Genomic DNA, 72089 nt, shown 5'->3' with positions numbered 1-72089 from the left:
TCCCATTTAGTAAAGTTGTGCAAATGAATTTTGTTTATAGTTGAATAGCTTTAAATTAGTTCCGATAAAATTTAATCTTATTTGATTATTTTTATGGGTATAGAAGCTTACATTGATCTACTTAATAATATACAGATTTATTTGAATCGAGCCTTATAATAGAGGGACTTGGTCGGTGCTTTTACCTATTTATAATACATTAAAAATAACAAATCAATTAGATTTTTTAATACATTGTTTAGAATTACCCATTAGTACCTCCTCCAACCCTTAAATAGAGAGATAACGATACTTCAACACTCTCGAACCCACATTCTCTTGCACTGATAATAATTTTAATGCCAATCAAAAACGAATCTAGGGTGGCTAGAAGGAGCCCCGATCCCTCTTAAAATGGAAAATTGCTATTTAGACTCTTAATTTTTTAAAAAAAATTTAAATTAGTAAAGATAAAATTGTAATTTAACTCCCAAAAATTATAAAAATTTAATTTAATCCTTTAAAATTTATAAAAATATAGACTATAAAAAATTAAAATTTCATTCAACCCTAAAAAATTATTCTCACTCCGCCCATGATGCCAACCAAATTATATAAGGGAAAGAAGGATTGAATTGTAGGAGTTGAAACTTTAAATTTAGTGTAAACCAAAATTTAAAATTAACAAAAATATTTTGTCTTGAATCATGATTATGACTGTAAGCTCTAAAATGCCTCAATCATGTTGTGGTATGACCTTCGCAATAATTGTGTTTAATTATTTTTTTTAACTAAAACTGGATTTTTTTTAATTTATTGCAAATTTAGTAAGGATGTGACTTTTAGTGAAGAAAGTGGATGATTTTTTTGGTTCATTTGTCGTTTTAACTAAAAGTTTTTGATTGTGATTATGAAAATAATGAAATGAAATGACTTATTCCGTTGACAAATAGTTTTTTCCTAAATCAAAGATTATTTTTATATTTTTTTTAACATTCATAAAATCATAAGTTTTTATTATATCTATTTTTTTGTACAGTGTTTAAAATTATTTATAGTTCCTTCTTAACCCTTAAATAGGACGATAATGTACTTTAATATACTCGAACTCATTACATTGACAATAATACAATACTAATCAAATTAAGACTCAATCAATTATTATTTTTATATTTTTAAAGTTAAAAAAAAAACCATGGATGATTTAAAAAAACAAATCACTTTTCTAAAACACAAAATTTGGGTGTCACTTCAATTCCACCTTTTCTTAATCCTAACCATCACTTTCTTTACCATAAAACCGACATTAATTAGGGTTCATATTTCATCATACTTCAAATTTTTAAAAATTTAGAACCTGCATTATACTGCATTATACTAAAGGCTATTTATCATTCTAAGTGTGGTTTAGGTTTGAGTCGTGCTAATCGTGTTTATTGTTCACGTTTTTTCTTATTACTAATTCACCAAAAAAATTAAAAATTTTTATTACTCTCTTTTTTTAATTTTTAAAAAAATTATCATTAAATCTCGTAAAATATTTTAATTTTTCAATAAACCTCACATAAATTTTGGAAATTTTTATTAAACCCATTTTTAAAAAAAAATTATAATTAGATTTATGTAAACTTTAATGTCACGATCTATTACATATATTAATAATATATATTGTGAATGAATAAAATAATATCACATTATTAAAAAAATTAAAACTAAATTTATTTTATTTTTAATGATTTGACATCATTTAATTTATTAAGAATATATATATAATTATAAATTGTTGGTATATTAAATATTAAAAAAAATATTCTTGAAGTAAAAGTTAAGCACCAATACTCTTCTACCTTTTATCGACATGTACTACTTAGTCATGTTCTCGTTGTGAAAATCAACCTTCAAACCCAACCACCTTATGAAATTTCTTCCTTTTTGTCGTGCGCTATCTAAAAGAAACAAAAAGATAATTTAGTTAAAACTAAAATTAATTCATAAATTATTAAAACAGTCATTTTTATTTTTTTAGGTTATATTTTAGTCATTTATATTTTAAATATTACGTTTTAGTTATTGAGCTGTTAATTTTCATTAACGATATAACAGTAAGCTGACGTGGCACGTTAAATCATCATTTTAAACAAAAATTTTAGGTTAAATCATACAATTGGTCCACATATATTTTTTGTTTATGTTCTTTAAACTTTTTTTTCTCTTTATTTTTTATTCTCTTCTGCTCCACCCTTTATTTTCCTTCATTCTCCATATCTTTTAACGTAAAATAAAAAATTAAATTGCTCAAAACGAAAAAATATAGAGACTATTTGTATATTTTAACCTAAAATTTTCGTTTGAAATGATGATTTAACGTCCCACATCAACTTACTATTATACCGTTAACGACAATTAACACTTAGTGACTAAAATGTTACAACACGATAACGTAAGTGATTAAAATGTAACTCAAGAGAAACAAAAGTGACTATTTTAATAGTTTACCCTTAATTTATTTATTTAAATTTGTATCCCATAAATATAATATCCAGAATATTTTGAATTTAAATCGGTCAAATTGTAACAAAATTCTTGTATTCTTTTTTAGTTTTTGCAAATTTGAGATCATTTCTAGTCTATTAATTTCGTCAAATAATTAGGCTCTTTAAATATGTGATAATGTGACATTATTTATCTCGATTTTTTATATAAATAGATAATTCTTTTTGCACTTTTAAAAAAGAAAAAATAGTATAATATTTGTCTAACTATTGTATGTGTCATATAATTTGATAAAATTAATAGAAAAAAGTTAACCTCACGATAGAAAATTCAAATTTTGGAATGCTAAGGTGTTTAGGAATATGGAAAGCACAAATCTGCACATTGACCAAGCAATCTACCCCTTTTTGCCGATTTCATGGAGTGGTTCAAGCTGAATAGAGATGGCTCTTCTCCTTCGTAACCCGAGGGTGGTAGGGAAATGGGCAGTAGGTTCTTACACTATACCAGATGCTAAAATCGTTTCTATACACACACATCACGTGAGAGTGGAATAGGATGCCACTGTAAGCTATGTCCACCTTAATATCTTACAACATTCCTTGATACTTAGTAAGCAATAGTGTACCTAATCGTTTGAACAAAACCCCGATTGAACAGGTAAATTGACATGTCAGATCAAGATACGAGATCGTGCCACATGTAAATTGACATGTCAGATCAAGATACGAGATCGTGCCACATGTAAGAGCTCATGTGGGGGTAAGGATGTAATAGAGGCGAGAGGTTTCCTCCTCCGTTTGCAGGCCTAAAAGCTAAAAGACTACAACAGAAAACACTTTTACGAGGATGAATCATTATCCATTTAATATATATATTAACAATATGAAATAATAATTTAAGAAAAAGAAAAAATATCATGGCTTCCAAAAATAAAAGTATATCATTGTTTAGGAGAAAAAGTGGTATGAGGTTAATGTTGCGGTTCATTCAGTGGGTCAAGAGTTAAGTGATTGAGTTGAGGGAGGAGAGATTATGGTGAGCTTGAAAAGAGTTTAGTCAAAAAGAGGTGGTAGAAGAAAGATTGATCTCCCTTGTTATGAGGTTTGGGAGAGTATTTAAGAAGGAACACTTAAATGTCACATATCCTTTTTTTTATTGGCGGGCTTTATCATTTTAAAAGAGTGTCTTGTTAAGTTAATTATATGACTTGACGTGATGGGTTCTAGGATATATTAATGGTGAGTGACATGTCAGATTAAAATATGAGATTGTGAATATGTGGAGTGAGGACATGAAAGAGGCGAGATTTCCTCTTCCTTTTGTTGGTCCAAAAGCTGAAACACTACAATGGGCAACACACTTTTACATGGGACAAGAGTGGAAGTGACTAAGTTGATTGAGAAGAGATTATGAAGAGCTTAAAAGGAACTTAAGAGAGAGAGAAAGATGGTAGTAGAAAGATTGATTAGTTTTTTAGAGTATTTAAAGGAACATTTATATGACATGTGTCGTTATTTTATTGGTGTGCTTGCCATTCAAACATCTTATTATGTTGGCTATATGATTTGATAAGATGAAGTTACAAAATATATTAATGATAAGTGATAACAATCATATTAAAGTGATCAAGTTTAGTGCGGGCTTGATCATAAATATGCATATGATATATATTAAATATATATATCAAAATTCATTCATAAATATTATTTTAAGATATATAATTGTATAGTATACATATGATATATATTAAATATATATGATTCTCCATATATTTTTTGTTTTTATCATAATATTTTTAGTATATATATTAAAAATGTAAAACTGATACATAGAATATTACATATAAAGTAATATAATAATTTTAAAAGTGGGGTAAAATGAAGTGGAGCAAGTATTTATACAACTATCTCGCTTTGTCCTAGGCATCTATCTTCTTTCAAAAACAAGGGTTAAATTATACTAAATAATAAGTTTACGTTTTGGTCACTCAATTTGAAAATGTTACAAAATAGTTATTGAATTATTCGAAAGTTTTTATTGAAGTCAGGCTATTAAGATTTTTTTTTAAAAGTTTGACTATTAAGCTCCTAACGAAAATTTGACGATTGATATAGTGGATCAATATTCATAGACAAGAAGAACGTACCATATATCCAAGTCGATCTAACTGTTAGTATTGGAGATTGGAGAAGAAATTTGTTTGAATTTTGGTTCGTAGATTCACGATTCTAAAGCTATTTTATGATTTGAACTATAAGGAATAAGAGCTTTCAATTGGTGCAGATAGTACGAATAGAGAAGTCCATACAATAGCGATTTTAACAGTCCAATAATTTAAATGAAAATTTTTAAATAATTCAATTACAATTTTATAACTTTTTAAAATTACGTGATCAAAATGTAAACTTATTAATAGTAGTGACATTGGGTGTAGTTTATCCAAAAAAAAGTCTCCTTATTTAGAACGAAGCAATGCAAAATGCGTGAAACAATTTTATAAAAACTAAGGGAGAGTAATCAATTTAACCGATCGATGCGATAAAAATGCGACCAAGATAATCAACTAAAAACTTTAGATACTTGATAGCAAAATGTTATTAAATATAATTTTTTTAAAAGAATTAAAAAATAAGTATTAAATCGAAAATAGTGTCTTAAGAAAAAGAATGAGGAAGCCAATTGGCAAGGTCCTAAGTTTGACTTTTCAGTTGTGTTTTCTTGTTAAAGGATCCATTTTTATAAAGAGTTTCAAGCTGCTGTTTTGAGATATTTGGGTGTATTTATATTTATTAACTACAAACAATATAAATATATTAAAATAATTTTTTAATAAAAAATTTTAATAAGTTATTAAACATTTTTTTTAATTTTTATTAATTAAAAATTTTCAATAAATTATCAAATCTCTCCATAAAATTTTACAATTTTGTTTTAAGATAAAAACTAAAAAGAGGGCTAAATAGGTAATATATCATTTTCTTTTAATTGGTCAAATAGGCCGTTCTTTTTAGAATATAGGGAAATAGATTGATTTTGAAGATAATATGTGAAAACTCATCCAGTTGGGAGCGCTTTTTACACAGTTGACAAGAAAGTTCTCTAGATGGGCGAGTTTTCTATTGATATGTTAGGGAAAGCGCTTCTAGTTGGACGCGCTTTCTGCACAGTTGATAAGAAAGTTCGTCTAGTTTGGCGAGCTTTCTGTTGACATGTCAGAGAAATCACGCCAGCTGAATGTGTTTTCTTAGAAATTTTCAGAAAACGCTTCTAGCTTAACACTCTTTCACACCCTCTCTTCAAAGTCGATCTATTTCTCTAAATCTTGAAAAAAAGTGATCTATTTAACTAATTTAAAAAATCGATATATTTAACTATTTAGCCAAAAAGGAGTAGTCTTTTTTCTTCTTCTTTAAATTTCGTTTTATTTTCGATTTTCAACATTTTAATTACTACTAATTTCTTTAATTTATAATATTAAACCGATAAATTGAAAAAAAAATTAAAAATTCAACTAATTCGGCTTCCAATCTAATTTTTACGGGCTTATCTTATAAGAAAAGAAAAAGAAAAAAGAAAAGAAGCGGTTTTATCCATGCAGCGGACAAGCCCACGTGGATTGTCATGTCAGTGGGCCCTACTGCTCACGGCTATGATTATGCATACATTAGATGGACCCTATTTCATTTCTCTAACTCCAGCTTTCTTCTTTTACTTGTTCAACTTTTCATCATTATTTTAAAAATATTTTAGGAATTGTTTATGAGATAAATATTAAATTTATAATTTAATGTATAATATTGTGTATATATATATATTTGATTTTGTGTAGTTTTATATATAAAATTTTGATTCGATTCAATATTTATAAATCAATAGATACATGATCGAATTAATATTATTTTAAATTGATATATTATATACACAAATAATTATATTAAGCTAATATGTATATTCTTATTTACTCAAATATGGGTAGTTGAGACATTATTGAATTAGTATTATTTTACGTTTATATATATAATTGCACCAAATTAAAATTCATGTATCATATTGCAAATTAAACTAAATTATATATATAAAGTTTAATATTTAATTCTAAACTCGGTCTCCATGCTCTATTAAAAATTGAAAAGTTAGACGCTTTACTTTAACTTGTTAAAATTTAATTCTCGTAAATGATGAGAACTGGAAAATTAGTCCAATTGGTAACAATCAAATTTTGTTGTTAAACTGCTGTCCTAAATATTACCATTTTAGCAATTTATATGCACAAAATTGGAAAAATTACAATTTAGACTAAATTCTTAGCTTTTTTGTAGAGTAATTAAGTAAAGTACCAAATTATGACAAATTAAAATAAAAGGACTAACTTCTCAGGTTTCATAAAATAGATAATGAAAATGAAAATTAAACTATATCCAAATTTACTATTATCAAACAGTATAATTATATTCCATATTTATTTTTTATTAATACACAAAATGATATTAAAATATAAATAAAATTCAGTACTAAAATTTTGATATCTTTTTAAGGAGTATACAAGTGTAATTATATGTACAAGTAGAAGTGGTATTTAGAAAAAAAAAACTAAGCTTATTCTTGACATTTTTGAGGTGGTAAGCGAAATAATAAATTGGGACTCTTTTAAAAAATTAAAAAATGTAATACTATAAAATAAAAAAAATTGGGCCCCTTTTCCTTTCTTTTTTTTTTCTACCTACAATGAAGTGTCGATTAAAAACTTAAAAGTTAAAAGATTTTTTTCCACGTTAAAAGTTGAAGAAAAAAAATTGAAGAAAAAAAAATTGAGCTCCTTCTAACCCTAAGTATTGGGCAGCCTCACTCCTAGACTTCCTCAAAGGTTAAGCCTGACTGAAAGCCAGAATATATCCAGACCAAAGCACAATGAATTGAAAACAATAATATAGTCAAATTAAGACCTACATATAATGAGACTTAATCTTTCATTTGCACATGATGGGATTCAAACTTGAATAACGATAATCTCAAGATCTCAATCTTTATCGAATATGCTGAAATTTCGTTAACTTAAATTCGGTACTTGTTTTCAACAATTACTTTTTTTTATATTCTTCAGGTTAATTTTTCGTTCTATAATCAAGAGTTTTAGTTACCCCTTCTTATAATCTCGTTTTCAATATTTGAACATACATTTTTTCTTGAAAGTTCGATGCATTTTATCATTACACCGACTACTTGTAAAATATAAAAAAAAGACCTTAATAAAATATGTTTTGATATAGGTTATCAAATTAGGTGTTAAATAATTTATTTATTACAAATGATTACTTTAACTAAAAATAGTAAAATACGGCAATCCGTGGAAAAATCAACCTAAATTTCTGATGCAGTGACGGCAACGGAATATCTTGAATTATAATAAATTATCCATACATTTTTAACTATTATTTATTTTAGTCTCTATAAATGTGTACATCTCAATAACAAATGTGATCTTTCAAGTATTGTCTTATAGTTATCATCATCTATGAGTCATAGCTAGTGAAGAAAAAATAACAATACTGTACTTCAACTTGTCTTTTAACTCAAATTAGTCCATTATGAACAATGCATTTTAAAACATAAATTATGATCTTGTGCCCAAAAAGATCTTGTGTTTTTAATAATTTCATTTCACTGATTGAGTTTTAGTTCGACTGATATGAGTATTGTTGTTAATGTAGGAGAATGTAGGTTCAAGTGCGCTGAAACACATTATCCTCCTGTTTATGGGTTAGGGAGGATATTGTGTTTGTTAGAGTTGTGTGACCTAAATTCCTGTTAAAGAAATAACACAGTGGTAAAACTAGGGGATGATAGAAGTAGAAACATTGTAGAACTACACTTTTTCTATTTGACAATGATTAGAATAAGGTTTTTCGACATTTAAATAAATGTAATCGAAACTCCTCTTGTATCATTTAGTTTTTAATATTAGTGAATTTCTCCTCATCTATCCGTAGTTTTTTTCTCAAAAGGGTTTTCACGTAAAATTTGTGTGTTTTATTCTTCTTTTCTTTTGCTATGCAATCATTCTATATTACAATTATTGACGTTAGTTTTAACAGTGTCAAATAGAACAAATATGATCAGAACCTATAAATATTATATTGTTAAAAAAAATCTCATTTACGCTAATTATCAAAGCACTATATATAACCTTTAAATTAATGAAAAATTTCAGAACTTCTACTAAGTAAGCTATACAAATGATTATCCAATTATATTGTGGTTTTATTTTTGTCACCCAATTTTAAATTTTTTTATTTTAGGTATTTACGTTTAAATTCATTCTTGCTTTGGTCGCATACGTTAAATTGACAACAAAAAAAACTTTTTCTAAATGGTATAATAACACATTTAGTCCTCAATACTTATATGTTCATTCAATTTGATCCTAATTCTAAATAATTCAATAAATTTAACCCTTTACATTTACAAATTCTATCAATTTGATCCTCAAACTTTCTAACAAAAAATTTTCAATTATTAAAACAGAAGTATTCCACATCTATTAATTGTTTTATTTATAGTTGAAATTATTCAATTTGATACATAACTCTTTTTGTTTATATTTTTAAGAAATTAACTAAACATCATTAAAAATAATACAAAATACAAATTTTAAAAATATAATATATAATAAAATCATATTAATAATTTAATATTTTAAAAAATTCTCACTCTGAGTAGCATGATTTTAGTTTTTAATTAACTTGTTAAATTAATTGACACTAAATTAGATTATTAGTGATACATATTACTTATTGTGACTTTAAAAATTAAAAATAAATAATTAAAAATAAATAGAACACATAATAATCTCTCAGTTTGTAAAATTTTTTAAAAAATCATTATCAATTAACAAAAGGAAATTCACTTAATTTTTTCACATATTTTTCTTACGAAAAGTTAAATGTTCATAATTTTTCGTATATATTTATTGATTGAACAATTGAATTTTTGGATTTTTCAAAGCCATATTTGTTTAACTCCAGATTTAATTTCCAATTTTAAGGACCAGCTTCGATGACTATTTCTATGTACCTTGAAGGAAATATCATACTGTTAGCAACAAAAGTAAATTAGAATATTTTCTTTAAGGTTTTTCATTTTCTTTAGCCAAAATTTTATCAATCAAAGGGTTATAAAATATTATATTTAAAAGAAAACTAATGAAAAAAAAGAAGAAGAAGAAAGAAAATAAAATTTCAAGATAAACTCAATGGTACCAGAAATTTGCTCAAAAAATAGCTCAATAGTTGAGATAGGTTTTTTCTTTCTTTCTTTTTGGGTTTTACAAATTTGTAGATGTCAAATGTCTCTATTTTAAAAGCTAAAAGTTTTGGACAAAAAGTTTAAGAATTAAATTAATAGAATTTGTAAATATAAATGATTAAATTTATTAATTTATTTAAAATTAAAATAATATATAAATATTGAAGACTAAATATGTTATTATACCAATTAAAAAAAAACTTTTCGTTATAAATATGTCTTCCTGTTTTAAAAACCCTAAGACAAATTAAAGAAAATATCTCCCTCACAAGTGACAATTTTTTTTTGGTACATATAAAAAACAAAAACAATAATTACTTAAAGCTATGTAGATAATAATTGGATCTTAGTTGCGAGTTGTGCCTAGTGAAGTGCCTGTGGAAGCTATGTGGTGATGTCCTTGTTCATATGAGAAGTGTGTCCCTGCATTAAGTTTTTTACTGTATCTTCCATGGACTAAGATCATACCTTTGAGGTCATGAAGCCATTTGGTATCCCGAGTGAGTAGGGTGCAATGGGGAATGTGAATATCCAACATTTTCAGAAGGAGAGATCCAACAATTAATAAACCTAAACCGAGATATACATAGATATACATGTATTTTTTATGAGATAAACTCAAGTCGATCGTAGCTTTTAACCGAACAGACTTTTTTTTATTCTTTAACCACGAATTAGTTCGAGTGTAGGCTCGAGCAACACAAACCAAATCATAGAAAAGAAACGATTTGCTTATTTTCAATAAGAAAGTAAATTATATCTATAAACAGGTAAAATTCATAATTCTTAGAAACTATAATTTATTCTGTGTATATAAATTTTCACTACTATCTAGAAGAATAACGATATATGAATTGTTGTGTTAATAACTCAATTGGTGTTTTCTATTTTTAGGGAGAAGTGTAAGATTTCTGGGTGAATAAATATTGACTGAATAATATGATTTAAATAGAAAATATAATTTTATTCTAACTCGAGTAGGAGGGTGGCACTCCCTCGTATTTTTTTGCTAGGATTGCTGCCCCTCATGTACATATGAGAGCTAATTGGGTTTATCATGTATTGAGTCCAATTATATGAGCTTCCTGAACTTTTAACTCAACACTTTATAATTTAATCCAATCCAATATCTATTTTTTATTTCTAAAAGTAAATATTATTTAATAAATTAATTTAATTAACTAAATTAATTTTTCAATTAAATAATTTCTTAAGCCAATTCTAATTCCGTTAAAGTAATTATAACTTTACTATAATAGAATCTACAGGGAAATATATTTAAATAATCTTCAAACTTTAATTATTTACTTAAAATTAATTAAATAATAATTTGAAAAACCTTAAGTTAATTCTCCAGTCAATTCTGTACTTAACGAGAAAACACATTCACGGCAGATAGTGATACATGCGATCTATTTCTCTTTCTTCATCATTTCCATTAATTTATATTCATTGTTTTTACATGCAATTCATTTCTGATTACCTTGAGCTAGTAGAGAGATTAATTAGACATATATAACTAAGGCTCAAATAATTATTCTACTAAAATATTGTGGTTAAGTTCTCTCTTATTATATATCATTACGAAAACTGCTTAATAAATGTTTGTCCAATAACTTTGTAATAGGTATATCTGCTTATGGGCCAGGCCACAATTTATCTCTTTCAACTCTCATGTGCGACTATCCACTCTCATACATATAATTTAAAATTTAAGTTTTAATTAGGTATTTATTATTAATAAGTCTATATAAAATAATTAGTTATTATAAAATAAATTTTAATTGTTAAAGGGTAAATTTTATTTTGTAACAAATCTAATTTATATTTTATTTTTGTTTACCGAAACAACTTAAAAAATAGTTTAAGAAAAAAATTGTCAAATAATAAAAAAATATTTTGTACAAAATCATTTAAGTATTAAAAAAATGTTAAAATTTTCAAAAAAAAATCTATTTTTCAAAATAAAACTATTTTCCAAAAATTTAGTCCAACAAAAAAGAATTTGATAAAAATGAATTGGTACTGATTAATAATGCAATTGGTAAGAAAATGATTATTGTTTACTTATCCATTAAATTTCTCCATGGAATATTAGAATGGATTGCTACTGATTAATACATTCTTAAAGTTGATAGCAGAAATTAAAATAGATTTAATTATCTTCACTGTAGAGTCAGAAACCTTTTTTTTTAATGAATTAAATTGTATATTTTTACTATAATAAAAATATAATTTTATTATTTTAATAGTCTATATATTTATAATTTTTAAAAGATTAAATCAAATTTTTATTATTTTAGGGGATCAAAGTGTAGTTTTACCATTACTAATTTAAAATTTTATAAATTATAAATGATTTAAATAAAAAAAATTTCTATTTTAGGTGGGCCAGGGCCCTTCTTGCCCACCTTGGCTCCGTCACTGCTCATTACTTGTAATCTTTGAATTTTTAAAATTTAGTTTCTATTCTTATGTTGTAGTCTATCGATTGAGTGTTTATCTTCTTCAAATACAACTTGAGTTTGAATCATAATTATACGGAAAAAAAACGTTCATTTATTTTAATAATTTAATTTCTCTACTTGTTTAAATTAAAAAATTAAAGAGCTCATTGTTAGTACGGTTAATCGATTCTATTAATAATATTATCAATTAAACTTTAATTTTCAATTTAAATTAATTAATTAATTAAACCTCTTAAAATAAAAGTAGAAGGATTAAATTTTAAATTTTTAAAAAATATAAATACTGAAAAAAGAATTAAACCTAAAAGTTATGAAACAAAATATTGCCATGTACTCTCGTAAACTCCATCTATTATTGATAAATTTGTGACATAATTCATTAATGGAAAATTTTAAAGAGAATTTTATGAATAAATATGTGATCAAATTGTATCTTTTTAGAAAGTCTGAGGTTGGATAATGGGTCAAACAGTCATGGCCTGCATCACCTAATAATTTCATTGTTAAACACCTTTGTTACCCTTTATATATACCCCACATCCCTCTCCTCTTTGCCCCTAGAAACTCTCTTTTTCCTCAATTTCTTTCTTCCCCAAAGTACCAAAAAATCCTTCGGATAAAAGAAGGAATTATAAGATCATATATGCTTGTGATATATGGTATATCGTATATGGTACTAACCCCCTCACGATGAACTCGTGTTAGGCGTGAAGTCATATAGCAAACCTGCCTAAACTTGTTCATATTACTACAAGCTTTTGTTGTTTCGTTTGTTTAGTTGTGCTTTGTTTTGTTTTTGATAGTTCTAATTTTTGAGGGTTTGAGACATGAATACAGCATTGCCGGAGATGTTACAATGTTCGGACTTGACGGTGCTCGAGAGGCAAAGGGCTCGCTTGAAATGGCAAGAGGAACAGTTTCAGCAACAACAACAACAGCAAAGCTATTTCAGTGAGTTAAGTTGTGGGGCGTTTTCGAGCCAAACCAACCACGTACAAGGCTTTCAGGGTGGTTTCATGGGCGGTGCCAGTGGTGACTCGGTGTTATCGGACATGGTTATGGCTCGGCAAGTGAAGCCTGACCCTGGTTTGGAGAGTCCCTGGCCTGAGTTGGGGAAGGTTGACATGGCTGCCATGGGGTTTGGCCCATGTGGATACGGTAATGGCCCTAGTTTTGACATGAATCACGCCATTTCCAGGACTTCTAGCTGCCCGCCAGCTGTGGCGGCGACCAAAGCGGTGGAGGTCAAGGCTAACTCTGAGAAGATGGCTTCAGCTGTTGGTAAAGAAAGCTTCAAGAAAAGGAAAGTTGAAAAGTTGCAAAACTCAAAGGTATGTGTGTTGCCTATTGCTTCATTTATTATATTATCATTATAACCATCAATACACCATGCCAAGGTATATAGATTTATGGGTATTTCACCATTTCTTTCACTTTTTGATTATATATACAGGTTGTTGCAGAAGATGAGTCCAAGAGGATCAAAGCCTGTGAAGATGAAGGAGAAGAGTCGAAAATTACAGGGCCAAACACCAACAAAAGCAGTAACAACAAGAAGGAAGCTTCTGGTGATGCTTCTAAGGAGAATTCAAAGGTTTCTGAGGTTCAAAAGCCTGATTTTATCCACGTCAGGGCACGTCGTGGTCAAGCCACTGATAGCCACAGTTTAGCTGAGAGAGTGAGTATGAATTTGCATGTTTTTTTTTTTGTTGGCGTGTTACTCGGTAATATGGATGGTATTATTACCGATTTGTTTTCTTATTTTATCAGGTCTCTTTCATTAGATAATAATGTTTTAATTATGTTGATTTATATAGGCTAGAAGGGAGAAAATCAGTGAAAGAATGAAGTATCTGCAAGATTTAGTACCGGGATGTAACAAAATCACAGGCAAAGCTGGTATGCTTGATGAAATCATCAATTATGTTCAATCTCTTCAACGGCAAGTAGAGGTAAAAAAATAATGGAGAAAGAACATATGAATTTGTGTATTTTCGTGAATATTACTGAACTATTAGCTAATTTGGGTCCTTTTATGCTCATAATCTGCAGTTTCTGTCTATGAAACTAGCGACTGTAAATCCCAGGCTAGACTTCAGCATTGACAATCTTTATGCTAAAGAGGTGTTTTCCTCTTGTACCACTAATTTTCCAACGCTTGACATGGCACCTGAAATGGCTAACCCTCCTTATCTTCAGTTCAATCCAATTCAACAAGTGGTTCCTTGTTGTGGTGTGGAAATGGGGATAAACTCTCCCGATATGACACTCCGGAGAACGATCAGCGCCCCTGTATCGATCCCAGATGCATCATTTCTAGACTCGTCCTGTCTTACTATGCATCAATGCTCTGCAATGCAGCAAATTCAACACACTGCAATATGGGATGTTGAGTTGCAAAACCTTTACAATGTGGCATTTGACCAGGGGAGATCAACACCACCCTTTCCATCTCAACCATTTGCAGGTGCATAAAGCTAATATGTCTTTGTTAATGTTGTCTTTCTTTCTTTTTGATCATTTTTCCAAGGCAGAAAAATGGGTTTTAACTAATGCTGATAGAGACATAAGAGAACCCCACAGTTTTTTTAATGACTGCTAAGGAAGAACAGTGTCCCATTACATGCTTTAATTCAAGAAAGTTACTTTAAAGGAAGCTTTCTGTCATTTTCACCCCCCCCACAACAATTATCAGAAACCTTAGATTTTATTCAATGATAGCACTATATTTCCTTTGATTATTGCATCTGCAGTAACCCCCAATGACTTGAAAAAAAAAAGCAAAACTGGTGGTGCCTTGGGTAAAGCTTTCTGATTAGCCTAATGTGGTCTATGCAGGTTCCATTGAAGCAAGTGATCTGAAGGAGATATGAATCAGTATATTTGTCAACGATTTATCGATGATTGAGATAATTCAAGATACCTTTGATCCTGATTCTTTTTCGCTTAATTAGGTACATATGGTATATATAAAAATATTTGTATGTATACTCTCAAATAGAATGAATAAGATCAATACTAATTAACTTCAAAGCTTTCTCTTCTTCAACTTGTATGATGGGATGTAGGAGGGGACCAAAAATGCCCAGAGCAGGTAGGGTAAAAGAGGCTGATATATAGATAAATGCAAGGAAAGAACAGTGTAGTTTGAGTTGACATGTTCAACGATCACATTTTCAGTGCCCCATTTCTACCATTAAAAGGGAAACTAGTTTAATTGCCAAATCAAACTAGACTAGACTATGCAATAAGCACCACAAATATTGTAATGTTCTGAAGGGAATGCATAGGTTGAATTCACTGGCACAAGTTGTTCCTTTGTTGGGATTAAACCTGAGTGACAACTTGAAGCAGAGGACATGGAACCTACAAGTGGACCATCTATGGTGATGGAGACACAGATAATTAGTGCATATGACCACATATAAATGAGGAGCAAAAGCTGTATGCACACACAGGCACAGAGATATCAAAGAAAGGGCAATCATCCCTTTTTTTATTTAGCTACATAGAATGGTTTCTCCATTGCTCAAAATCATATACCCCAAAAAAAACTACTAGTCCAGTAAAGGTTGCGGCTCAAGCAGGGACCACTGAAGGGGTTGCCTGCCTGCCTGCACCTTTATTGCAACTACTTGTTGTTCTTGGAGTCACAAGAGCCTTAACTTTGGGTCATTTTCAAGCCATTAAGTAATGGTGAAAGGGGTGGACCTGGCCTCATCCGCAGGCAAGATCTCTTTGATTCTCTTTGTTTTGTGTTGATTGTGAAAGATGATATTGCCTTTTCCTTTTCCTCGGGTCCATTTTCTTTTCTGTGCAAGTTTTTTTCCCCCTTTCCTTTCTATCCTTTCACATAAAGCAATTCCAAGGAATTAAAAAGCAAAAAATAAAATAAAAAATCCCACAAAGATTCAGTACAACATGTAAATTAAAGTCCAGATCTCGTCCTTACGCTGTTGCACAAGAATCCCAAGAAACATCGTCTCACTATGGACGAGGAATTAGAACCCTAAACTTAATTCAGTTGGCACATTCCATCCATGCTTATGTTAATGCTGAATTTTCAGACACATTATCTAAATTTACCCAGCCTTTTTACTGCTGGGAAGAACAGGTTGATAAAAAGGACTTTTCAATTGGGGAATCTGGAATGGGGTCACGAGCACGGCGAAGCCAGAAATTTTTTTAGGGTAAAGCTAAAATTAAATTATAATTTTTACCGTAATAAAATTATAATTTTACATTTTAATAGTTTTTATTTTTTATAATCTTTAAAGGATTAAATCAAATTTTTATTATTTTTAAGGGGTCAAAGTGTAATTTTATCTCTACTAATTTAAAATTTTAAAAATTTCAAAAGGCTTAAATAAAAAATTTTCTATTTTAAAGGGTTCGGGCCCCTGCCACCCCCCGGTTTCGCCCTTGTTCACGAGGATTCGGTTTCATTTATAAAGAGTATCACCAAATAACAAGTTTAGTAACAATTTAGCAAACAAAATTGACATCAAACACAAAAACTATAAAATTACTATAGACAACCTTATATTAAGAATTAGATTACGTTTTATTCTTTTTACTTAAAAAATATGACATGCTACATGTATTTCATGTTGATGCATACGTACAATAAAAATAGATAAAATATTTAACAAAAAAATTATTTTACTTTTTATCTAATATATAAGAACTATTTTATTCATATTTTAAATAAAAAAGGGTAACTCCTATTTTACTTTTACAGGCTATTGACTATTTAACAGTATACTCTATTTACTGAAACAGTCAATTAACTCGCTAAAAACTGATTTTTTTTTCTATAAAATGCATGGATTGTCACTACCGTAACGAAACATATCATTTAAAAAAAAAAATCTGTTTTGGTTTTCAATTGCAATCACCTGGGAATTCTCGCCACATTTTGACCTTTGCCTTTGCTTTACTTGTTTGCTTGTCTGTTCATGGCGAAAGTTCGTTCATCTTCTTAATTGCTTTTTAATTTCCGCATGGTTTTCGTTTGTAGTTGTTTGCGTTTTTTAACTTTCGCATTTGCAGTAGCTCAAAAGCCTCAAAAAAGGATCGGAGAACCTTCGTCAGACTCTGAAGAATCTTTCGTTAATGTGAAGAGATCTGATTTTCGAGCTGATTTTGTTTTCGGAGCTTCAACTGCTGCTGCTCAGGTGACCTAAATCTCGTGTTGCATAGTTCCTTTTTTTTGTTTCCTTCGAGTCGACTCAATGCAGTTATATTTTGACTCGATCAAACTCATGACTAAATTCGATGCGAACGTAGTTGGGTTCATTAATTAAATTGAATGCAGATTGAAGGATCAGAAAAATCTAAAGGAAAAAGGCCTACTGTATGGGATCAATTTATTCGGAAATTGCCAGGTTAGCATTTAATAGTACCACTATTAACGAATTAATTAGGATTTTTTATATTTAATTTTTTTATTATTAATATTTCTCATGCAGATAAAATAGTGGACAATAGTTCTTTGGAAGTAGCAATTGATTTGCACAACTGCTATAAGGTAACATTTCAACTTGAATTCATATTTAAAAAAATTAAATTAAACTATTACTATAAATATATATAACACTTTTTAATATTTTAATTTTTTATGTTAACTAGGATTTTTTTTCTAAGACATCTATATTTATTATCCAAAGTAAATAACTATACATGAACAAGAACATAAAGTATAATATTTTAAAATATAAAAAAATTGAATAAAACCATACCAAACACATTCCCTTATATTAAGTGGCGAATTCAGAAATACAGTTTAGGGGAGCAACGGCGAAATTAAAAATTTTTTTGGGCAAATGAAATAGTTTATATCTTTATATTTTTTGAGGATTAAATCAAAATTTTATTATTTTAAGAATTAAAATATAGTTTTATCATTATTAATTTAAAATTTTATAAATTATAAAAAATATAAATAAAAATTTTCTATTTTAAAAGACTAAAATGCCAAATGAAATATAAGGCTTCAAACGGACACCTTCAATAGGTTATTAATATAATTGGTATAAATGCAAGCATTTGCAGGAAGATGTGTTGGTTTTAAGGGGATCTGGGAGTAAATGCTTATAGATTTTCCATTCCCTGGACTAGGATTTTACCCAATAATCATTATTTTTTTCTTTGGTTCATATATATTTGGGTAATTAAATTTGGTAATTAAAGCTTTCTGTAATTAAATTGAATATTTTTAAGTACTTATTTATTTGTTTTTTTATTTGTCGTTCAATAATGAATTCCATATTATGTTTCATCAATTGAAGGTATGAAGCTTTTTGTGACATTATTGCACTTTGATTCGCCGGAAACTCTTCAAGACAAGTATGGAGGCTTCTTAAATCGTAGCCTTGTGTAAGTACTATGTTTTATTCTAACATTTATTTTGCTCTTTCTAGACTTTGCTGCGTGTTATCCAAACCAGGGGCGAATAGTGGGGGAGGTAGACCCCCTCAAACTGAACAATACAATACTAGCCTCTAATCATATTATAAATTAATATAAAAATTATGCTCCCAAAATGAAAAAAATAATAAGTTCATTAATTAAAATATGATAAAATCTATATTTAACATTTTAAAAATTTATAATTCAATTTTATTCCTCTAAAAAGATTCTAGATTTGTCCGGATCTAAGCTCATCATTAAGTATTTATATCTAAAATCTATATTTGGGATATTAAACAAATATAATCAAAATTAGAAATTCTATCAAACGCATATGCACGTGGAAATCAAGAATTTAAAAAATAAATGTATGTTTAAAAATAATATATAATAAATAATGAAGTTTTTGTTGAGTAGTAAATTTAAGGTTTTATTAATGCAATTGGTATGAGTTCAAATATTATCATATGCATTTTTATTGGTTTTTGTTAAATAAAAAATTAAAACATTATCAAATAATGTGACTTACTTTAATTACGAAAATGCCTTTTCGTAATTTCTTTAATCGAATTGGTACTCAGTTGACTTGTGGCACCAATTCAGTCAATAATCTCATTAATAATATAGATATGCAACTGATAGAGATAATAAATTGTGCATATTAAAATAAAATTTATAAAATATATTAAAATAAATGCTTGGTTGAACGGTAAAATTACGATTTTATTTATATAATTGGCGTGAATTTAGATCTCAATGTATGCTTATTTTAATTGCTTTTTTGTTAAAATAAAAAGATTATAGTACCCTCAAATAACATGACTTCCTTTAATTAAGGAAGAACAATTTTGTAATTTCTCTAACCAAGTTGGTACTCGATTGACTCGTGACACCAACTTAGGAATTTTATTAATGGTAAGCATATGTAGATATACAATTGATAGATATAATAAATTGTACATGTCGAAACCATTTTTTGAAGGATGGGGTCGACTTTGGTTTTGAAAGTGAAAATTAAAACGGGAGTCGCCACCGATCTTTATTTGGTGTGATCGGATCACTTTTGTTTTAATAAAACAATTTTAGTTTACTAAAACGGCATTTTGGTCTACGAATTCCAAGAGAACAAGTTCGGGAGTCGGTTACGTGCGAGGAAGGATTAGCACCCCCGACACGCTCAAAAATTGGTACCGAATTGATTAGTTAGTGTCTTAATGTCGAAAATCAAAAATCGGGAATGAATTTGAAATATGATCTTTTCTATCAATATCTATTTAAAAAATTTTAAATTAGCTCAAAACAATTTGTTTAAAGATTTCATTATCTCGAGATATTGGAGCATCATATCCTGTAAGTTAGGACACAATACCATGAATTCTCGAGCATAGGTGTATCTTTAATTTTAATTAGAATTTCGCGTATTTTAAAACTCAAAAGGATACTTTGCCATTTAGAACCAATGAGAAAATCGAAACCCCGTAAGTTAGGGCACAATTTCTCGATGTTCTAAAACGCGAAACATTGCCTTATTTTGAAATTTGTGTTTTTAAGTAGTAGCGAATATGGCATTTGAACGACGTACATTATTTGTTTGGAATAAAAAAAAATCAAGCGATCCAAGTCGGGCAAGTATGTTGGGTTAATGTATGATAAGATTTAAACTAGATAAAACAAAAAAATATAACATAGAGTACGTAATAACAACACAAATACAATATTATACAAGCAAATGGCAATAACGAAAATACGAATAAACTAATTATACCATACACAATGACAATAATCACATAACATATGTAACTTGAATACTAATCATTAATAATCAAAGACAAGTGAATTAAAAATATTATAACGCAAATTAAAATGACTAAAATGTAAAACAAATTTTAAAATAATAAGAAATGAATTTAAAATAAATAATGAGAAAAAAAATTTAACCAACAATGTACAAAACAATTTAAAAATAGAATATATGTACACATATACATAGTAGGTAAGGAATATAAAATAAATAATACATATAAAATAGACCAATATAAAATATATGCATAAAGCAAGTTAAAATAAATAATAAGAATTTAAACAAACAATACATTAAAATAAGTTGGAATAGATGTAAAGTAAATAACATATAAAATATTTTAAATAACACATAGGTGAAATATTATTTTTTTTTTAAAAAAAGTTAATAAATGGATTAAATAGATTTAGGACATGGTTAAAAACGAGTTAAAATTTGGGATACAAAATTATAAATACTGGAAAGTTAATCAGGGACCTAATCAAAAACCAAACGAAATCTGAGGGTTAGAATTAAAAAAACAAAAGAAAATTGGAAATGGGGGCCGATTGAATGGAGTTACGAATGAAAAGGACTAATCGCATAAATATCCCTTTTAGGGAGAATTTACAACCCCCCACTACACTCATGGTACTTTTTCAAATGATTTTAAAAAAGGTTTCCTACTTTTCTATTTTCTTGGTTCCCTTTTTTTTCAAGAAAAAAAAACCAAAAACTCTTTCCTTCCCCCTTTTCGTTTTCATTTCTCTGAAACAAACCTCTCTCTCACCAAGTTCAAGTGAGAAATGTAACAGCCTAATTTTCAATGGTGTCGGAACAGTGATTCGAGATCACTAAATCCGACAAATGAGTAGGAAATATTATTAATTTAGTGAGTATAAGTTAAATGTGAAGTTAGGAAAAATTTTGAAATAGTGAAATGTACAAAATATATATATATATATATATTAAAATAATTAGAATTGAAAACGAGGTATCGAGACCTCGGGAATTTTAAATCGAGCCATAAATATTTTTATAAATATTTATGGAGTGTTAATAAGTTAGTATTAAAGTTTCGTCAAGAAATTTTAAAGTACTGATAGCTAATTGAACAAAAAGGACTAAATTGTATCAAATGCAAAATTGTGGGAAATGATTAAATAGTTTAAATGATAAAATAAAGAGGGTTTAAAAGGCAAATAGACCCAATGTCTATTTGGGCTGGACGGCAAGAGTATGAAATCACCAAGAAAATAAGGGCAAAATTGAAAAATTGCAAAATTTACTTAATAAAGCTAGGACTAAAGTGGAATTATCTAGATTTCTCTTTATTTTTCTGCATTATCATCAGCAAAAACACCATGGAAGAGTTCCCTTAAGCTGGTTTTTCATATTTTTACTGCAAGTAAGTTCAATTCTTGACTAATTCTTGAAATTTTTGTGTTTTTGTGACTTTTACAACTAGGTCCATTTGTTGAATTCATTAGTTCTTGATTCTATGAAAGAAATTGAAAGTTTCTATGAATATGTGCTGGAAGTATATGATGATTTGCATAGAATTAGAGCTTTAAATTGTTTATATGCTGATTTTATTGAAAGAATTGAATAGAAAGTGAATGTTTGGGACTTAAATTGTAAAAGAGTTTGAAGTTAGAGTTTTATGTGGAAATTCTGAATTTCAATAGTTATGAAATAACTTATAATGTCTAGAAAAAGTATTAATTGAGGGGTTAATTGAGCAAGGGCTGAATTGTATAAATTGTGAAATTTGGGGTAAAATGGAAATCAACATTTTGCACTAAAACTGTTTTGGGCAGCAGCAGTAGTTTAAATTTGAAAAATCACCAAAAATTGTATAAATCGAATTAGAGGATGAATAAAATATGAAATTAAAGCTTATTGAGTCTAGTTTCTTATAAAATAAATTATGTAAGCAATGGAATTGTAAATCATGAGATACAATAACTTTTGTAAGAAAAGGTCAGAATGATTTCGGGTTCCCCTGTTCTGACTTTGGAAAATCATCAAAAATTGGAGAAAAATAATTAAGGGATTAAATTTATGTGTTTAAAATCCTTAAAGAGTCTATTTTTAATATAAATAAACAAGAACATCATCCGAATCTCGTACGATGAGATAATTAATCCTTAGTGAAGAAGGGTCGGAACTGTCAGACAGCAGAATAAGGGAAAATTTAAAGAATAAAATGTATTTATGGTAATAAGATAAGTAAGTCTAGTTTCAGGGAAAATTAGCGGATCTTAATTTCGAGTTCTATAGCTTAAGATATAAATAATTTAGTGACTATGACGTAAATGGACAGTTTTGAATAAATCATGACACATCTATATTTCATTTTCATAATTAGAGTTCTAACAAAAGTCACGTATTAAGCAATCCCATTTTCGGCTCACTAGCCACATACAAACAGCATGGTTTAGTTTGCTTTATGACACGATCTCTATGCACATACGGCTACCCGTCATACGTATAGACTAATTAACTCAACATATAATTCCAGTAGAATCATCATATCACCGTATATTTGTTATGCTCATACGTCATGACTTAATCAAATCGTAAACTAAGTCTCGTTACTCGAAAACTTACTTCAGATGTTGTCGAACGATTTCGATGGCTATTCGACCACTTTTTCCTTCCCTTTATCGGATTTAGTTCCCCTTTGCTCTTGAGCTTAATTTAACAAATAAATTGATTTAATCACTTGAACATCAAGAAGAGAAACTCAAGGTACTTAACCCATATATACATTAGACATTAGATTCGCATGTGTATGAAATCATGAATCAAACTCAACATATTAGCCCACGCTCTCTTTTAGCCGCTTATCTAAGCCAAGATAAAAGCATCAATATGCTTGCCTCTAACCGAATACATGCAACACCAATCCATCTCATGTGGCCGAATATGCAAGTCTATGTTGAGGCCAATTATATACTTAATACCACATATAAATGGCATACATTTTACTAACTAATGCATTATACATTATAACTCAATACGCATCCATCGTTTACTCCATAACTGAAACACCATCATATATAAATATATACCTTGAGATAATATATATGTCATACCAATACATCATGTGCAAATATATATATGTGCAAGAGCCGAATCACAAAGTTGGTTATAACCACCTCATATATTTTCATCATATACCCGAATGCACAAGTACATTATAATAACTTCCAACTCAATTCATGTTACAAATTTATACTTCACAAGAACAAATCATTAACCAAATATAAACATATATCCAAAACACAAATCTTACCTACCATGTAATAAGCATACCAAACTAAACTCTTTCTATGTTCGAATATAACCTAATATCATTTAATACCAAATCATGTATATTTTATTTTTACATGAACCATAGCCGAATCATTTTAACCATGAGTAACATAACAAACATAAATCATACTTATGGACCTAAGGTAGAACCAAGAAAGGAACTCATAAATATCAAGATGTAAGCAACTACCATTGTTCATCTAGATTTAGCATGAAACACAACCATCACCCTTATTAATCTCCATAGCCGAAAACCTTACTTATTCCAAAATCACAATTTCAACATGGGTTACCAACAATAACTTGATATCTCACTCAATATCAACTAGGATTTCAAGAACTAGTATCAACTTCCTTACCTTAATATTGACCTAAGATGACCGATTGCTTCACTCCTTTCTTCCTCCTTTCAATTCGGCTAAGAATAATCAAAGAACACAACTTGTTTTCATCACCGAATGCTCTTGTTCTCTCTTTTTTTTTTCTTTAGAATCGGCTAGGAAGAAACATGGATGATGATCTCTTTTTTTTTCTTTCATCATCCTACTAACCATTATTATTTTATCATTTCTAACATAAACCATTAGCACAACATGTTTTATGACATGTTTTGCCCATCACCCTTTGTCATGGCCGGCCACTAGTAATTAAATGGGGGAAATTGACATGCAAGTCCACCCCTTTGATTACATGCACTAATAGATCCTTATAGATTAACCTATCACATTTCAAAAGTGTCACACATAAGTCCTATTGACTAAATTCACATGCAATTTACTAAATCGAAGCTTAAAACTTTCACACATTCATAATCACATATTTTAGACAATAAAATCATATTCAAATAATTTGGTGACTCGGTTTAGCGGTCCCGAAACCGCTTTCCGACTAGGGTCACTTTAGGGCTGTCACAACTCTCCCCCACTTAAGAAATTTTCGTCCCCGAAAATCTTACCGGTAAATAGGTTTGGGTATCGCTCTTTCATAGAGTTCTCGGGTTCCCTAGTAGCTTCTTCTATCCCGTGTTTGAGTCATAACACTTTTACTAAAGGAACCTTTTTGTTTCGTAACTCTTTCACTTCACGAGCTAGGATACGAATCGGCTCTTCTTCATAACTCATGTCGAATTGAATTTCAACCTCTGATGGATTAATTACGTGTGATGGATCAGATCTATAACGTCGAAGCATCGAAACATGAAAGACGTCGTGAATCTTTTCAAGTTCAGGGGGCAAAATCAATCTATACGCAACTGGACTAACTCGTTCGGAGATTTCGTACGGCCCAATGAATCTCGGACTCAACTTGCCCTTACGGCCAAATCTGAGTATCTTTTTCCAAGGCGAAACTTTAAGAAACACTTTATCTCCCACCTGATATTCAATATCTTTTCGTTTCAAATCCGCATACGATTTCTGACGATCTGTGGCTGCTTTCAGACTTTCACGGATTACTTTTACTTTCTGTTCAGCATCTTTAATCAAATCAACTCCGAAAATTTTACTTTCATCGAGCTCGGTCCAAAACAATGGTGTACGGCATTTACGACCGTACAAAGCCTCGTAAGGTGCCATCTTAATACTTGATTGAAAACTATTGTTGTAAGCGAATTCAATCAAAGGTAAATACCGCTTCCATGAGCCACTAAACTCGAGGATGCAACATCTCAACATATCCTCAAGTATCTGAATTATCCGCTCGGATTGACCATCGGTTTGTGGATGAAAAGCGGTGCTAAAATGCAGCTTGGTACCCAAAGCTTCTTGCAATTTCTTCCAAAATCGCGAGGTGAATCTCGGATCTCTATCCGACACAATAGAAATCGGTACCCCGTGTAATCTCACAATCTGAGAAACATACAATTCAGCTAGTTTATCCAATGAAAAATCCGTACGTACGGGGATAAAATAAGCCGACTTAGTCAGTCTATCAACAACAACCCAAATCGCATCTTTCTTACTTGTCGACAATGGCAACCCAGACACAAAATCCATCGTGATTCTATCCCATTTCCATTCAGGTATCATGATCGGCTGAAGTAAACCCGTAGGCACTTGATGTTCCGCCTTCACTTGCTGACATATTAAACACTTCGAAACAAAATTGGAAATGTCTCGTTCCATACCATGCCACCAAAACTGACGTATCAGATCGTTGTACATTTTCGTACTCCCCGGGTGAATTGACATTCGGTTACAATGAGCTTCATTCAGAATCATCGAAATGAGTTCTGAATTTCTTGGAACACACAACCGACTTCTGAACCTCAAACAATCGTCATCATCAATTTGAAACTCTGATTCCATATTCGGAACACATTCAGCCCGTTTTGCAACCAATTCATCATCGGCTTTCTGAGCTTCACGAATTTGATGAATCAACAATGGTTTGGCCTTTAATTCCGCCACTAACACATTGTCGGATAGAACAGACAAGTGTACATTCATCGCTCGTAAAGCAAACAGTGATTTACGACTTAAGGCATCCGCAACCACATTAGCCTTTCCCGGGTGATAGTCAATGACAAGCTCATAATCTTTTAACAACTCGAGCCAACGTATTTGTCGTAGATTTAAGTCTCTTTGAGTCATCAAATATTTGAGACTTTTGTGATCCGAAAATACATGGCACTTCTCACCAAATAAGTAATGTCGCCATATTTTCAAAGCGAATACGATGGCAGCTAATTCGAGATCATGGGTCGGATAATTTTTCTCATGTGACTTTAATTGTCTCGACGCATAGGCCACAACTCGACCTTCTTGCATCAATACGCAATCCAACCCAAGTAGGGAGGCATCACTATAAATGACAATCTCTTTGCCTGATTCGGGTTGCACTAGAATTGGGGCTTCAATCAAATAAGTTTTCAGTTGATCAAAACTTTTCTGACATTTTTCCGTCCATTCGAACTTAACATCTTTTTGAAGTAGCTTCGTCATTGGTGTGGCTATCATCGAGAAACCTTTTACAAACCGTCGGTAGTAACCGGCAAGTCCCAAAAAGCTCCGAACCTCAGTAATATTTCTCGGAGGCTTCCAGTTAAGTATGGCTGAAATTTTGCTCGGATTAACTCGAATACCCGATGCGGATACCACATGGCCCAAGAAGCTCACCTCTCTTAACCAGAACTCACACTTTCTGAACTTTGCATATAACTGCTTATCTCATAAAATTTGCAACACTAATCTCAGGTGCTCGGCATGTTCGGTCTCATCTCTTGAATAGACCGAGATGTCATCAATAAACACAACTACGAACCGGTCCAAATACTGTCTGAAGATCCGATTCATCAAATCCATAAATACCGCAGGGGCATTAGTAAGCCCAAACGGCATCACTAAGAACTCGTAGTGGCCGTATCTCGTTCTGAAAGCAGTTTTGGGTATATTTGAATCTCGAATTCGCTACTGGTAATAACTCGATCTCAAATCTATCTTTGAAAACACTGAGGCTCCCTTTAGTTGATCAAACAAATCGTCAATACGTGTCATCGGATATTTATTCTTTATTGTCACCTTATTCAGCTGACGATAGTCGATGCACAACCTCATGGTTCCGTCCTTCTTTTTCACAAACAATACTGGTGCACCCCAAGGTGAGAAACTTGGTCGAGTGAAACCTCTATCCGTCAATTCTTGCAACTGAGCTTTCAACTCTTTTAACTCGGTTGGTGCCATACGATACGGAGCTATCGAAATCGGCGTAGTCCCAGGTACAAGCTCAATACCAAACTCTACCTCCCAAACAGGTGGTAAACTCGGTAATTTCTCGGGAAAAACATCCGGGTATTCACAAACCACCGGCACAGATTCAGGTTTCTTTTCTAACTCTTTGTCATCAAGTACATACGCAAGGTATGCTTCGCACCCCTTTCTTACATATTTCTGGGCCAACATTGATGATATTACAGCTGGCAACCCCTTTAAGTCTGTAGTCTCAACTCGGATTATCTCGTTATTTGCGCACCTCAAATCAATAGTCTTGCTTTTGCAATTCACAACCGCATCATGCACGGTCAACCTATCTAAATCGAGGATAACATCAAATTCATCAAACGGCAAAAGCATCAAGTCCGCCGGAAAACAGGAACCTCGAATTACTAGGGGACATTTCTTACACACTTTGTCGACAAGCACGTAACGACCCAAGGGATTTGACACCCGAATTACGAACTTAGTAGACTCAATAGGTAAAGTCTTACTGGATGCTAAGGTTTCACATATATAAGAATGAGTAGAACCAGGGTCAATCAAAGCAATCACATTAGTATCAAAGAGAGTAAAAGTACCGGTAATAACATCTGGCGAGGAAGCATCCTCGCGTGCGCGTATAGCATAAGCCCTAGCAGGAGCACGAGCCTTAGATCTGGTCGTAGCATCTCTAGATCCTCTCTGACCACCACTAGCATTGCCCGTATTTCTAGATGGTCTACCTCGAGCAGTGGTAGCACCCGGTTTCCCACTCTGATTTACATTCTGTTCAGACAACCTCGGGCAATCTTTAATGAAGTGGTCAACTGATCCGCACTTGTAACAGGAGCGGTCATGAAATCTACAACTCCCCGAATTCCATTTACCACAATACTGACACTCCGTTCTGTCTCGACGATCATTTCCAACACTGGCGATCGAAGTGACGCGTGTGCTCACAGGGGGTCGATCGCAATCTCGTCTAGAAAAACCCGAAGTGTCCCTAGACCGGCCTAAGTCATCTCTAAATTTCTTCGATGACTGTTGAAAGGGCTTTCCTGAAGATCTCTTACGAAACTCCTTTGCTCCCACATCGGCTTTCCTTTTCTCCTTACTGAGCTCCTCGGCTTTGCAAGCTTGCTCGACAAGTACCACAAATTCTCAGATTTCTAAAATGCCAACATACAGCTTTATATCATCATTCAGTCCATCTTCGAAACGTTTACACATCACAGCTTCTGAAGAAATGCATTCTCGCGCGTACCGGCTAAGCCTCACAAATTTTCGTTCATAGTCGGTAACCGACATGAAACCTTGTTTGAGTTCAAGAAATTCCTTCCGTTTTTGATCCATGAATCTCTGACTGATATACTTTTTCCGAAACTCGGTTTGGAAAAACTCCCAAGTTACTTGCTCTCTGGGCACAACAGAAGTCAACGTATTCCACCAATAGTAGGCAGAATCACGTAGCAAGGAGATAGTACACTTTAGGCACTCATTGGGTGTGCAAGATAGCTCATCGAGTACCCGAATAGTGTTGTCCAACCAAAATTCAGCTTGCTTGGCATCATCGCTGTCAGTAGCTTTAAATTCAATAGCCCCGTGTTTTCGGATTCTGTCAACTGGGGGCTTATTTGACCTTATTTGGTCAGCTACCGGAGGTATTGTAGGTGCGGGGGTGGTATTATTCGGGAATGGAGGTTGTGGAATAGCCGTATTGGTCCGAATGTATTGGTTGAACCAATCATTAATCACGCTATAAAAAGCTTGTCTAGCTTCATCATTCAGATTACTAGCAATAGGTTGAGAGTCCGTCGGCACTGTCCCTTGTGCGGGAGCAGGCGTTACACTCTCAAGATCATCAGCTACCGCTCGGTCGGGATCGGGATCCGTTACTATAAGTAAACACATTTGCAAATGTCAGAAATCACCACACTATCAAATAATCACAAAATGACATGTATAGCTAGACCCAAACGTATTACGGTAGTCCTAGAATCGACTAAACCGTAGCTCTGATACCAATTTAATTGTAACACCCCATACCTGAGACCGTTACCGAAGTCGGACACGAGGGGTTCACAGACTAAATTCACTTATTTTCACAGTCCATTTTAAAAATTTCCAGACAGCTGACTAACTGCGTCACTGTCACCTTAAAAATCATATCTTGAGTTCCAAAACTCAAAAATCAGTTTCGTAATTTTTCTCTAAAACTAGACTCATATATCCATCAACAAATTTTTTTCTAGAATTTTTGGTCGAGCCAATTAGTACAGTTTATTAGTTAAAGTCTCCCCTGTTACAGGGTTCGACTACCCTGACCTTCCTGCATTGCGACTTAGATAACTCCTTATAAAAGGCTTCAATACTTATGCCATTTGTTTCTAATGAAACTAGACTCAAAAAGGAATCTATAAATATATGGCATGACTTCTAATTATCTCTGGTTAATTTATAATGAATTTCCAAAATCAGATCAGGGGATCCAGAAATCGCTCTGGCCCTGTCCCACGAAAACTTGAATATCTCTTAAAATACGACTCATATGACCGTTTTCGTTTCTTCCATATGAAGTAGATTCATCAAGGTTCGATTACATAATTTATTCACTATTTAAATCCATTCGTACTATTTTTAGTGATTTTTCAAATTCACACCACTGCTGCTGTCAGCATCTGCCTTTAAGGTAGACTTTACCTATTACACAGTTTCCATGATTCAACTAACCCTTTTGCATATATGGCACAAAGTATGATCGTGATTAACCATTCCAATGGCCAATCATTTCCAAGCATATCCACACCTCTCAATAACCATATACATACAAAATGATTATAACATTATGCTAAAAAATATATATAAGCCATTTTCGCATTGCTATCCAAATTTCTACAAAACTGAAGCGTACATGACCCACAACAAAAAAAGGGTAGTCCTATACATGCCATTTCAAAGTTCAACCAAAAGTGTACCAAAAAGGGGGTATGATAGTGTGGACGACTTTGACTTCGACAATCCCGAGTCCGATAGCTGACGAACCAAAATCTATAAAACAGAGATTCAAAGAAACGGAGTAAGCATTTAATGCTTAGTAAGTTTTGAGCCATAAAATTTGACACAACTAAAGTGTAACATTCATATAGCTAAACGGATGATTTCATATGCACAATTTCACAATATCATACTTACTTCACATTACCAACCCTTATATTCATGCACAAAAGATCAACTTAGCCAAAGGCCGGTAGCTCATTTATCGACTGAGCGAATACTATTTGTAAGGGATCAACTAATTCAAAGCATATACGAAACATACCTCATCGCTGGGATTTTACGAGCGTATTAATTGAAACTATTACAGCAAGGTCGCTCATTCCCAAGCCAAGTACCTTCGGGATTTAACCGGATATAGCTACTCGCTCGAATACCTTCAGGACATAGCTCGGATATAGTAACTCGCACAAATGCCTTCGGGACTTAGCCCGGAACTAGTAACTCGCACAAATGCCTTCCGGACTTAGCCCGGAACTAGTAACTCGCACAAATGCCTTTGGGACTTAGCCCGGAACTAGTAACTCGCACAAATGCCTTCGGGACTTAGCCCGGTTATCATCCAAATATTCATGCACATACCAATAAATCATGACACATCTATAATTCATTTTCATAATTAGAGTTCAAACACAAGTCACGTATTAAGCAATCCCATTTTCGGCTCACTAGCCACATACAAACAGCATGGTTTAGTTTGCTTTATGACACGATCTCTATGCACATACGGCTACCCGTCATACGTATAGACTAATTAACTCAACATATAATTCCAGTAGAATCATCATATCACCGTATATTTGTTATGCTCATACGTCATGACTTAATCAAATCGTAAACTAAGTCTCGTTACTCGAAAACTTACTTCAGATGTTGTCGAACGATTTCGATGGCTATTCGACCACTTTTTCCTTCCCTTTATCGGATTTAGTTCCCCTTTGCTCTTAAGCTTAATTTAACAAATAAATTGATTTAATCACTTGAACATCAAGAAGAGAAACTCAAGGTACTTAACCCATATATACATTAGACATTAGAGTCGCATGTGTATGAAATCATGAATCAAACTCAACATATTAGCCCACGCTCTCTTTTAGCCGCTTATCTAAGCCAAGATAAAAGCATCAATATGCTTGCCTCTAACCGAATACATGCAACACCAATCCATCTCATGTGGCCGAATATGCAAGTCTATGTTGAGGCCAATTATATACTTAATACCACATATAAATGGCATACATTTTACTAACTAATGCATTATACATTATAACTCAATACGCATCCATCGTTTACTCCATAACTGAAACACCATCATATATAAATATATACCTTGAGATAATATATATGTCATACCAATACATCATGTGCAAATATATATATGTGCAAGAGCCGAATCACAAAGTTGGTTATAACCACCTCATATATTTTCATCATATACCCGAATGCACAAGTACATTATAATAACTTCCAACTCAATTCATGTTACAAATTTATACTTCACAAGAACAAATCATTAACCAAATATAAACATATATCCAAAACACAAATCTTACCTACCATGTAATAAGCATACCAAACTAAACTCTTTCTATGTTCGAATATAACCTAATATCATTTAATACCAAATCATGTATATTTTATTTTTACATGAACCATAGCCGAATCATTTTAACCATGAGTAACATAACAAACATAAATCATACTTATGGACCTAAGGTAGAACCAAGAAAGGAACTCATAAATATCAAGATGTAAGCAACTACCATTGTTCATCTAGATTTAGCATGAAACACAACCATCACCCTTATTAATCTCCATAGCCGAAAACCTTACTTATTCCAAAATCACAATTTCAACATGGGTTACCAACAATAACTTGATATCTCACTCAATATCAACTAGGATTTCAAGAACTAGTATCAACTTCCTTACCTTAATATTGACCTAAGATGACCGATTGCTTCACTCCTTTCTTCCTCCTTTCAATTCGGCTAAGAATAATCAAAGAACACAACTTGTTTTCATCACCGAATGCTCTTGTTCTCTCTTTTTTTTTTCTTTAGAATCGGCTAGGAAGAAACATGGATGATGATCTCTTTTTTTTTTCTTTCATCATCTTACTAACCATTATTATTTTATCATTTCTAACATAAACCATTAGCACAACATGTTTTATGACATGTTTTGCCCATCACCCTTTGTCATGGCCGGCCACTAGTAATTAAATGGGGGAAATTGACATGCAAGTCCACCCCTTTGATTACATGCACTAATAGATCCTTATAGATTAACCTATCACATTTCAAAAGTGTCACACATAAGTCCTATTGACTAAATTCACATGCAATTTACTAAATCGAAGCTTAAAACTTTCACACATTCATAATCACATATTTTAGACAATAAAATCATATTCAAATAATTTGGTGACTCGGTTTAGCGGTCCCGAAACCGCTTTTCGACTAGGGTCACTTTAGGGCTGTCACAATACCACTGAGTACAAACATACTCAATGTACGATTGTATTACTATAATTCAAATTATTTATTGTTAAATGTTAAATTTAAATTATGTATATGGTAAGAGAAGTATGAGTTAGTGATATTGAGGTATTTGAAATGTGTTTATGATGAGAAGGAACTTAGAAATGTAAGAATAGAAGTCCATGATATGTATGTGACAATGTACGAAATGAGTTAATCAAAAGTTGAGAAATGATGAAACGTGAATGAAATGAAAGTTTATATTGTGATAAACTTATCTTTGTTTGTGTGGCATTCATATGATATTATGTGTCTGACTTGTTTGGTTAAGTAAATGCTATGAGTAAACTTACTCAAAATTCATGGAATGTATGTTTAAGTACACTAGTTTGAAATGGATAATTGAAAAGTTCGTGTAACATAAGCATGTATGTTAATTTGTTTGAAGTGAATTATGTAATTGTGATGATATGATGTTGATGATAAACACTAAGATTATATGTGTGTATTTATGAGAACTCAGTTAAAGGCTTTACGACCTCACCCTCTTACCAATGTAGTATTTATAATGTAAAAAAAATGTTGAATAAGTTCACAAATGTGAAACTAATAAGTACAGTAATGGAATAATTAATAATGAAAACGGAGTTGAAAATAGTTTGACAAGTGAATACAGTTTAAAAAAAAGAAAAGAAAAAGAAAAAAAAAGATATCAAATTATTCTAAAGATCATTCAGATTACGTAATGTCACGGTTAAAGAAAAAGTTAACCTCGGCTAGTCGACTTATTCAGATACAATGTCTGAAGTATGTGTTTGCTGAAATTTTTCCCGAATTGGTTTTCGTTAGTGAATGGAATGATGCGCGGTTCATGATGACAGAATTAGTAAAAAAAAATGATAATTGAGTAGTAAAGATGTCTGTGTGTGATAGTTACAGTTGAAACGAATATGATCATCTTTTCTGGGTATTCTATATATTCTTTTATCCTCAGAGATATGTGTGTGGTTGTTCAGCCTCTGGTGGAGTTCTGATGTTTTGAAAATGCTAGTTAATTATGATGTTAGACGAAAGCCCTATTGGTCTGGTCGGTTTATGATCGTCATTTCTTCATCTTCTTGGAATTCTATTTTAATATGTTGGAAATGAAGTTAATGGTAAAAATTTATGTGAGACTATTCTTATGTTTCTACTGATTATGAATTTGTTTTATACATGCGAGAAATATATTATCTCTGTTATGATGGAAGTCTAGAGTCGGTAAGTAGTGTTTTTCTTCTGGCTTTCTTTGAGAAATTATCAAGATCTTTATTATCTTCTTGTGAGTTAGATGTACTAGTGATTGCACGAGCGTTACATAATATCTTTGAGTTCATGTTCAGATGTCTATTTGTTAGCAAGTAAGCCGAACATTAAAAACATTTAGGATTATTGCAGTCAATGATAATACTAGTGTGTTATGAGATAGAATGACTATAGATTTCGAATTGGGATTGTCATTAACATCGGAAAGGAAAATGTTATTTAGTTTATGGTTGTTCATTTGACAAAGAAAGATCTGTATGATCATTTCAGTAGGTACAGAGTTTTCATTTGACAGATCAGCTGTGTATATGTATCCCTGAGAGGGTAATTTAGAATTTTGACAGTATGTTCCAACATTGTGTTCTAGAGTTCAAAGGTAAATGGAAAAAGATATTCGAGGTTAAATAAAATTGTGATTCTGAGAAGTTAGTAAATGTGTTTTATGAGTGTTGAAAGCAACTTCTTCTGGTAAAATTTTCGGGGACGAAAATCCCTAAAGGGGGGGAGAGTTGTAACAGCCTAATTTTCAGTGGTGTCGGAACAGTAATTCGAGATCACTAAATCCGACAAATGAGTAGGAAATATTATTAATTTAGTGAGTATAAGTTAAATGTGAAGTTAGGAAAAATTTTGAAATAGTAAAATGTACAAAAAAATATATATATTAAAATAATTAGAATTGAAAACGAGGTATCGAGACCTCGGGAATTTTAAATCGAGCCATAAATATTTTTATAAATATTTATGGAGTGTTAATAAGTTAGTATTAAAGTTTCGTCAAGAAATTTTAAAGTACTGATAGCTAATTGAACAAAAAGGACTAAATTGTATCAAATGCAAAATTGTGGGAAATGATTAAATAGTTTAAATGATAAAATAAAGAGGGTTTAAAAGGCAAATAGACCCAAGGTCTATTTGGGCTGGACGGCAAGAGCATGAAATCACCAAGAAAATAAGGGCAAAATTGGAAAATTGCAAAATTTACTTAATAAAGCTAGGACTAAAGTGGAATTATCTAGATTTCTCTTTATTTTTCTGCATTATCATCAGAAAAAACACCATGGAAGAGTTCCCTTAAGCTGGTTTTTCATATTTTTACTGCAAGTAAGTTCAATTCTTGACTAATTCTTGAATTTTTTGTGTTTTTGTGACTTTTACAACTAGGTCCATTTGTTGAATTCATTAGTTCTTGATTCTATGAAAGAAATTGAAAGTTTCTATGAATATGTGCTGGAAGTATATGATGATTTGACATAGAATTAGAGCTTTAAATTGTTTATATGTTGATTTTATTGAAAGAATTGAATAGAAAGTGAATGTTTGGGACTTAAATTGTAAAAGAGTTTGAAGTTAGAGTTTTATGTGGAAATTCTGAATTTCAATAGTTATGAAATAACTTATAATATCTAGAAAAAGTATTAATTGAGAAAATTATCTTAATTGAGGGGTTAATTGAGCAAGGGCTGAATTGTATGAATTGTGAAATTTGGGGTAAAATGGAAATCAACATTTTGCACTAAAACTGTTTTGGGCAGCAGCAGTAGTTTAAATTTGAAAAATCACCAAAATTTGTATAAATCGAATTAGAGGATGAATAAAATATGAAATTAAAGCTTATTGAGTCTAGTTTCTTATAAAATAAATTATGTAAGCAATGGAATTGTAAATCATGAGATACAATAACTTTTGTAAGACAAGGTTAGAATGATTTTGGGTTCCCCTGTTCTAACTTTGGAAAATCATCAAAAATTGGAGAAAAATAATTAAGGGATAAAATTTATGTGTTTAAAATCCTTAAAGAGTCTATTTTTAATATAAATAAGCAGAAACATCATCCGAATCTCGTACGATGAGATAATTAATCCTTAGTGAAGAAGGGTCGGAACTGTCAGACAGCAGAATAGGGGAAATTTAAAGAATAAACTGTATTTATTGGCTAAACCAAAAATTCTGAAAATTTTATGATAATAAGATAAGTAAATCTAGTTTCAAGAAAAATTAGTGGATCTTAATTTTGAGTTCTGTAGCTTAAGATATAAATAATTTAGTGACTATGACGCAAATGGACAGTTTTGAATATATACATAAGTAAATAGTGAAATTATTGATAATGTTACTTGTTGCATGTTATATAAATTAAGGATGTGGAATGGAGAGGAGGAGGAGGAAAATATGTATGTGTTAGAATTAAGTGAACCAAATTCTTATTTAAATAAAATACGATGGAAAATAAAATAAAAGTAAAATCCATATAGAACTAGACTTCTTTTATTTTATTTTAGAATAAGATTTTTTAAACCTTATTAAACTCCATCTATTTTATATTGATTAGGATAAGGTGTTTCAATCCTACTAGAATATGGCTTTACAAGCCTATAAATAGACATAGTCTATTCCTCTTGTATTGATTCAAATTTTCGACATAGTGAATTTTCTTTTCCTCTGCCCGTGGTTTTTTTCCCAAAAGGGTTTCCACGTAAAATTTGTGTGTTCTTTATTTTATTTTATTTATTTTATTTTATTTTTCACAAATTCTTATTTTTCACAAATTGGTATCAGAGCTTCCGGGTTATTCATCTCGATCACGGTAATGGCGTCTTTGAAGTATGAAATTCCGCTGTTGGATCGCAACACCAGATTTGTGTTGTGGAAAATTAAGATGCAAGCAGTTCTTGCACAGATGGATCTGGAGGATGCCCTGCTAGGGATAGATAAGATGCCTTCGACATTAACAGATGAAGAGAAGAAGCGTAAGGATCGAAAGGCATTAACACAATTACATCTGCATTTGTCCAACGAAATTTTGCAGGATGTGATGAAAGAGAAAACTGCCGCTGCATTATGGAAGAGGCTAGAACAAATATGTATGTCGAAAACTCTAACAAGCAAATTGCATATGAAGCAGCGTCTTTATGCTCATCGTTTGGAGGAAGGTGCGTCTGTACACGAACACTTAACAGTGTTTAAAGAAATTCTCTCAAACTTGGAGGCCATGGAGGTTCAGTGTGATAAGGAAGATCTAGGGTTGATTCTACTTTGTTCGTTGCCCCCGTCTTATTCAACCTTTAGAGACACGATTTTATATAGCCGCGAGTCTCACACAGTTGATGAGGTTTATGATTCTTTAACCTCGTATGATAAGATTAAGCATCTTGTGGTTAAACCCGACTCTCAGGGAGAGGGTCTCATTGTTCGTGGGAGACAAGATCGAAATGCTGATGATGATCGTGGTAGGACACAGGAACGGAATCCTCATGGTAAATCTAAGGGTAGATCGAAGTCTTCAAACAGAGGTAAAACTTGCAACTTCTGCAAGAAGAAAGGGCACATTAAATCTGAGTGCTATAAGCTACAAAATAAGATTAAAAGGGAGGCTGCGAATCAAAAGGGAAAACAACCAGAAAATTCCGGTGAAGCTGATGTTGTAGAAGACTACAGCGATGGTGAACTTTTAGTCGCTTCTGTCAATGATTCTAAAGTAAGCGAGGAGTGGATACTTGATTCAGGCTGCACCTTCCACATGAGTCCCAATCGAGATTGGTTTACAACTTATGAAACAGTATTTGAAGGTGTTGTTTTGATGGGAAATAATGCTTCATGTAAAATCGCAGGTGTTGGAACAATTAAAGTTAAGATGTTTAATGGAGTTGTCAGAACACTTAGTGACGTGCGGCATGTTCCAGAATTGAAAAGAAATTTAATTTCGTTGAGTACTCTTGATTCAAAAGGGTACAGATACACAGCTGAAAGTGGAGTTTTAAAGATTTCCAAAGAGTCCCTTGTTGTGATGAAAGGGCAGAGAAAAATTGCCAAGTTATATGTTTTACAGGGTTCTACTGTTACTGGTGATGCAGTTGTCGCTTCCTCTTCCTTGTCAGATGATGATATTACTAAACTTTGGCATATGCGCCTAGGGCATATGAGTGAGAATGGCATGGCTGAATTAAGCAAAAGAGGACTTCTTGATGGGCAAGGAATTTGCAAACTGAATTTCTGTGAGCACTGTGTTTTTGGGAAGCAAAAGAGAGTTCGATTCACTAGAGGAATCCATAACACGAAGGAAACGTTGGAGTATATTCATTCTGATCTGTGGGGGCCATCCAGAGTGCCTTCGAGAGGTGGGGCTAATTATATGCTAACCTTTATTGATGATTTTTCCAAAAAAGTTTGGGCGTTCTTCCTAAAGCAGAAAAGCGATGTGTTTTCCGCATTTAAGTCTTGGAAAATTATGATTGAAAAACAAACGGGAAAACAGATAAAATACCTCCGTACAGACAATGGCTTAGAGTTCTGTTCTGATGAGTTTAATAGATTGTGCAAGTTAGAAGGGATCATGAGACACTTGACAGTTCGTCATACTCCACAGCAAAACGGCGTTGCAGAACGAATGAACAGAACAATCATGGAGAAGGTTCGATGTATGTTATCAAATGCCAACTTACCGAAGTCATTTTGGGCAAAAGCAGCCTCTACTGCATGTTTTTTTATCAACCGATCTCTATCCGTTGCCATTGAGAAAAAGACTCCACAAGAGGTATGGTCTGGTAATCCTGCTAATTATTCTGATTTAAAAATTTTTGGGTGTCCTGCGTATGCTCATGTTGATAATGGAAAATTGGAACCGAGATCCATTAAATGCGTTTTTCTTGGTTATAAAGCTGGTGTAAAAGGCTATAAGTTATGGTGTCCTAAAAATAGAAAAGTTGTGATTAGCAGAGATGTTGTTTTTGATGAAACTGCAATGCTACCTAACTTATCTCTTAAAGACTCTTCCAATAAAGAAAACCAAAAGCAGGTGGAGCATCAGATTAATACAGAATCAACTCCTCAAGCCAGTACAAAAATTGAGAATAGAGTTGCTTCTTCACCGCAATACTCTATCGCCAAAAACAGAACAAGAAGAGAAATTAAACCTCCAAAGAAGTATACCGAGGCTGATCTAGTTGCTTATGCTTTAAATGTGGCTGAAGATATAGATGCGAATCAATAGCCATTTAATTATTCTGAGGCGATTAGCTGTGAAGACTCAGAAAAGTGGATGTTTGCAATGCAAGAGGAGATGGAATCACTCCACAAAAATAGAACATGGGATCTTGTAAAACTTCCTAAAGGTAAAAAGGCTGTTCGTTGTAAATGAGTGTTTAAAAAGAAAGAAATGACTCCAGGAGTTGAAGAACCTAGATATAAAACAAGGCTTGTTGCAAAGGGTTACAGTCAAATTCCAGGAGTGGACTTCACAGATGTGTTCTCCCCAGTTGTTAAGCATAGTTCGATTCGAGCTTTGCTTGGTATTTGGCCATGCATGATTTGGAGCTTGAGCAGTTAGATGTAAAAACTGCATTTCTGCATGGAGAACTTGAGGAGGATATTTACATGCAACAACCAGAGGGTTTTACAGTCTCAGAAAAAGAAGACTATGTTTGCTTGCTGAAAAAGTCCCTTTACGGTTTGAAACAGTCACCAAAACAGTGGTACAAGAGGTTTGATTCCTTTATGACTTCTCATGATTTCAAAAGAAGTAGTTTTGACAGTTGTGTCTACTTTAAGAAAAACAGTGATGGTTCTTTTGTGTATCTACTTCTTTATGTTGATGACATGTTGATAGCAACAAAAGATAAAGTAGAGATAAGAAAGGTCAAAGCCCAACTAAGTCAAGAATTTGAGATGAAAGATTTAGGACCAGCAAAGAAGATACTTGGTATGGAGATCCTTAGAGATAGAAAAGCAAGTAAATTGTACCTAAGTCAGAAGGGGTACATTGAGAAAGTTCTTTGCAGGTTCAATATGCAGAGTGCTAAGCCTGTTAGTACTCCTTTAGCAGCTCATTTCAGACTTTCATCAGCTTTGTCTCCACAATCAGATGATGAGATTGAGTACATGTCACATGTTCCATACTCTAGTGCAGTAGGATCTCTCATGTATGCTATGGTTTGTTCACGTCCAGATTTATCATATGCAGTCAGTGCAGTTAGCAGATACATGGCGAATCCTGGTAAAGAACACTGGAAAGCAGTTCAGTGGATTTTAAGATACTTACGAGGTACTACTGATGTTTGCTTACAGTTTGGAAGAACTAGAGATGGAGTCATTGGGTATGTTGATGCTGATTTTGCTGGAGACCTTGATAGAAGAAGATCTCTCACAGGTTATGTCTTTACAATCGGAGGTTGTGCAATCAGTTGGAAAGCCACTTTGCAAACTACAGTCGCTTTGTCTACCACTGAAGCTGAGTACATGGCGATTACTGAGGCTTGTAAAGAAGCTGTTTGGTTGAAGGGACTCTTTAGTGAACTTAATGAAGACCTTCAAATCAGTATAGTATTTTGTGACAGTCAGAGTGCCATCTTTCTTACAAAAGATCAAATGTTTCATGAGAGAACAAAACACATTGATGTTCGGTATTATTTTGTTCGTGATATTATTGCTCGTGGTGATATTGTTGTGAGCAAAATTAGTACTCATGAAAATCCTGCAGATATGATGACTAAGTCACTTCCTATAACCAAGTTTGAGCATTGCTTAGACTTGGTTGGTGTTCATTGTTGAAGTTAAACCCTTAAGGGGTTTTATGGAAGAGGTGGAGAACTTGTTTATTGAAAGTTCGCGATGAAGAACTTCTTCATTGAGAATTTGTGTCAAGGTGGAGATTGTTAGAATTAAGTGACCCAAATTCTTATTTAAATAAAATACGATGGAAAATAAAATAAAAGTAAAATCCATATGAACTAGACTTCTTTTATTTTATTTTAGAATAATGTTTTTTAAACCTTATTAAACTCCATCTATTTTATATTGATTAGGATAAGGTGTTTCAATCCTACTAGAATATGGCTTTACAAGCCTATAAATAGACATAGTCTATTCCTCTTGTATTGATTCAAATTTTCGACATAGTGAATTTTCTTTTCTTCTGCCTGTGGTTTTTTTCCCGAAAGGGTTTCCACGTAAAATTTGTGTGTTCTTTATTTTATTTATTTTATTTTATTTTATTTTTCACAAATTCTTATTTTTCACAGTATGAATATTCAGCTAGCATGGCTAATTTGTATGTTTTAGGCTCATGGACTAAATTGAATAAAAGTAAAATTTTATGGGCAATTTTGTAAAACAAATGTTAGAAATGACCAATTTGCATGAAATAGATTATTTATTATTTAAATTACAAAATTTAATGAAATTATTAATTTAGCTCAAGATCAGGGAAAAACATGTTTTAAGGATTAAATTGAAAAGTGTTAAAATTATGGAAAATTCTAACATTTTATAGAATTCATAGGTTGTTATCAATTTGTGTGAGAATAACAGCTGGAAATAAGGATTAAGTTGCAATAATTTTATTTTATTTTAACCTAAGGATGAAATCGTCATTAATTAAAAGTTTAGGGGTAAAATGATAATTTTGTTTAGAGCATTAGTTGAATGTATTATAACATGAAATAAATGAAAACGGCGATCAAATTTCTTTATAAAGATCCGGATGACTTGAATATGAGAATTGAACGTGGAAAAGAAAAGATATCGGATTAATGAAATATCTGATAAATGAATCGGTAACTCAGGTAATGCTCCGTAACTCTATTCCGGTGACGGATTCGGGTTAGGGGTGTTACAAGAAAGCTCCTATTTCGCCCTCCGAGTACTCGTCCCCCCCTTTCTTTTCCATGGCCTAAACGAGAAACCTGAGGGGTTTTGTGGCTCTTTTGGATCGGGGAATCTCCGATGGTGGCGGGACGCAAAGAATAGGTAAGTTTTCAGCCCCTCTTTCGTTTTTTATTTTTATTTTTAAAAAAGATTTAACACAGAAAATAAAATAAAATAAATCTAAAGAAAGAAAAAACCAAGAAAAGAAAATATGAAAACAACCTTTTTAGTTCTCTTTTTGATTAATAATCTGTGTAATACAATCCCCTTTTTTGTATTTGAAAACAAAACCCCCTTTTGTTTATTGATTTGCAGTAAATTTGAAAGGAAACTAAGAAGAAGTTAAAACGAAATGAAAACAAATAAAATGAAATCGAAGATCCACCTTTCTGTGTTTTTCTCTTGATTGCTAGTCTCCTGGTATTACATTTTTACCAGGCTATATAGCCGAATACAAAAATATTTCTACTGTTTTTTCGTTTTTTGCTCTTGTGGCCTCTCTATCTTCGCGTGCTTGTCTCGTTTTTGCAGGTGAAATGGGTGACCAGACGCGTGCATGGAGGCATGTGACGTGCGTAGGGAGTGGTGGTGGTAGTGCGCAAGGTGGAAGACAGCATGGGAGAGTGGGGATGGTGCTGGTGGCAAACAACATGGGAGAGTGGGGAGAGGCAAGTGGGGGTCTAGGGTTTCGGAATTGGGCTTGGATGTTGGGCTAGGTTAATTTTAGGTTTTGGGTTTGAGGATGGGTTAAATGGTTTAATGGGCCCGGGTATTTTGTAAACGGGCCAAAATTGGCCTACAACAGTACATATTAAAATAAAAATGTATACAATATATTAAAATGAATGTTTGGTTGAGTGGTAAATTTAAGATTTTATTTATATAATTGACTTAGCTTTAAATCTCACAATATACTTATTTTTATTGGTTTTTGTTAAAATGAAAAGCCTAAAATAACCTCGAATAATATGACTTATTTTAATTACAGAAATGTATTTTTGTAATTTCACTAATTTAGTTGGTGCACGATTGACTTAAAACACCAACTCAAAGGGAGGGATCTTATTAATAGTATAGATATATGATATTTTTTAAAAATAAATTATTTATAATTATGTTATAAATAAACTTGTTGAAGAGTAGCCACTTGCGCAATTAGGTAAAAAAAATGTTTGTTTAAAATATGGTTTGAGCTTGGCATCCAACATTCAATGTTTAACCTTGACCCGGCTCACTTCCTATTTTTATAATATAATATAATATTTTATTTTATTTTTATATATTATTTAATGTTTACCACATAAAAATTAAATACATAATAATTTAATGTAAAAATAAAAAATGTTTAAGTTGTCTATGTTTAAAATTTAAATAAGTATATATGTTAAATATTAAATAAAATAACATAATTATAAAATTTAAAATAATATGAGTAACCTAAAATGAGTTTAACTTGAGCATTTTTAAATATGAACAAATTTAAACAAAATTTTTTATGCGGATCGAACTTGATCAAACGTATGTAGTATTATACCGTAAGTAGGCATAACCTTGTCTATAAACACTCATTGATTTTTTATTTCTATTTTCAGGAATGATTTCAAGATTATGCTGAAATATGGTTCAAAACATTCAGAGATCGTGTTAAACACTGGTTAACAATCAATGAACCACAATTGGAAATTCTCCACCAGGTAGATGTTCAGATAGAAAACAATGTCTGAATGGTAACTCATCCATAGAACCTTATATTGTTGCCCACAACCTTCTTCTTGCCCATGCAACGGTTGCTAGGCTTTACAAAGAGAAGTATCAGGTAATCATTCTGCCAAAGAATTTCATTTGTTGGAGTATTTTGGATCATTTATGTTGCTGCAATGTGGTGTTATGGAAGCTATTTATTTATTATTATTTAACATTATCAAATACGATAAAATTCATCATGCATGTTGATGTGTCACGACAGAAAATGCGTTCATTAAAAATATTTATGGCTTATATTGGGTTTGATTCGAGCTAGGTACATGTATGATATTAACATGTTACACAATTGTTTAAGTTCGTCTCGACTTAAAACATGATTTTCAAATTTTCCTTAAGTTCACTTATATTTTTGTAAATGACAAACTCAAATTGTTTAGGTCCATCAATATTTTTATTTTTTTAAATACATTAGTTGTATTCAATATTTCTTGTTTTATATAATTTTTTAAAATAAAAATTAATATATATTAATATTTACATTATAATGTAATATATTTAATTTTATATGATATAAAAGTTACACAATATATTAATTAAAAAATACATAATATACAAAAAAAAAGGTTTATAGGTTAAAAAAGCTCTTAAGAAAAAAATCAATTGAACCCCTACACTAAATTTGCACTCAATTAAACCCCATTAATTAAAAAAATCAATTAAGTCATTCCGTTAATAGTTTTTGTCTTTGACAACAATGACTGTTAAAATCTGTTAAAATGGTGACACATGGCACCTTCTAGTTCAGTATTATATTTTCTCATAAAAAAATAAAAAATTATAAAATTTATTTAAATTAAAAATATTAAAATGGATATACAGTTATAAAAAATTATTAAAAAACATAAAAAATTATAAAAAAATCTAATAAATTATAAAAAAAGTTATAAAATTAATAAAATATATTTAAAATTTTATAAAAACTTATAGAAGTTAATAAAAACTTATGAAGAATATAAAAATATAAAAAATATATAAAAAAAGTCATTTAAACCCTAAAAAAGTCATTTAAACCCTTAAAATCATAATGAACAAATAATATCAAACCAATCATTGTATAATGAAAATAATTGTCAAATTGCTAGGCCATTTTCATGTTAAATAAAATATTCTCGATATTCAAAAAATAAAACTATAATTACGGGACCCACGGGACCCTCTTTTTTTATGGATAAATTATTTTTTTTTTAAATTATCTTTAATTTTTTAAGTACATAGTTTAGACCTTGAAAAGTTGAAAATTATTTTTTGGGTCAACCAATCTAATGGCTTTCTCCGGATCGGTATCTTTTCCAATTTTGGTCCAATCGACTAATCTGATCCAATTCAAACAACATTGACTCTGATGATTATTCTCATTATCCATAGGTTGGTTTAATGTCATGTATTCTTTTTTATTTTAGGGATTTAATTTCCAAAATGAAGAACCAATAAATGAATTATTATAAATTTTTTATTTCATAATTGTATTAAAAATATATATTTTTTAATTATTAGAACTTATTATATTTTTATGATATTTATAAGTTTTTATGATTTTTTTATATATTTTTATGAGGTTATATCTTTTTTTAATATTTAATAAAATTTATAACTTGTTTATAAGTTTTTATGACTTTTATATTATTTATAAGTTTTTATTAATTTTTATTAGTTTTTTAATAAATTTTAAATATTTTAAAAATATATTTTTTTTATAAATTTTATACCTTTTTATTTTTTATAATTTTTCAATATATTTTTATAAATTTTAATAATTTTTTATATATTTTTATGATTTTTATGATAAAATATAAAATTGAACCAAAAGCCGCCACGTGTCATTATCTAATTGATTCTTCAATTGATTTTTACGATCAATATGGTCAAAGACGAAAACCACTAATAAAAAGGCTTAATTTATTATTTTAAGTAACGGTAAAGGCTTAATTGCTTGTAAATTTAGTACAAGAGCTCAATTGATATTTTCATTCTTCTTCTTTTAAGTTTTTTTTTTTAACTTACAAGCAAAAAGTATAATGTATTCTAAACTTAGAAAAAGTTGTTGAATTAGGTCCAAGGCCTTGAATATTAAAACACAACCACCACCAATATCTAAAATAGATTTTCTTTTCGGAGTAATTAAGGGTAAGCATTCAATTGAATCAAGTGAAAAAGTTTTAAGTTAATCAAATTGGTTAGTTCTATTTTATCATCTTAATTCGACTTGAAATTTTTTAGAATCTAGTTGTGTGAAATAAAATTCAAAATCGAGTAAAATTGTTAGAGTTAAATTAAAAAAATTAAACATGTCAAATTAAAATATTGTTACATTATAACTAATTCCATGTTAGGATACATAAATTTGAAACCATATATATTTAAAAACTTTTTCAAAGCAAAATAAAAAATATATACTTTAATATTATAAACTTGAATTATTAATTAACTCATTTAAGTCCCAAAAATTATTATTTTATAAAATTTCTAAATTGTTAACTTTCTTTATATATTCTTTAGAATTTTTTTTTAATTTTATAATTTTTAAAAAATATAAATTTTGAATTTTTATAAATATTTAAAAATTGTTTTGAATTTTTAAAAATCATTTGGAACTTTTCTTTTATAATTTTTGTTGAGAGAAAGACCAATTTGTTTATTTTTAAAATTGACAAGGACCAAAATGGTATTTACACCAATCTGTTATTCGAAGTAAAATTCATATAGACTTGAACTCGAAAAAATTGAATAATTCAAAATTTGAATTTTGTTTAAATCGAATCAAATTTTAGTCACATAGTAACCTTTGAATTGGTATAGTGTCTGCCGACTGTTTGTTATTTTCAAATTTTTGTTTGTTAATGGTTGGATTTTTGGGTCGACAGGTAAAAAACAAAGAGGACTAATTGGATTGACCCATATTCAAGCACAACAGCCGACAGAGTTGCTGCAAAAAGAGCCATGGATTTCGAGTTAAACACCACTATTACCTTGTTGGTGTTCTTTTTCCCAGGTTTATGGAACCACTAGTGCGAGGACAATACCCATTAAGCATGAGAAAATTGGTAAAAAAATAACTTGGCTTAATGGGTGGGTTGGATAAAAAATTGAGTTTAAACAAAAAAAATTAAGGCTTGACCTAACACTATCCATTGTTATATATATCTTTCATTGAGAAACGAGCTTATAGATATACCTTGTTTCCTTGTACTCTTTTCATGATGTTATACATATATGTATTATCCTTTATTGACGAAGGTAGTTTATGTTTATTAACAATGGCGTGAATATGATAGGATATCTCTATTGGAGTTTATTTGATGACCTTGAATGGGGAGAAGGGTATGAAGCTCGATTTGGACTTTACTATATTGATTACAACAATAATTTGAAACGAATCCCTAAAAATTCTATCAAATGGTACCATGATTTTCTCAAAGGTTGCAACAAGCTTGCATAATCAAGATTTTATGTGCATTTGGATGGATAGAGTCTAAACTAAAATCTTGCCTTAGATCCCTATATTAATTTGATGTTCTAAATTAAGAATGTTTTTACTTGTAACATTTTACTTTAGAAATGGTAATACATAATGAGCCCCCATTTTCAATTTTATGTAAGCTATGGTTAGTTAATTTGATCCATTTTTTTCGAGTCAATTCACTTTATTCTACATTCACGAGTGTATAATCATAATCTGATATTAAAAAGTCCCTAAAATAGAATTTAAATTTGCTGTTAGAGAAATAGGGTAGATTCTACAAAGATTAGTCTAACTAATTTTAAGATTTCTCACAATCAAAGCATTTAGTTAATTTCATAAATTCTTACAATCAAAGCGTTTCATGGACAATTTCATGTCCACGACTTTTGTGTACTTATGGAAAGCAAAGAGGAAGTTTAAAGTACATACAATTAAATAATAATAATTGATAATTTAAAAAAAAAACAAGAAACTTTAAAATAAAAATCATATTTAACCAATAGAATGAGAACTCTTGCATGACTTTGGTTTCCGTTTTGATTTTGATTTGATCACGGATTATGAATCTTACTCTACTTGATGATAAATCAATTATAGTGGTCAAGATACACTTGATGATAAGTCAGTTATATTGGTCAACGAACCTTCTCAAACCTCCAATTTTTTTATAGTGATAAATTAACTACTAAAACAACTCGATAATTAATATGGCCAAACAAACAATCTTAAGATCAACTTCCACTATTTAATTCTTCGATAGCCTTATGAACAAAAACCCAACTCAAGTCAACCAACTCAACTACGCAGTCTACTAGATTGCTAATTCCCTTGTCATCTCCCAATTGCATCCAATCAAACTACACGGATTTTTTGGTGTAAAATAAATTAAAACAACAATTATGAATTGAGTTATTTTTCCAATAGTGTACTGCTCCTACTATTGAGCAAGGAGCACTTCTCGAAACGATATTCAAAACAGTAACATGATAGGATCCGACCCTTATCCCTTACCACAGTCTATGCAGTATTGTTTGGCATTACCACAAGGAATCGGCTACCCAATAGGTAACGAGATGAAGTGAATAAGAAAGCTGCAGTGCTAATCAAAAATGTTGTCAAGATGGTTGATTTTGACCAAGGCCAGCTGATCTTTGATGAAGTAGTCAAGCATGCAGAAAAATTCGAGTCGAGTTATCCAGCAACATTATATAGTGAGATAGCTTTGCCCAATATAATTTGCTACCTCATCCCAGGTAGTGAAAATTGACATTTGTTTTGAACAAAAAAGGAGAGTTGATATAGAAGCTGGAGGTGCTGACTGGTGATAGAATCTGCGGCTGGAGTTTTTTTTTTTTTCTTTTATCTGTTTTTTTTTTAAATCTACTTTTGATTATTTCAGCTTTATCTTGCTTATAAAGAAAACTTATGAATATAACCAATGGTTGGTTGATGACTTTAGTTTGGTGCACATTCACTTATCCACATCTTATTTAGTATTGTTTATTGCTATAAAATGTTTTTCAAAAGTATTACTAAACAAATTCCTAAAAGTTCAAGTGTTTAATTTTTATACCAATTGAAAGATGTTTGAACTTACCTATCATATTCAACTGCTAAAGAAATATGACATGTAGAAGGGGAATAACCATTGATGTTGTATTTCGATGGTGCAATTAGTAGTAAGGAAAAAAAAGAGACTAAATTAACTTAAAATCACTGTTGTTTCTCATAAATACCAATTTAAGCCAAAGCCCAAGGTTTCGCTATGGAGTTGCTTAAATTGAACAGAAGATAACGATTATAGGCTACGATACATTCGTTTACAATATATGTTTATTCAATGGAAACAAGTAAATAAGAAGCTTGTTCTTCCACCATATTTTTCAGGTGAGATATGGGTGTTGTGTAATCTACTTTAAAAAATATACGTATATATTGAACAACCCACAGCGGCTGGAATGTGAAGCAAATCTTTGACACTTTTCCTTAACGAAAAAGCTGGCCAGCTGAAGGCATGCAGGCGTAGAATGTTTGGTTTTAAGTAGCTCTCATGTTTATATTTTCAAACTAATTTATTCAAATACATCTGGTTTTAGTCTTACCATCTTCCATTCAAGTCCCTCTCATATTTTGCTTACAAGCCTTCATGTACCACCTTTAACAAACTGATGACAGCATATATAGCTTAACCTTTAATTTCCAGGCTCTATAAAAACCCCCCATTAAACCATAACTCACCACAAGTTTAAGAATTAAAGCTCGGAAAATGGCAATGGGCAAAATTTTGAGCTCAGGGCCAATATTGCGGTTCTTGCTTTATCTGGTTGCCTTGGTTTCGCTTCCTGCAGATGCAGCAGTGAAAAGATACCAGTTCGATGTAGGCATATTTAGTTAAATCAGTGGCAATGTTGTTTGTATATATTCACTTTTTAGCTGCATTTCTTTCTTTTAGAATATGATCATTGAAATGTTGTTTCAGGTTCAAGTGAAAAACGTTAGCAGGTTATGCCATGCTAAACCTATCGTCACAGTGAATGGGATGTTTCCAGGGCCAACCATATACGCTAGAGACGGCGATAGAGTTGTCATTAATGTCACAAACTATGCACAATATAACATGTCAATTCATTGGTACGCAATGCATCATTTTGTCATATTTCTTTTTCCAAAATCGTTGTCTACTAATGCTGGGTTTTGTTTCGTGGCATTGACAGGCATGGGCTTAAACAGTTTCGCAATGGATGGGCAGATGGACCAGCTTAGATAACACAATGCCCTATACAAAACTGGCATAGTTACACGTATGACTTTAATGTAACAGGTCAAAGAGGGACACTTTGGTGGCATGCACATATCTTTTGGCTAAGAGCCACTGTTTATGGTGCAATTGTGATCATGCCAAAGCAAGGGACCCCTTTCCCTTTTCCTCAGCCTTACAGAGAAACTGACATAGTTTTAGGTGGGATGATTTGATCCATAATGGTGAGTTAGAGCTTCATTTTAGTTACACAATTCATGTAATTATTGTTAATCGAAGCGCAGGTGAATGGTGGAATAACGATGTCGAAGAAGTTGTGAAACAAGGGAACAAGTTGGGGTTGCCACCAAATACATCCGATGCTCACACCATTAATGGAAAGCCAGGGCCATTGTTCCCATGTTCCGAGAAACGTAAGCTTAGCGAGTAAATAGGGGATTCAGGGCAGGCCCTGCATTCTTTCTCATTTTACTTTCCTTTTTCTGGTGCAGATACATTCGCAATGGAGGTTGAACAAGGAAAGACATATCTCTTGAGAATCATCAATGCTGCACTCAACGACGAACTTTTCTTTGCAGTCGCAGGCCATAATATGACAGTGGTCGAAATTATTGAAGCAATGGTTAGCATGTAGCAATCACATGTTTTATTATTATTATTATTATTATTATTATTATTATTTGGATGTAATGATGTAACTTAGTTGTATTCCAACTAAGTTTGTTAATGGTAGTAGGTGGTGATTTATTTTAAGTGGATGTAATGATGAATCTTAGTTGTATTCCAACTAAGTTTGTTAGTGATAGTAGGTGGTGATTTATTTTAAGTGGATGTAATGATGAAACTTAGTTGTATTCCAATTAAGTTGTCAAGTTGTAAGCTTGTATAAATAGGCTTTATGCCATTTTAAAAAATATGAATGAATTCAATCAAGATTTCATCCATATACTCTCTATTTTAGCTTTGCTTAAAAATTATTTCATTTTTCTTCTTTGTTTCTGCCGCAAGTCTCGATTCTTGCTCGGCAAGCTTTTTGTTGAACCTTGCTATTTGTTGCACTCAGCTCCAACAATTGGTATCAAGAGCCTATTTCTTAAGGGATCTGTTATACAAATTCATGGCTTCATCAAGCTTTTCACCAGCTGCACCTCAAGTCTTCAATGGAGAAGGCTACCACATATGGGTGGTTAAAATGAAGACCTACCTACAAGCTTTCGATCTGTGGGAGGTAGTCAACTCAGATGTTGAACCAGAGCCACTTAGAGGCAATCCAACAGTGGCTCAAATCAGGCAGCATGCTGATGAGAGGACCAAGAGGCACAAAGCCATGTCTTGCATCCAGAACTCAGTGTCAGATGTGATTTTCACAAGGATTATGGCCTGTGAATCACCAAAACAAGCCTGGGACAAGTTGCAAGAGGAGTTTCAAGGGACAGAGAGGACAAGGCAGCAACAGTTGCTGAACTTAAGGAGAGATTTCGAGAATTTGAAGATGAAGGAAGAAGAAACTATCAAGCAGTACTCTGACAGGATTATGGCTGTGGTTAACAGCATAAGGCTCCTTGGAGAGCAACTCAAGGAAGCTAGGATAGTGGAGAAGGTTATTGCAACTCTGCCCGAGAGGTATGAGGCAAAAATCTCATCTCTCGAGGACTCAAGGGACCTGTACACCATCTCCCTGACAGAGTTGATCAATGCTTTATATGCTCAAGAGCAAAGAAGAGCAAGCAGACTGGAGGAGCATCAAGAAGGTGCCTTTCAGGCAAGAACAAACAATGCCTACAAAGGCAAGAAGGCCTGGAGAGACAAGCCAAGGACTGATGTTGCAAGAAAAGAGGGTCAGACTTGCAAGCACTGCAGAAGGGCTGGTCATCCAAAAGAAAAATGCTGGTTCAATCCAGATGCTGTATGTCAGCATTGTAAAAAGAAGGGTCATGTTGAGAGAGTCTGCAAGAGCAAGGCCAAATCAAGGCAGAGTCAGTTTCAACAGAAGAAAGCTGAGGCTCGAGTAGCTAAGGAGGACAGTGACCAAGAGGAGCAAGTCTTTGCTGTGTTATGCTCAGCTGCTCAAGAAAGGTTCTCATCTGGTTGGCTTCTAGACAGTGGATGCACCAACCACATGACACTTGATGCTGCAATCTTCAAGTCTTTAGACAGAAACTGCATAACTAAAGTCAAGATAGGAAATGGACATTTTATTCAAGCTGAAGGCAAGGGTAATGTGCTGATATGCACCCCCACAGGTGCCAAAGTGATTTCAAATGTGCTTTTAGTGCCTGAAATTGACAGAAACCTGCTCAGCATAGCTCAGTTGCTGGAGAAAGGTTATTCTGTTGTGTTCAAAGACAACCAATGCCAAATCAATGATCCAAGTGGATCCAAGCTGATGGCAGTTCCTATGGCTAATAAGAGCTTTGTAGTTGACTGGACCAGGGAGTCAGACATTGCCTACACAGTCACATCAGATGAATCCAAGCTTTGGCATCAAAGACTGGGACATGCCAACTTCAGATCGATGGCTCGAATGGTCAGAGAGGACTTGGCTGAAAACTTCATCAACTCAGTGGATCATGATGATGTGTGTGAAGTGTGTCAGCTAGGAAAGCAGGCCAGACTCCCATTTCCCTCGAATCAAGCCTGGAGAGCCTCTGAAAAACTCCAACTGGTGCACACTGATGTGTGTGGCCCTATGAGGACTGAGTCATTAAGTGGAAACAGGTACTTCATACTGTTCATTGATGATTTTTCAAGATATTGCTGGCTTTACTTCCTAAAACAGAAATCAGAGGCGGCCTTAGTGTTTTGGAAGTTCAAGACTGCTGCTGAGACTGAAACAGGTTGCAAGCTGAAGTCCATAAGGTCTGATAATGGGACTGAGTACACCTCAGCTCAGTTCCAAGCCTTCTGTGATAAGGCAGGCATCAAACATCAACTTACCAACACATATACACCTCAACAAAATGGTGTAAGTGAAAGGAAGAATAGGAGTTTGATGGATATGGCCAGGTGCTTGATGATTCAGAAGAATCTGCCTAAAGCACTATAGGCAGAGGCAGTTAACACTGCAAACTACATTCAAAATAGGCTTCCAACCAAGGCCTTGGATCAGAAGACTCCATTCGAAGCCTGGTTTGGATTCAAGCCATCACTGGCTCATCTGAAGGTCTTTGGGTGCATCTGTTATACTCATGTACCTGCTGTCAAAAGGGACAAATTGTCTGAAAGGGCTCGACCTGGTATTTTGGTGGGCTACAGCACTGTTAAGAAGGGCTATAGGATCTTGGATCCTTCAACAAAGAAAGTGTCAGTCAGTAGGGATGTGGTATTTGATGAAAAGTCATGTTGGAACTGGGAAAAACATGAACCTGAGGAAGTTTCAGAAGGACTTGCAGCAGATCAAGCTGAGCCAGATCAAAATGTTCCTGAAATGGACATTGATGATGAACCAGTTAGAGGAACAAGACCATTGACTGAGATTTATGAAAGAGCTCATGTAGCCATAGCTGAACCAAGCAATTTTGAAGAGGCTGAAGCTCAGCAAGAGTGGAAGCAGGCAATGGCTGAGGAGATTAGCATGATTGAGAAGAACCAGACCTGGGAATTAGTTGAAAGGCCAGTCAAAAGAAAGATAATTGGGGTGAAATGGGTGTACAAAGCCAAGCAAAATGCTGATGGTACCTTGAACAAACTGAAAGCAAGGCTAGTTGTCAAGGGGTTCAGTCAGAGGTATGGCCTGGACTACCTGGAGACCTTTGCACCAGTGGCCAGGCTAGACACCATCAGATTACTGATTGCCTTAGCAGTACAGCTCGAGTGGAAGATCCATCAACTCGATGTGAAATCAGCCTTTCTGAATGGTTTCTTAGATGAAGAGATCTATGTTGAACAACCACAAGGGTTTGAGATAGCTGGCAGAGAGCATATGGTCTACAAACTGAAGAAGGCCCTATATGGCTTAAAACAGGCTCCAAGGGCCTGGTACAGCAGAATCGGTGGCTACTTGACTAATTTGGGATTCGATCGAAGCAAGAGTGAGCCAACACTTTATGTCAAGAAGCAAGGGACACAAACACAGCTCATTGTATCCCTATATGTTGATGACCTGCTGGTGACAGGAGGAGATCAAGCAGTGCTGGTCGATTTCAAGACCAAGATGCAAGAAGTATTTGAAATGTCTGATCTAGGGGAAATGTCTTATTTCCTTGGAATGGAGGTGACTCAAGCACAAAATGGGATATTTCTAAGTCAGAGAAACTTTGCCACAAAGATTCTGACCAAGTTCTCCATGCAAAACAGTAAAGCAACTAAAACACCTGTTGCTGTTGGAGAAAAACTATCGAGCCAAGGTGATTTTAAGAAGGTTTGTGAAACAACCTACAGAAGTCTAGTTGGTTGTCTGTTATATTTAACTGCCATTAGACCAGACATAATGTATGCTGTAGGATTGCTCTCAAGGTTCTTGCATTGTTGCAATAAAAAGCATTTACAAGCTGCTAAGAGAGTGCTTAGATATGTCAAAGGCACTTTGAGCTATGGTTTAAGGTACAGCAAGGAAGGAAATCTGAAGCTGGTTGGCTACACTGATAGTGACTGGGCTGGCTCGATAGATGACATGAAAAGCACCTCATGGTATGCTTTCAACCTTGGTTCAGCCATGTTTTGCTGGAGCTCGAAGAAGCAAAGTCTGGTGGCTCAATCTACTGCTGAAGCAGAATATGTGGCAGCTGCAAGTGCTGTCAACCAAGCCATTTGGCTAAGGAAAATCTTAGCTGATTTGAAAGTGCATCAAAAGGAAGCTACTGAGATCTTCTGTGACAACCAATCTTCAGTTGCAATTGCTAAAAATCCAGTGTTCCATGGAAGAACAAAGCATTTCAGCATCAAGTTGCATGTTGTTCGAGAAATGGAGCAAGCTCAGGAAGTGAAGCTGATCCATTGTAATTCTGAGGATCAACTTGCAGACATTTTGACTAAAGCCCTTAATGTCACAAGGTTCGAATGTCTAAGAAGGAAGCTAGGTGTTTGCTCCATGCAAACCAAGGAGGAGTATTGAAGCAATGGTTAGCATGTAGCAATCACATGTTTTATTATTATTATTATTATTATTATTATTATTATTATTATTATTATTATTATTATTATTATTATTTGGATGTAATGATGTAACTTAGTTGTATTCCAACTAAGTTTGTTAATGGTAGTAGGTGGTGATTTATTTTAAGTGGATGTAATGATGAAACTTAGTTGTATTCCAACTAAGTTTGTTAGTGATAGTAGGTGGTGATTTATTTTAAGTGGATGTAATGATGAAACTTAGTTGTATTCCAATTAAGTTGTCAAGTTGTAAGCTTGTATAAATAGGCTTTATGCCATTTTAAAAAATATGAATGAATTCAATCAAGATTTCATCCATATACTCTCTATTTTAGCTTTGCTTAAAATTTATTTCAATTTTCTTCTTTGTTTCTGCCGCAAGTCTCGATTCTTGCTCGGCAAGCTTTTTGTTGAACCTTGCTATTTGTTGCACTCAGCTCCAACAGAAATAGATGCAGTTTATACCAAACCCTTTACCACACAAGCAATCTTAATTGCACCAGGGCAGACCACAAATGTCCTTGTTCAAGCTAACCAAGCACCTGGTAGATATTTCATGGCTGCTAGGCCTTTTATGGATGCACCATTGACGGTAGACAATAAAACCGCAACGGCTATACTTCAATACAAAGGCATTCCCAACACCGTCCTCCCAATCCTTCCTAAGCTGCCATTACCCAATGACACTGCCTTTGCATTGAGCTACAATGCCAAAATTAGGAGCCTGAACTCTCCATTATACCCTGCAAATGTGCCTCTTAAAGTTGACAGGCGTCTTTTCTACACTATCGGGTTAGGAATTAACCCATGTCCAACCTGCTTGAACGGAACACGACTCAGTGCATCCTTGAACAACATTACCTTTGTTATGCCACATATTGGGCTTCTGCAAGCTCATTATTTCAACATCAAGGGAGTATATACAGTGGATTTCCCCGACCGCCCTCCTCAACCGTTCAACTACACCGGCGCACCATTGACTGCAAATCTTGGTACCACTTTGGGTACCAGGCTGAGCAAGATTGCATTCAACTCAACAGTAGAGTTAGTACTGCAGGATACCAATCTTCAAACTGTTGAATCCCATCCATTCCACCTTCATGGTTACAATTTCTTCGTTGTTGGGACCGGAATCGGGAACTTCGATCCCGCAAAAGATCCTGCTAAGTTTAACTTGGTTGATCCTCCAGAAAGGAATACGGTTGGAGTACCGACAGGCGGTTGGACCGCCATAAGGTTCCGGGCTGATAATCCAGGTAAGGTTCACCACAAACTAAACATGTAACATTGGTGACACTCAAATATTGGAAAGTAGGTAGTTCTAAATCATTCGTTTTCCATTCTTCAGGAGTTTGGTTCATGCATTGTCATTTGGAGCTGCATACAGGGTGGGGTTTGAAGACTGCTTTTGTGGTAGAGAATGGAAAGGGACCCGATCAGTCCATTTTGCCTCCTCCAAAGGACCTTCCTCCTTGTTAATTGATTCCTTTTTGAGGCCAAAGTACAAAGGGCATGGCTAACTCTTTTCAGTCTTACTGTTTTCATTTTTTTTTTCTTATCGACTCTTTCCTGCAATGAGGAGGAAGGTATACAATATAATTATATGAGATTCTTGGAATTGTACGTAATAAAATCTTCATCTTTGTATCTTACAGATACGAAATGCATTCTTTTTTATATTTTAAATCAATTTTTAATTTTTTTATCTTAACATTTTTTACAATTAAATTTAAAATTAAAATTAATAATTAATAATTATTAAACTTAATTAATCATTTTAAATTTTATACTTGTATGTAAATGTATGCATACATTTATGTAATTAAAATATTTTTGCTTGTATATATATTATTAATAGAATAAATATTAAACCAATAAATATTGAAAGCATATTAAGATAGATTGTACTCTTAATAAAAAAAACATGCTGGAAACAAGATTATTAGAGGAAATAATCATGAATTCCAAAATATGAACAATGATTTACGCAATAAGATAACTTTGCGCAATGATTTGCTATCCCAGCCCATGTAGTGAAAATTGACATTTGTTTTGAACAAACAAGGGGAGTAGAGATAGAAGCTGGAGGTGTTGACTGGTGATAGAATTTGTTGCTACAGTTTTTGTTATCTGTAGTTTTTTTAAATCTACTTTTGATTATTTTAGTTTTATTTTGGTTATAAAGAAAACTTATAAATATAAGCAATGGTTGGTTGATGACTTTACTTTGGTGCACATTTACTTATTCGCATCTTATTTAGCATTGTTGGCTTAGCAGAGAACTAATGGAAGTATAGAAAAAATAAGAATGAAAGAAATGGTTGAATTCATTAACGAAGCAATCCTTGTATATATGTCTCAAGTAACAACCTCGACTAAATTTTATTTTTCTACTTGTACTAACAAGCTAATAAATTTTCCTAAGACTTAGTTAAATCTCCCTAGAACTTAATTTTATTAAAAAAAAAAAACTTTGCAGTCCTTGAGGCACTAATACTCTCCTCCTGACTCAAGTGCTGCAGACACTAAGTTTATTCCTAAGAAACTCAAATCGATTAACATGAAAAACTTTAGTAAAAATATTTGTCATCTGATCCTCTAATCTACAATAAGCCAATTTCTTCAGTATTCGTCTTCTATGAATTCCTTCTCATCTAGTGCAACTTCAAGAGTTGCCTCCAATTGTTTTCTAGCTTGCAATTCCATCTTTAGATTATTTAAATCAAAATTTCACAATTCAAAATCATCACCACTTGCTCCAAAAAAGTTATGAGAGTGGCCAAAGTGTCACCCCTTCCTCCAAGTTCTTGTGTCGTCACTATACTTGCAATTAACATTGTTTATGGTTTGATTAACAAATCTTTTTTGTAGCCAATAATCATCTCACCAACTTAATTCTTAAACTCAACAGCAGGTAAAGATGTCAATTTTTTCACATATGAAGTTTCTTCAGATATTTCATGTGTAGAAGATGATAGTTTATCATCAGAGAGAGATGCCAACTGTTGCTCCAAGAGAGTTACCTTTACATACAAATCCTCATTCTCAAAACACTTGTTTTGCAATTGTTCTTTTAGAATACAATTATCTACTGATTTTCTCTCAAGCTCAAAACTCGTTTCATTATATTGTGTCATCAATTTCATAATTGTCTATTGCATTTCGACAAATAATGCATTAGAAATTGAAGCTTCCTTGCTCTCAATTATGTGTTTCCCTAAAGCCCTCAGTCGATTCTTTTTTTCTTGAATCTCTCTTTTTAAATTTTAAAGTTGAGATTTTGAGCTTTTAAGATAATTTGCAAATTGGATCTGATGTCATTCCTTCCTGACACTTGGATGCCACTTGCTCCTCAAATGGATTCAATGAGAAACTCTTCTTCTGCATCTTGATCCTAAACAATTCATTGCCACTAGAGTCAATGATCAGACACCTTCCCTCTTCAAACATCACCTTGAATCCTTTCTGTACTAATTGCCCCACACTCAGCAAGTTTTGATCAACCCCAGGTACAAACAGAACATCTAAAATCAACTTAGTTCCAACACAGCTCCCTATTGTTGTTGTGCATTTTCCTTTCAATTCTAGGTACTCTCCATTTCCTATTCTTACTCTCGACTTCAATGACCTGTCAAGGTCTTTAAACAACTTCTCATCACAGGTCATGTGATTGGTGCAACCACTATCAACTAACCAATTGTCACATAGAGTGCTTGATGAGAAGTAAGAAACAACAAAAAGTTAGTCCTCTTCTTCTTTAATTACAACATGTGCTCCATCTTGCAGCTGATTTCTTGGTTCCTTGAAGAACCTTTCAATGTGCCCCATCAAGTTGCACATTCTGCATTTCACATCTAGTCTTTTCAAATACCTAAAATGAGAATGATTTTATTTTTCACAATATTTACATGAAGAATACTTGTTAGAATATTCAGTACCATTACCTTTTACAACAATTTCTAAACCACTATTTCCATCACTCTTCTTCTCATTCCACTTCCGATCCTCTCCTCATTCACCCTACTGAACCTTAGCTTTTAATGCTCCTTCTATGATTCTTTCCTGCCTAATTAACCTCCTTTGTTCCTATGCTTGTAATGCACTAATTGACTCTACTACTATCAGTTAAATCAAGTTTTTGGTGTTCTCTAAAGAAGCAATTGTTGATTCATATTTCTCAGGCAAAGAAACTAATATTTTCTGCACTAGTCCACAATTAGAGAGATCAGTCCCGAGAAACCTTGCCTTGTTAGCAATATCTATCATCATGTCAGAGTATTCTTTGATTGACTCAGACTCCTTCATTTGTAGCCTCTCGAATTCTCTAATCAAGTTCAACACCTTCATGTTCTTGATCCTCCCATCTCCTTAATATTCAACCTTGATGTAGTCTCATATCTTCTTTGGTCGTCCAAAAGCCATAATTTTATTGAATATGCTGGTGAAACCAAAGCATAAAGACCAACCTTTACCTTAGCCTTCTTGGTGGTTCTCTCCTTATGCAGTTTGGTCTGGTTCATAGTTGGATTATTAGGAAGTGGAATCACCTCAAAGTCTTTCTCGACAGCTTTCTAATAATCACAACCTTCCATTTATGCCTGCATTCTAACAATCCATGCTTGATAGTTCCCTCCATTAAAAAAAGGTTACTTGACCCCGATTATATTTTCCTCAATACTTCACAAGTGTATCTCTCGATTTTTCTCTCAGAACTCTCATAAAACTTTTCTAACAGAACCCTCAATAAAAAGAGCTCTGATACCACTATTGGTTTAGTAGAGAAGTAACAGAAGCATAGAAAAAATAAGAATGAAATGGATGATTGAATTAATTAATTAAAAAGCCCTTATATACATGTTTCAAGTAACAACCTTAATCAAATTTTAATTTTCTACTCCTACTAACAAGCTAACAACTCCTAGTTTCTTACTCCTACTAACAAGCTAACAAATCTCCTTAGAACTTAGTCAAATATCCCAAGGACTTAGTCTTATTAAGAAAAAAAACTTTGCAGCCCTTGAGACACTAACGATATGGAGCCAATAAAGTTTGATATGATGGAGTCTAAGAGTTCTGGTAGTTTGCTTGATCAGAGTTTTAGTGCCTCTGACATAGAAATGGAAGTTCTAAAGCAACAGTTGGCTATGGCTGATGATGAAGACAAGGCGGCTTTAGAGGCTGAACGGAGGATGTTGCAACTTGTGCTTTTGGAGGCTTTTGCTCAACAGAGGCAATTGGTTGTTGCGCAAACTAAGTTGGTGAAAGAATATTCCAAGTCGGAAGACAAGTAGATTTTTTATGTTCAAAAATATTTTAAGTTTTGTGGTTATTAGACAAGTTTAATCATTGGGGCTTATGTTTGGGATAATATTGCATGGACAGCAACTTTTTGCTGGTTTTAAGCTTATTTTGTTGTTTCATCTTTTATGTTTTTATTTATGAATGTCTTCAGTATGATCTAGTTTGACCTATCTTATGCCAACTCCTTTGTTTGGGAAAGATTCCCTACTTATTTTTTTATTATTATTTTAATATTAAATATTAGAAAAAAATATGATATTATAAAAAATCAAAAATTGACAAATTTAATATTAATATCCAAATCATTATAATTTTTTGTATTATTTTAGTATTAAATATTTTTAAGATCAAACAATATTAATATAATTAATATAATTGTCATTGTTATAATATTTATTTCCATGAATTCCAACAAGCAGTGTGAGGTGACCACTTCAACTCCCCAATAATCTTACTGTCAGCATTCGGATGTTCCACAAGCTACTGCTTTGTCTTCTTCCAATCACAGAGGACTATGGATAAGTCTCTGAACTTGGCGGTTACTATGGTGACATCCTAGCTATCTTGACAAAAGCCACTAAAATGCCTTGTCTCGAAAAACTTGACTTTGAAATTTAGTTGGCCAAAGAGTCCACCATGCATTAGGTCTTACAACACATCTTGCTCTTTTTTTCCTGTTGATTTATCTTTGAAGGAATACCTTGTATCGAACAATGAGATGGTCTTGTTGTTGGATCTGACGTAATAGAAACCCGTGTTAGCTAAATTATGTTCCTGTTGAGGATCGTCAATGAATGAATCACCACTGATTTCTAGATCCACACTTTCGTTTGCATTTAGCTTTGGAAACGGATTCTTTAACCACATTACATCCATGTCTTAATAAAGTCATCAAATATCATTTTTATTTTGATAGAAACTTCAAGTTAATTAAATAAAAAATAAAATGTAACAATTAATTAAAAGGTAGAGACGATTTAATCTAAGCTAGCAAGTTTACCCCATACACCCATTCTTATGTCTTTTTAAGCTCATAAAACTATTTGAAAGCAAAATACATTATATGTGTATCTCTCAATTTTTCTCTTAGAACTCTCATAGAACTTTTCTAATAGACCCCTCAGAGAAAAAAGCTCTAATACCACTATTGGTGTAGCAAAGAACTAATAGAAGTATAAAAGAAATAAGAATGAAAAAGATGGTTGAATTCATTAACTAAGAAACCCTTATCTACATGTCTCAACTAACAACCCCAACCAAAATTTAATTTCCTACTTCTTCTAACAAGCTAACAACTCCTAGCTTCTTAACTACTACTAACATGTTAAGAAATCTGCTTAGAACTTAGTCAAATTTCCCTAAGATTTAATCTTAATAATAATAATAATAATAATAAACTTTGCAGCCTTAAGACACTAACAAGAATTGTTTATTGCTATAAATATTTTTAACAATAAAAGTAGTTTTGAGAAATATTGTTAAACAAACACTTTAAGAGTCTAAGTTTCATCTCACATTCTCATTGCATATTCAGTTGCTAAACAAATATGACATTTAGAAGGGGAATAACCATTGATATTGTATTTCGATGGTGCAATTTGTAGTAAGGAAAAAAAAAAGACTAAATTAACTTAAATTCACTGTTGTTTCTCATAAATACCAATTTAAGCCAAAGCCCAAGGTTTCGCTGGAGTTGCTTAAATTGAACAGAAGATAACGATTATAGGCTACGATACATTCGTTTACAATATATGTTTATTCAATGGAAACAAGTAAATAAGAAGCTTGTTCCTCCACCATATTTTTCAGGTGAGATATGGGTGTTGTGTAATCTACTTTAAAAAATATACATGTATATTGAACAACCCACAGCGGCTGGAACGTGAAGCAAATCTTTGACACTTTTCCTTAACGAAAAAGCTGACCAGCTGAAGGCATGCAGGAGTAGAATGTTTGGTTTTAAGTAGCTCTCATGTTTATATTTTCAAACTAATTTATTCAAATACATCTGGTTTTAGTCTTACCATCTTCCATTCAAGTCCCTCTCATATTTTGCTTACAAGCCTTCATGTACCACCTTAACAAACTGATGACAGCATATATAGCTTAACCTTTAATTTCCAGGCTCTATAAAAACCCCCCATTAAACCATAACTCACCACAAGTTTAAGAATTAAAGCTCGGAAAATGGCAATGGGCAAAATTTTGAGCTCAGGGCCAATATTGCGGTTCTTGCTTTATCTGGTTGCCTTGGTTTCGCTTCCTGCAGATGCAGCAGTGAAAAGATACCAGTTCGATGTAGGCATATTTAGTTAAATCAGTGGCAATGTTGTTTGTATATATTCACTTTTTAGCTGCATTTCTTTCTTTTAGAATATGATCATTGAAATGTTGTCTCAGGTTCAAGTGAAAAACGTTAGCAGGTTATGCCATGCTAAACCTATCGTTACAGTGAATGGGATGTTTCCAGGGCCACCCATATACGCTAGAGACGGCGATAGAGTTGTCATTAATGTCACAAACTATGCACAATATAACATGTCAATTCATTGGTAAGCAATGCATCATTTTGTCATATTTCTTTTTCCAAAATCGTTGTCTACTAATGCAGATGAACCAGCTTATATAACACAATGCCCTATACAGAACGGGCATAGTTACACGTATGACTTTAATGTAACAGGTCAAAGAGGGACACTTTGGTGGCATGCACATATCTTTTGGCTCAGAGCCACTGTTTATGGTGCAATTGTGATCATGCCAAAGCAAGGGACCCCTTTCCCTTTTCCTCAGCCTGACAGAGAAACTAACATAGTTTTAGGTGGGATGATTTGATCCATAACGGTGAGCTGAGCTCCATTTTAGTTGCACAATTCATGTAATTCTTGTTAATCGAAACGCAGGTGAATGGTGGAATAATGATTTCGAAGAAGTTGTGAAACAAGGGAACAAGTTGGGGTTGCCACCAAATACATCCGATGCTCACACCATTAATGGAAAGCCAGGACCATTGTTCCCATGTTCCGAGAAACGTAAGCTTAGCGAGTAAATAGGGGATTCAGGGCAGGCCCTGCATTCTTTTTTAATTTAATTTTCCTTTTTCTAGTGCAGATACATTTGCAATGGAGGTTGAACAAGGAAAGACATATCTCTTGAGAATCATCAATGCTGCACTCAACGACGAACTTTTCTTTGCAGTCGCAGGCCATAATATGACAGTGGTCGAAATAGATGCAGTTTATACCAAACCATTTACCACACAAGCAATTTTAATTGCACCAGGGCAGACCACAAATGTCCTTGTTCAAGCTAACCAAGCACCTGGTAGATATTTCATGGCTGCTAGGCCTTTTATGGATGCACCATTGACAGTAGACAATAAAACCGCAACGGCTATACTTCAATACAAAGGCATTCCCAACACCATCCTCCCAATCCTTCCTAAGCTGCCATTACCCAATGACACTGCCTTTGCATTGAGCTACAATGCCAAACTTAGGAGCCTGAACTCTCCATTATACCCTGCAAATGTGCCTCTTAAAGTTGACAGGCGTCTTTTCTACACTATCGGATTAGGAATTAACCCATGTCCAACCTGCTTGAACGGAACACGACTCAGTGCATCCTTGAACAACATTACCTTTGTTATGCCACATATTGGGCTTCTGCAAGCTCATTATTTCAACATCAGGGGAGTATATACAGCGGATTTCCCCGACCGCCCTCCTCAACCGTTCAACTACACCGGTGCACCATTGACTGCAAATCTTGGTACCACTTCGGGTACCAGGCTAAGCAAGATTGCATTCAACTCAACAGTAGAGTTAGTACTGCAGGATACCAATCTTCAAACTGTTGAATCCCATCCATTCCACCTTCATGGTTACAATTTCTTCGTTGTTGGGACTGGAATCGGGAACTTCGATCCCGCAAAAGATCCTTCTAAGTTTAACTTGGTTGATCCTCCAGAAAGGAATACGGTTGGAGTACCGACAGGCGGTTGGACCGCCATAAGGTTCCGGGCTGATAATCCAGATAAGGTTCACCACAAACTAAACATCTAACATTGGTGACACTCAAATATTGGAAAGGAGTAGTTCTAAATCATTCGTTTTCTATTCTTCAGGAGTTTGGTTCATGCACTGCCATTTGGAGCTGCATACAGGGTGGGGTTTGAAGACTGCATTTGTGGTAGAGAATGGAAAGGGACCCGATCAGTCCATTTTGCCTCCTCCAAAGGACCTTCCTCCTTGTTAATTGATTCCTTTTTGAGGCCAAAGTACAAAGGGCATGGCTAACTCTTTTCGGTCTTACTGTTTTGTTTTTTTTTTTTTCTTCTCGACTCTTTCCTGCAATGAGGAGGAAGGCAAATAATAAAATTATACGAGATTCTTGGAATTGTACGTAATAAAATCTTCATCTTTGTATGTTTACCGATACGAAATGCATTCTTTTTATATTTTAAATCATTTTTTATTATTTTTTAACAATTTTTTAGAATACAATTTAAAATTAATAATTAATAATTATAAACAAAAACTACGTAACAAATCCCGTTATACATGCATATGATTTGTTGAAGTGTGGGGATAAAATGAACTCATGAGAAATTAACGACGACTCCCAAGACATTGTACTCTTAAGAGAGGAAGCAAGTTGGAAACAACATTATTAAAGGAGATAACATGAATCCAAAGATATGAACCATAAAATGGACATAAAATATAAAAAACAAAAATCAGACTACATATATACAAGAAAAACATTTTTGCATGTGTATATACTACTAATAAACTGTATCAGAACACACAAAAATAGGTACATACACGTACCAATAACAGGAACAAAAACAATAAGCCTGGCGGTAAACTTCCTTGATACAAATAGCACATAAATGTGAAATGGAAGTCAGTATGAATTGCAGTTTGGCAGTTGCACCCCATTAGCTTCTACAAATATAGATCACACAAGTGAAACGATTAACGTGTTGTACAAATTACTTGCCAATAATTTCAAAAATCTGTTTGACCAAATCTTCATCACCATGTGTATAGAAACAATAATGTTCGTGTTCTGGGATGTCAGCACTTCATAGGGGACAACTTAACTCATGTTTGTAATAACTGCGTAACGATGCTGTTTTTCCTTTTCTTTTCACCAAAGTCCATTTTTCCTTTTCTTCCCACCAAAGTCCATTATAGGAAGCTTCAATCCACACACAAGCTGCTGCCACTCGTAGAAGCTTTCTTACCAGTGTACTTCTGTCAAATATGGAAGGAGATAATTATCTTTCAAGCAGATGGATGTCAGAGACTGAACTTCCAGGTTGCCTCTAGTGATTAAAGTAGAAGAAAAACGTGCACACTGATATTGTTAAAATTATAAATGTGGGAGCTAATTTATGCGTTGGAAGCTCACCTGCTTTCCGATGTTCAAGGGGATGTACTCGTACTTGATCATATGTGCAATCTGACGCCTCATCGTGAGGACAAAAAGAACAATCCAGTAACAAAGTAGTATAGGCCAAAAGACAGGAACATCAAATAAGGAAAAGAAAGTCATAACAAATGCTATGCAGAAAGCCTTTGTCATGGAGTACCTGCAAAAATTATAAAACAGAGGTATTACACACATACTCAAAATGCCCATTCATTAAGCATAAATTCACATAGACCTCAAGCAAGAAAACAACTTCCCAAATGGATGAAGAAATATGACTGACTACAATAAATAATGACCAGCATTTCTATGCTATGAACGGAAAATACATTTCTAAACTGTACTTCCTTGGAAAAAGAAGTAAAAAATTCTACATTCTAAATAGGCAGTAAAATGCATGAGAAGGTAATGACTACTGGATTTGACAGATAAGAGCTAACGCTTTTACGCATTTTCCACATCTTTAAGTCAGGCATTGAATAGGTATAAAAGACTGCAATATCAAGTCAGGTATCACATGTTTCCACATCTTCTCCATTTTGGTAAATGACAAAGGGTATGTTTCCATCAAAATGAACAATCAGGCAATGCCTTCAACTTGGCCTAAATAGGTAAGGTGTGTCCCTTATAAACATATCACAGCTTTCAGCATAGAAAACATAACAGAACAATGCCATCAATAAAATGCCTGAAAAGCATCATTACAGACGAGAAGCAATATATAAAGCTTCAATTACCAGAACTTAAACTCAGGTAGCCTACGAATAAACGGTTTGAATTCATCTGAACCTTTTGTTGGCAGTAGAGGCCAATCAGAAATTTCAAGTTCTGGATCAACCAGAGGAGACAAAAACCCGATAAGCAAATTCAAAAGGTAGATCCCAAGGCCATATGAGACTATGTAAAAACCTTGAACAGAATAGACTCGTAAACAATATATAGCTGCTATAACAAGGGTTCCAATCCATCTATAAGTTGTATGAGGAGTAGTCTTATCTAGATAATACTGATACATCCTCCAAGTATCATGCCCCCATTGAGGCAAAGGTGAGGCCACTGGTGCCCTATCACCTCCAATACCCTCCATTCAGTATTAGCTTCAATTCCTACATCATAAGAGAAGAACCCAGTCAACTTAAGCACAAAGATTCATTAGGTTTGTTGTAAATAAACACTCATAAACTATGGTTAAACACTCCATCAATTTAAGCACTACTAGCAGTAAATCATCAGATATCACCACTTAGCACCATGAGCAATGAAAAACAAAAATGTAGCTAGTAATTCTCAATCAATGAATACAATGTAGAGAAAACCCTAAGATTATGTTTGTTCAAGAAAAAAAGGAAAAAATATTGTTTTTATGCCCAGAATCTAGGAACAGATATAAAAAGAAAAAAATCCCATCAATTACTGCAACAAAAAATCAATCACCCATCACCAAACTTCCACCTCAGCTTTCTGACCAAGCAAACAACAACTTAGCATTCATAAAAAAAAAAAGCTTTCCAAAACCAGAACAACCAAAACCCTAGCTTTACACAGCATATATCGTTGAAAGTAAAGAATCTACTATTAATTTTTTTTTAAATAATGATTGAAAGATTAAATTTTTGAAGTAGAAAAATGGGCTGACCTCAAAGGACTATCCGTTGTTAAGCTTTGGACTCCGACTCTCCCAGAAACTGATTTCCGTTTCTTTGACGTTGTACGGGGAAGCGAGAAACGAGCAAACGTTTTTAGTGAAAGTTTAAACTTTAATCACTTAATTATAAAAATTTATAAGTTAGCCACAGAATTAATAAAAAAATTACAAGTTAGTATTGGCCGCTAACTTGATAATGGACATCTGATGTCGGATGGGTAAATTTAATCACTAAATTATTAGTAAGTTTACAATGTAGTCACTTAACTTAAGAATGTTACATTTTGGTTACTAAACTACTAGTAAGTTTAGAAGTTTACAATGTCACTAATCTTTGCATCATTACTCTAATCTAAACGGTATGCCTCACCTCTAATCTAACCAACTCAACAATACTTCATTCTTAATCCTGTCACTATTTTCTCTTTGGTCAAAACCATAATTAAGAAATTTTAAAATCAATTTTAGACACCCTTACCCCAAACCAGCAATCAAATATCACCACAACCACAATCAAAACAAACAAAATACAAATAAAAAGAGAAGAAAGTTTCATGTTTTAGTGAGCCTCAAACAGGATCTACTAAAGGAAAGAGATAAAATAAAAGCAAAGAAAATAGAATCAAAATATCAAAAGAAAAGGGAGACTCAAATATACTAGATTCGGTCAAGAGTTAGTCGAAAAGTTCCAAGTGAGGAGGATCAATCCAAAAGGAGGAAGTCTAGCTAAGAAAAAGAACATATTAGAGTCAAGCGATCATCCGATGATGGTGGATGAAGATCGAAAAGCTTCTACATTAGAACTTTGGGTTTAAACCAGTTGAATTTGGCCATTTCAAAGAAAACTAAACTAGAAAGTTGAAAGAGAAGGAAGAAAGCTCTGGTTCGGTGTGTTCCTTTGTCAACATAGGAGGTCGAGCGGTGGTGAAATTATTGGAACACAATTGTGAATGAGGTCCCTAAAACTTTCAAATTGCTTAACGACCACTTGTAATTTTTTTTAAAAGAATTAAATGATCAAAATGTAAGCTTATTAATAGTTGAGTGGCCTTGGGAGTAATTATCCTATGATGAATAATGAATTAGTGGTCATATTTGACATTCATTACCAAGTTAACGAGTCAGTGGCCAACTTATAACTTTAGAATTCAAATATAATTTTTTTGAAATTGAGTGACCAAAGTATAAATTTATTAACAAGTGTGAACTTACTAATAATTGGGTGACATTAGATGTAGTTACCCTTTTTTCTTATGTATTATTTTGTTTCAAACTTTTTTTTACATTGATACGTAAATTTATATACATTATAATATATTATATTTTTATGAAAAATTTAGAATTTTTTGCATTTTAATGATTTAATGATTTTTTCTGTTTTTTTTTTTTTGTGAACACATGGCAGGTTTATGAGTTTTCTTTTATTAGAAATGTCAAATGGGGTAACAAAATAGACTCAATGATAGCACAGGGCCAAAGTGACCAAAAAAAAAATCTTTAAGTACCAAATTAAGATTTTGTGTATTGTACAAGGGTCAAATTAAGTATTAAACCTTTTAATTTTGAAGTCAATTTTTTTAGTTATGGTCTGTTTGGCACTCCAAATTAATTAAATAAAATTGAATAAAAGTGTAATTACTAGTAATCATAAAGAATTTTAATTCTCTAGACGTGTTAGGCTGATAATATGTAATTATATCTTAATTTTGTACAAACTGTAATCACACAATTAGATAATTTATTTTTAAAAAAATATTTATTACTATAAAAAAATTCAATATAATAAAAATAATTTCTAAATAAGTAACAAAATTAAAATTCAATCATCATATGTATTATGTTAGTCTAAAAAAAATAGTTGATAACACAAATTACTAATAAAATAGCAAGAAAAATAAACAACATATGAAATTTTATCTAATTGATCTAGTCCATATTTGTTGGGTTATTCCCTCTTTAATATTTAATATATGCTCATTATCATCATCTGTTGATCTTTAACCGAGTTCATCATCATTTGAATTTAAATATGCATCATTAATTAAGATTATCAATGTCTTTTGTTTTCCATATACTCTACAAAGTAAGGATAGTTTCAATTCTACTTATGATTAAAGTTATGAAATATGCAATTTAGATGATCCAACCTTATTTTTTTATGCTATACTAAGGCAATGTTAATATGAGAAATTTTTTTAGAACAACATGTCTCCTCAATCACATTTCGAAGCCTTAAATGTCTTAAATTAAAAAGTTCGTGAGCTGTTTATGGTGTTTGTGTCTAATACTATTCTCTCAAATAGTATCATACCCCATAATACGGTGCAAAAAAATTATAATATTTGGATTTATAGTTTAAATTGTTTGCAACTTTAATTATAAAAACTTAAATAAATGACTTATGCTAAATTATATTCCTTTTTGTAATACATAAATTAAATTAAAAGTAATATAAATTTATAATATATAACCTTTATAAAAAAAATTTATAAATTACTTCTTATAAATTACTTCTTATAAATAATATATTTTTTTCATAATTTTAAAAAAAAATTATAAATATATTCTCATAAAAAAATATAACATTTTTTTATGAATAATTATATTAATTTTATGTATGGATACATAAATAAGTTATGTCTATATTTAGCCTTATAAATAAATATATTAGAAAACTTGTATAATATGTAAATTATTTTTATAATAAATTTTTTGGTCATAACTTTAGAAATATTTTATGATTTAAATAATATAATTATTTGTTATAACTTTATAAAATACTTAAATTATTTTTATAATATAATATTTTAGTATTTATATATAAGAATTTTTTTAGCCATAATTATCTCAGATACTCGTACATATTCATGCTTGTAATATAATTTTTACAATTTGTATAAAAATAATTTTTTAAAATTAGATTTGAGTGTAATTACCTACGCAATTTCTTCAATTCTCACCTTTTCTAAGAATTGGAGAGTGTAATTGATGTGCCCCAATTACACCCAATCCAGTGGAACCTACCAATTACAATAATTACCTAAACATGGCACCAACTACAAACAATTATACTCAAATTCAATTATTAGATGACTTTTTAAACACTATCTTAATTAGTCAAATAATTTAATGTAGCTTATTTTTTAAAACATTTGATGATATGAAATACACATTCTTAATGGTAGATTTTGTGAAAATTTTCCAAAATTCCAACATTCTCCCTGCCTATAAAAGGTCATGATTTTTGAAGGGTTAAACACACTCAGATATCTTTCTCATACCAAAATTCTATTGCTCTCAAAATTCTTCCTTTTTCTTTTCGTATTTTTCAAACATTCCGGTGATAGAAAATGCATTGTTTGTTCGTTGATCGTTGCAAAGGTGCTGCTGTTTTGATCTTTGTGTTGTTATATCTTGGGAGACGTTCGACCAACGTTTCTCTAAGTACTGTAGGAGCGGCCGAAACTATCTTAAGGAAATTGTGTTTCACAAGTCTCAATATTTTGTAAAATCCCTATTCTTCCTTCTGTTTTAAACTTTTATTCGATTTTAATGTTGATTGTTTTTCGTATTTGATAGATCAAATATAAATTATTCTATTTTTATTTTATATGTGTTTATTTATATCTAATTATTTTGTTCTCTAACGTGTTTTGTCTAACAATGACATCATAACATGTTTAAAAAATACACATTTGAGTAACTAGAATTAACCAAATTATAATAGAGGTAGACTTATTTAAGCATCAAGCTACTCCCCTAGGTTAAAAAAACTCATCCAAAATTTGAGAGGTTTGAACAAAAATATTAAGCACGAAAAATAAATTTGAGAAAAAAATTAAGCTCGTTTAAACTTAAATCAGGCTTGACTCCATATTAAAAGCCCAAGCCTAACCCCACTTATTTTCAAGTTTATAATATATTATTTTTCATTTATTTTACATATTATGTAATCTATATATCATATAGAAAATATAATATATTATAATATAAATATTAAATTGTTATGTTTAGAAATTTAATAAAAAGAAAATTATATAGCTGTGGTAAAAAATCTATAATTAATAAATAAAATAATTGTTTTTAAAAATAAAAAAATAATATTGACAAATTTAAACGGTTTTAAGTTAATCACTTATAAATATAAGTAAATTTAAGTAAAATTTGATACCCATATTTTAAGTCGAGTCAGACTTAGGTAGCAATCTTTTATTTTTTTTCCTTAATTTAATATCAAATTCTAAAATTTTAGTTTTGTTAAAATTAGGGTATTCTTCTGCTGAATACATGTGATTTTCAAAATTAACAAATCTTGAGTAATATTTTATTACCATTTTAATTTATTATTGTAAGATTAAGCATTGAGTACTATTTTGTTAATATTTTCTTTTAATTTTAAAATATTCTTTCTTACTTTTTTTCCTTAGAATTATTTTAGTTGTTTCATTCAATACTATAATCTTTTCTCTTATTTTCCGAGTAAATATGAAAAATTAAAGGTATAATGATTTATTTGACCCTCTAACTTAAAAAAATTTATTTTAGCTTTTCGTATAATTTTCTGTCTTTTCTAGTCATTAAATTTGCATTACTTGTCAAATTATCTCAAAATGGATTAAAAAAGTTAACATTTGTTAACTTTGTTACCATGGTATCCACGTGTCAATCCACATGTATGTCATGTTAGCAATTAATT

General features: G+C 32.3%; 4 protein-coding genes and 1 pseudogene across 5 annotated transcripts; 4 read left to right on the top strand and 1 right to left on the bottom strand.

Moving 5' to 3' along the window:
* The first annotated feature begins 12555 nt into the window (after positions 1-12555).
* On the top strand, positions 12556-15278 carry LOC121212188 (transcription factor HBI1). 2 transcript variants are annotated; one of them, XM_041084531.1, is made up of 6 exons: positions 12556-13576; positions 13699-13923; positions 14063-14197; positions 14298-14369; positions 14445-14712; positions 15084-15278. In XM_041084531.1, exons 1-6 carry the CDS (start codon positions 13073-13075, stop codon positions 15116-15118), a joined length of 1239 nt encoding a protein of 412 aa, XP_040940465.1. In that variant the 5' UTR covers positions 12556-13072; the 3' UTR covers positions 15119-15278. The 2 variants fall into 2 exon arrangements, with proteins under 2 accessions (XP_040940465.1, XP_040940464.1); XM_041084530.1 differs by having other exon boundaries at positions 12614-13576; positions 14298-14712.
* A 1792-nt stretch (positions 15279-17070) lies between these two features.
* Positions 17071-42840, top strand: LOC121212756 (beta-glucosidase 12). The gene is made up of 6 exons (XM_041086167.1): positions 17071-17212; positions 17298-17422; positions 17563-17632; positions 17717-17775; positions 18536-18623; positions 42464-42840. The coding sequence occupies exons 1-5, from the start codon at positions 17071-17073 to the stop codon at positions 18539-18541; spliced, it is 402 nt and encodes a 133-aa protein (XP_040942101.1). The 3' UTR covers positions 18542-18623; positions 42464-42840.
* A 6573-nt stretch (positions 42841-49413) lies between these two features.
* LOC107942430 (laccase-11-like) lies at positions 49414-56532 on the top strand (annotated as a pseudogene).
* A 5945-nt stretch (positions 56533-62477) lies between these two features.
* LOC107942428 (laccase-11) lies at positions 62478-64746 on the top strand. The gene is made up of 5 exons (XM_041084529.1): positions 62478-62607; positions 62710-63130; positions 63213-63341; positions 63421-64349; positions 64436-64746. Exons 2-5 carry the CDS (start codon positions 62869-62871, stop codon positions 64484-64486), a joined length of 1371 nt encoding a protein of 456 aa, XP_040940463.1. The 5' UTR covers positions 62478-62607; positions 62710-62868; the 3' UTR covers positions 64487-64746.
* Positions 64747-65061: 315 nt separating this feature from the next.
* LOC107942423 (protein RER1B) lies at positions 65062-67527 on the bottom strand. Its single transcript, XM_016876089.2, has 4 exons — positions 67385-67527; positions 66486-66854; positions 65728-65908; positions 65062-65570 (listed from the first exon to the last, which is right to left on the bottom strand). Exons 2-4 carry the CDS (start codon positions 66833-66835, stop codon positions 65517-65519), a joined length of 585 nt encoding a protein of 194 aa, XP_016731578.1. The 5' UTR covers positions 66836-66854; positions 67385-67527; the 3' UTR covers positions 65062-65516.
* Positions 67528-72089: the final 4562 nt, after the last annotated feature.

This window comes from Gossypium hirsutum, chromosome A13 (assembly GCF_007990345.1).
Source record: "Gossypium hirsutum isolate 1008001.06 chromosome A13, Gossypium_hirsutum_v2.1, whole genome shotgun sequence".
In the NCBI taxonomy this organism is placed as follows: domain Eukaryota; kingdom Viridiplantae; phylum Streptophyta; class Magnoliopsida; order Malvales; family Malvaceae; genus Gossypium; species Gossypium hirsutum.
Note: the sequence above shows the minus strand (reverse complement) of the source record. Positions and strands in the feature narration are given on the sequence as shown.

Coding starts and splice junctions, on each gene's coding strand:
- LOC121212188 (XM_041084530.1), top strand. CDS start 13,073: ATGAATACAGCATTGCCGGAGATGTTACAATGTTCGGACTTGACGGTG. Junction 13,577..13,698: donor AAAAGTTGCAAAACTCAAAG/GTATGTGTGTTG, acceptor TTATATATACAG/GTTGTTGCAGAAGATGAGTC. Junction 14,198..14,297: donor CTCTTCAACGGCAAGTAGAG/GTAAAAAAATAA, acceptor CATAATCTGCAG/TTTCTGTCTATGAAACTAGC.
- LOC121212756 (XM_041086167.1), top strand. CDS start 17,071: ATGGATTGTCACTACCGTAACGAAACATATCATTTAAAAAAAAAAATC. Junction 17,213..17,297: donor CTTGTCTGTTCATGGCGAAA/GTTCGTTCATCT, acceptor TCGCATTTGCAG/TAGCTCAAAAGCCTCAAAAA. Junction 17,633..17,716: donor ATTTATTCGGAAATTGCCAG/GTTAGCATTTAA, acceptor TTTCTCATGCAG/ATAAAATAGTGGACAATAGT.
- LOC107942428 (XM_041084529.1), top strand. CDS start 62,869: ATGCATCATTTTGTCATATTTCTTTTTCCAAAATCGTTGTCTACTAAT. Junction 63,342..63,420: donor GTTCCCATGTTCCGAGAAAC/GTAAGCTTAGCG, acceptor TTTCTAGTGCAG/ATACATTTGCAATGGAGGTT. Junction 64,350..64,435: donor GGGCTGATAATCCAGATAAG/GTTCACCACAAA, acceptor TCTATTCTTCAG/GAGTTTGGTTCATGCACTGC.
- LOC107942423 (XM_016876089.2), bottom strand. CDS start 66,835: ATGGAGGGTATTGGAGGTGATAGGGCACCAGTGGCCTCACCTTTGCCT. Junction 65,909..66,485: donor CTACCTGAGTTTAAGTTCTG/GTAATTGAAGCT, acceptor TAATTTTTGCAG/GTACTCCATGACAAAGGCTT. Junction 65,571..65,727: donor CCTTGAACATCGGAAAGCAG/GTGAGCTTCCAA, acceptor CATATTTGACAG/AAGTACACTGGTAAGAAAGC.